Source organism: Primulina tabacum, chromosome 3 (assembly GCF_025594145.1).
Source record: "Primulina tabacum isolate GXHZ01 chromosome 3, ASM2559414v2, whole genome shotgun sequence".
Classification (NCBI taxonomy): Eukaryota; Viridiplantae; Streptophyta; class Magnoliopsida; order Lamiales; family Gesneriaceae; genus Primulina; species Primulina tabacum.
Genome location: NC_134552.1, coordinates 8250993 through 8303555, shown reverse-complemented (window position 1 = coordinate 8303555; position 52563 = coordinate 8250993). Strand labels below are relative to the sequence as shown.

General features: G+C 36.0%; 5 protein-coding genes across 10 annotated transcripts; 3 read left to right on the top strand and 2 right to left on the bottom strand.

Moving 5' to 3' along the window:
* Window positions 1-348: 348 nt before the first annotated feature.
* LOC142539904 (uncharacterized) lies at window positions 349-2390 on the top strand. Its single transcript, XM_075645659.1, has 2 exons — window positions 349-1014; window positions 1635-2390. Exons 1-2 carry the CDS (start codon window positions 415-417, stop codon window positions 1995-1997), a joined length of 963 nt encoding a protein of 320 aa, XP_075501774.1. The 5' UTR covers window positions 349-414; the 3' UTR covers window positions 1998-2390.
* A 708-nt stretch (window positions 2391-3098) lies between these two features.
* Window positions 3099-10365, bottom strand: LOC142539903 (aspartate--tRNA ligase, chloroplastic/mitochondrial-like). Of its 5 annotated transcripts, none has more exons than XM_075645654.1 (16): window positions 9925-10365; window positions 9615-9758; window positions 8837-8946; window positions 8354-8465; window positions 8139-8210; window positions 7523-7614; window positions 7269-7389; window positions 6484-6606; window positions 5854-6049; window positions 5577-5752; window positions 5390-5461; window positions 4672-4770; window positions 4499-4579; window positions 3904-3961; window positions 3435-3463; window positions 3099-3391 (listed from the first exon to the last, which is right to left on the bottom strand). In XM_075645654.1, the coding sequence occupies exons 1-16, from the start codon at window positions 10309-10311 to the stop codon at window positions 3116-3118; spliced, it is 2148 nt and encodes a 715-aa protein (XP_075501769.1). In that variant the 5' UTR covers window positions 10312-10365; the 3' UTR covers window positions 3099-3115. The 5 variants fall into 5 exon arrangements, with proteins under 5 accessions (XP_075501769.1, XP_075501768.1, XP_075501770.1 ...); XM_075645653.1 differs by having other exon boundaries at window positions 5577-5764; window positions 9925-10363; XM_075645655.1 differs by lacking the exon at window positions 6484-6606 and having other exon boundaries at window positions 5577-5764; window positions 9925-10364.
* Window positions 10366-15490: 5125 nt separating this feature from the next.
* On the top strand, window positions 15491-42688 carry LOC142539902 (serine/threonine-protein kinase TOR). The gene is made up of 57 exons (XM_075645652.1): window positions 15491-15812; window positions 16324-16662; window positions 16731-16805; window positions 17612-17784; window positions 18953-19051; window positions 19585-19744; window positions 19832-19975; window positions 20090-20259; window positions 20350-20554; window positions 20625-20819; window positions 22168-22320; window positions 23363-23484; window positions 23629-23728; window positions 23804-23899; window positions 26006-26136; window positions 27376-27478; window positions 27561-27743; window positions 27844-27936; window positions 28109-28144; window positions 28834-28932; window positions 29015-29113; window positions 29224-29386; window positions 29468-29592; window positions 29690-29742; window positions 30666-30789; window positions 30923-31096; window positions 31919-32071; window positions 32180-32332; window positions 32890-32964; window positions 33044-33178; window positions 33250-33311; window positions 33483-33580; window positions 33894-34003; window positions 34333-34506; window positions 34584-34649; window positions 35324-35392; window positions 35496-35606; window positions 36034-36174; window positions 36266-36394; window positions 36491-36650; window positions 36769-36983; window positions 37347-37553; window positions 37889-38002; window positions 38078-38281; window positions 38507-38587; window positions 38891-38965; window positions 39057-39123; window positions 39265-39425; window positions 39570-39743; window positions 39891-40019; window positions 40130-40213; window positions 40811-40872; window positions 40954-41026; window positions 41120-41254; window positions 41613-41789; window positions 41859-42124; window positions 42440-42688. Exons 1-57 carry the CDS (start codon window positions 15690-15692, stop codon window positions 42456-42458), a joined length of 7416 nt encoding a protein of 2471 aa, XP_075501767.1. The 5' UTR covers window positions 15491-15689; the 3' UTR covers window positions 42459-42688.
* Window positions 42689-44381: 1693 nt separating this feature from the next.
* Window positions 44382-46904, bottom strand: LOC142539901 (tubulin alpha-2 chain). 2 transcript variants are annotated; one of them, XM_075645651.1, is made up of 5 exons: window positions 46692-46904; window positions 45870-46104; window positions 45407-45777; window positions 44719-45177; window positions 44382-44633 (listed from the first exon to the last, which is right to left on the bottom strand). In XM_075645651.1, the coding sequence occupies exons 1-5, from the start codon at window positions 46782-46784 to the stop codon at window positions 44493-44495; spliced, it is 1299 nt and encodes a 432-aa protein (XP_075501766.1). In that variant the 5' UTR covers window positions 46785-46904; the 3' UTR covers window positions 44382-44492. The 2 variants fall into 2 exon arrangements, with proteins under 2 accessions (XP_075501766.1, XP_075501765.1); XM_075645650.1 differs by having other exon boundaries at window positions 44382-45177.
* A 1877-nt stretch (window positions 46905-48781) lies between these two features.
* Window positions 48782-52062, top strand: LOC142539900 (putative zinc metallopeptidase EGY3, chloroplastic). Its single transcript, XM_075645649.1, has 6 exons — window positions 48782-49555; window positions 49707-49904; window positions 50358-50582; window positions 50831-51069; window positions 51167-51321; window positions 51609-52062. The coding sequence occupies exons 1-6, from the start codon at window positions 49007-49009 to the stop codon at window positions 51956-51958; spliced, it is 1716 nt and encodes a 571-aa protein (XP_075501764.1). The 5' UTR covers window positions 48782-49006; the 3' UTR covers window positions 51959-52062.
* Window positions 52063-52563: the final 501 nt, after the last annotated feature.

Genomic DNA, 52563 nt, shown 5'->3' with positions numbered 1-52563 from the left:
ATAATCATGCAAATTAAAAAATGTTATATAAATAAGTTTATATATTTGATTTATCGTCATGGTGTATTTTTATTTATTGTGTTTTGATATATTTAGATTAATAAATACTCATAAACAAGATGTTATTCAAACAATTTTAAAAATTATCTAAATCTCGTTGTTATATTTCATTCATAGTTATTATTAAATACATGTGTTTTTTTTTTAAAAAAAATATATTAAAAATTAAAATCCACCCATGTATTTGCTAAACATTTGCAAATTTAGAATATCTTTTTAAATTTTAAATTTTTTTTGTAATAGTGAATGCATAAAAATATTAATATAATAATAATTGTAAAAGAACACACTCGGGCGCTTGGTGTTGCAAGATCTACACGCTCTATTCGCATTTTCTTCGTCTCCTCCATTTCCATGGCAAATTCCTGGAAAAGAAACCAATCCACTAAAATCCTAACCCCAAAAAACCTACTTCTCTTCATCTCCACATCCCTTCTCCTGCTCGCGTTCCTCTACCTGTCCACCCAAAACCCCCACGATAATCCCTACAAGATCAGTAAAGATTCAATATCTGTCAGGCCCATCAAAAGATTCGATTGCATTAGCTCTGCTCAGGCTTACCCTGTGTTTGCCAACGTTGTTGAAGGACTCAAACACCCTTTCCTCTATTCCCTTTCGGACTTTGGGAGTTTACCGGAAAAGCCGCACAAAAACATTGTTCGGACGCTTAAAGGGAAGCCCTTTAGAAGACCTGATATTTCTGCGACGTTACAGGAGTTGATGGAGAAGATGAAGGGGGAGGGCAGAAATGGGATATTTGTGGACGTGGGAGCTAATGTGGGAATGGCTACTTTTGCTGCAGCTGTTATGGGTTTCAGGGTCTTGGCATTTGAGCCTGTTTTTGAGAATTTGCAGAGGATTTGTGAAGGAATTTATTTTAATAGAGTTGGAGACTTGGTGGAGGTGTTTGAAGCCGCTGCTTCTGATCGATCCGGGAACATCACATTTCATAAGGTGTTCAGTTTTCTGCCAAATTCTCTCTCTTTGTGTTTAAGGATTGGTCAGAGTATACTAATGTGTGGAACTGTTTCTTTTTTCCCTTCTGAAACTGGCTTTTTGATCAATGTTATTTGTTATTGAGCATTGGGGGTAAACTTTTAGGAGTTAGGATTGTCTGTTCAGAAATAATCGATGATTTGTCGTATTTGTGCTACAGCATATGATAAAATGAACAGCCCCATCATGTCTTGCTAGAGGGGAGATTTCTAAGAAAAGCATTTGGTTCTTCTGGTATTTCCGTGCCTGAAAGGATTGTAAAATGCTAAAAAAACGAACTTTTTTATCTATTGTGTTGCGCCTAAATTCCTTTCTCCTTTTTGCCCAGTTGCCCTTTTCCTCTGTTTGTATTTTCGTTTCCTTACTTGAGCTACGACATGTTCTCCACCATCGCCACATACTCTGCTTCTGATTAAAAACTTAGATTTATGTACCGTATGGTCTATGTACTGTGCGAGAAACTAGTATTCTCCTTTGTGGTTTATTTCGGTGTAAAAGTTTTATATATGTCCGGTTTATCTTCATAGAACAATTGCTGAATGTGTCTTGCACTGTGTGGCATGTGTGTGTATCCCTAGTTGGTTGGGCGGCTTGACAATAGTGCAGTCTCAGCCGAAGGTGCCAAGATGGCTTTTAAGTCCAATGAGGAGATTGAACTACAAGTCAAGTCTATCCCTCTGGATAAAGTTATACAAGAATCTGAGCATGTGCATCTCCTCAAAATAGATGTTCAGGGTTGGGAGTATCATGTTCTAAAGGGCGCATCAAAACTATTATCAAGAAAGAAGAATGAAGCACCTTACCTTATATATGAAGAAGATGAACGTCTCTTGCAGGCAAGCAACAGCAGTTCCAAAGAGATGAGGGAATTTCTCCGAAGTATGGGATACCATCAGTGCACTAAGCATGGTACAGATGCACACTGCACTAAAACAGATTGAACATATAATCCTTAATAAATTTTTTTTTGAGGAACTGAAGAAACATGATGCAGTTCTTGGAATTCCGTGGCTTGGTATGATATAAATCAAACCGCCAGTTGCTTAATTTGAATCAGTGGAAGACATTGCAGTGAGATACCCCTGTTGTAATAGTTCTTGGATTGCTGATGTATATATAGTTTGCACTCAGTTTTGAGCTTCTTGGCAATATGGAGAGATTTTTTTTATACCAACTTGGAGATTTGATTGAGTCTCAGAAGTCTGCCATGGTTCTCGAATACGTGATATTTTGATCTTAGGAACATTTGGTTTTTCTTTTCTATTTGGAACTTCTGTTCGATTTTTTAGCCCTTGTTCACAAGTATAATGAAAGATAAAATTTTTATTCTTTTATTTCAGTTTTGAGTTCATATTCAATCTATTTATGTTTTCTGGTTTCTATACTTGTGCAGCTGTAGAGATTCTTTTCGTACGTTAAACAGCATTAACAAAATTAACACACAATAGACAAAACGCTAGAGAATTTTGGAGTGACTCCGTAACTTTTATATCTATACTATACATCCCCTTAAAAACTGGTATTTTGGCGTCATGGTCTAATTTTTCAAATACCCCATTTCCAACTGAAGACAAGCGACCACAAACTGGGCCAAAAACTATTTGTTTAGGTTCACTAGTATATGACAACTTATTGGCAATACACGTATTAAAGGGACCAAACCTCACTTAGCTTTAAATAAAACAAAAGAATTAATCAAATTATTAAAAAAGATTCTTGGATATTCTACTTTACATAATATGCTATTTTCTTTCATATACATATAATCAATGTCATTTTATTTATCTTTTTTGTATGTAGACAGAAATGCAAGGTCGGATGAACATAACTGGATGGGCTCAGATAGCACTCCTACGCTTTTATTTGAAAACAAAAGAGATGATTCTAACATTTGATGGTGAACTAGAAAATAACTATCGATAATCAATACGTGTATTGACATTTTTACATGAACAAATACATACTAAATAATATAAAATCCAAAAAAAAATTAAAATATCATTATCATACCGTATGTACTCTGCAGGTTCTACACTCTAATATTCTAATGTAATGATTATTATTCAGGAAAGATAATGCTGCTACGGTATATATCCAGTAAAAAATGTAAACCGAACTTAACATACAAACAACAGACCAATGTTATCACCACCCTTCCACTGCTAACAACCCTTTCTAGAGGAGGATATGCAAACTGAATCAAGAAAAAATTACAGAGATTCAAATGTATTGATAACTTATATGGTCTGAAGTGAGAGATCCTTAAGCTGCTGGGCATCCACCTCCGAAGGGGAGCGAGTAAGGGCACACTGGGCAGTGGTAGTCTTGGGGAAAGCTATAACATCCCTAATGGAAGAAGCTCCCGATAATAGCATCACAAGTCTATCCAACCCAAAAGCAATTCCTCCTGACCAAATGAATATGCTTATCAATATTTAGGAATTGAATAACGTAACTAACAGATGAACACAGTCATCTACAGGAAAAGGATTATGGTTGGTGGGTCATTTTTTCTTGAACAAGTTGATGCTTGAATCTTAAAGAATGGAATGCAACCGGTTGAAGAAAAGCAGAAAGTTGAGTGAATGGAAATGAACTAAAATAAGAGGATTCTTTAAGCAGGATTACATGCACCGTTAGAAATATCCAGTGGTTCTCAGTTCTCACAAATTAATAGGCTGGATTTATCTCTTCATATAGTTTAAAGAATCAAATAGAGGTCCTGTGGATATCTTCCAACATCTTTAATTGTTGGCTTTATTCAAATTCAAATAAAACAAAATGTCAGGGGCAGACGATTCATATTTTACAAACAAATACGGTCCAAAATAATGAAGACATTAATACCATGGGGAGGAGCGCCCATGTCCAAAGCCTCCAACAGATAACCAAACTTTGCTTCAGCCTGCAATAATATATAGAGTTCAAGCTTGTCAGATAGATAAAGATGATGCTGATCCAAATAATTTTTCGTATTTACAGGTTAAAAATGTTCAATAATCACTTCTCCAATCTTACTTCTTCTGTTTTTTAAAGAGAGAGCAAACAAAACTGTACCAACAGCTGTTGCGAATCAAACTACCTTCAGAATCCGCATACAGAATATTCATGGATTTAGCATAAGTGCAGCTTATCAATGTCAGATGCCATCATAAAAACTCACAGTATGTATGCCAAGCAGAAACTTGATCCATGAAGGGAAAAAAATGTATTTGTGTAGCTATTTGTCTTAGTCATGACTACTGAACACAGACGTGATTTTGTAACAACTTACACCAGGAGATGTTTGTTTTCATAAATATGAGATACATTTAAACATATTCTCTTAAGTTTTACCCATTCATACAAGTGACAACAACTGGAGATTAAATTTCGACCGGGATAGACGATGATTCTATGCGCGTGAATTACATAGGCAATGAGATTGCATGGCTTTGCTGACCTGTTCGGAGGAGATTCCAACAATTTCCAACACCTTTTCTTGTATTTCACGCTTGTAGATTCTTAAGCTTCCTCCTCCGATCTGATATTGGGTATGGGGATAGCACAGTTTTAAAAACTATTTTTTTCCTTCGCACATATACATCTACTATAACAAATTTAGTCTCCCTCTACCTCAACACCGTTATAAACCAAGTCATAGGCCAAGGCACGAGCAGATGAAAGATCCTTCATATCCTCAGGGTTAGGGGCAGTGAATGGATGATGCAAGGCCTACAACGAAACATAGCGAGCGCATCTCATCAATTATAAATTATAAATCCCGCAAACTAGCACATGCTTCCATATGGATTATCAATACAACAAAGACTAGATTATGAATATACTATGACAAGGATTTCCTGCTCAAATTGATTGAATCACTAAAATTCTATTTTGTGCACATCCAGAAGGACTGGAACGCCTCCGCATTGCAATATTTCCTTGAAAATGTTACCCCAAAACAAAAAAAAAAACTAAAACAGGTTTTGTGATGATTTTCTTGGACAAGTTTCCAGAGGCTGAAAGCACGGGCCATCTAATATTGGCAAATCAAGTGGCATTTAAACTTCAGCCATCATGATGAAGCTCACATATTCCCTAGGAATCCAATTTGAAGTTTGATGAGGTAAAGTTTCACCAGGTTCTGAATGCCCTTCTATTTGAGTCTGTTTCATCCCAGACACAATTAGAAACTTGACATTTGGCAGCACATATAAACTGCATCAAAAAAATATTGTCTGGCAATATACATGATAATATTTTTGTGCGACGAAAAAAGCTGGAAAAGCATTAAAATATTTCGTCCTGGATCAAATATTTTAGAAGATGCAAAACTAAGGATTTCACAAACCTCAAACCTCTCCTCGGAGTCATTCCATTCGAACATTGGAAAATCAGTCACCCACAGGATTGAATGTCTTGACTAGAAACCATAGAGATAAACACAATAAAGTCAGAAAAAAGAAGCTTAACTTCACAAAACTACATTTTCCATCAATTAGATGCATTATATTTAATCCAAGGTACCAATAACTCACGTGGTCAATCAAGCACAGCTCGTTCGCTACATGAATCCTCAGACGGTCTAAAATTTTATTAACTGATGTAGGTTTACCAACAGCAAACAGGATCAGATCATCTGAACTGGCCAATAGTAACTTCAGTAAACAATCTTGCTTAGCCAGATCCAAACTAGACACAAGTGCAGGAATGCCTTCAAGTGACCCTAAAATAGAATATTAAGTTATGTAAAAAAATGATACACTCGTTAACATAAGCATTACATATAGTATGCCAAAGCATTGATGTTACTACCATCACTTGAGACCTTTAAGAAAGGCAGACCCTTTGCTCCAGATTTTATGGCTTCAAAGTAAATATCGCCCCTTTTGAGAGCTGTATTTGAATAATATTTTGCTCCTGAAGGGACACATAATGCCTTAATGATTCCCCCACTAGACAAGGTATCTGCAAATAATTTGAAGGTTGAACCCCTGAAAACATCAGATACCTGCAGACATAACTTCAGAATATTCAACTCCAAAAGAACAAACACAGATAAATATTGCAATAACACATAGGAAGATAGTGTGATAGTAAAATCAAACTATCTTAGTGGAGGAAACCAGTCTTGGCATGTGGGTCACAATGAACAAAAAACATGATGAATGATGAAAATCACTGAAATGATTAAACACACCAAGTAATAAAGAATTAAACCATGAAACATGCAAGAGAAATAAATGAAAAAGCACTTTCTCGTATATGAGAAGATTCTTCCAACATTTAACTCAAGCAACTAGGATAAAATAAAACATCAAAAAGAGCAGACAAGGAAAACCAAAAAAACAATCAAATACGATAACATGATAAAGTATGGTCCCATCAACCCAAGGAAATGACAAAAAAATAATTAAACGAGAAAAAAGTCAACGAAGATGTTACATCTTTCAATTCAAGATTGAAACGGGTGTCAGGTCTATCTGAACCATATCTGATCATAGCTTCAGTATATGTAAGCCTTGGAAAGGGGTTTGGTAGTTCAACTCCAATGATCTCAAAAAAAACCTGCAAGAGAGTATATGTTCATGCTTGATACCACATCGTTTGAGCAAATTGTCATATTTCCTACGGAAACTGCAAGATAAAAATAAAAATACAAACATAAAGTTAAATGAGGTCAAGATTCAATCAAATCACCAGATACAGTTACCTCAGTATCATTGAAGCACAATATGACACAGTCACAGCAAACATAATTGCTAAGCACGAAGTAATACACTCTTTGTCAACTTATATGCATCCTTATTGCAATCATATAAGGTAAAACTATAATACATTATGACAAACTTTGCCGAAACATGAGACAACTTTTTATGCAATGCGATCTTTTGTATTCAAATGCTATTCAAAACATCATATAACCATTTTCTTTATTCAATTCAGAAAAATTCCATGTTGACCGTTTACAAACACCAAGAGTGTTTTCAGTTGTGGACAAACCTAGTACATCAAGGTATATGTGTGTAGAACTAACAACCTTTAGTACTATCAATTACTTCACAAGTTAAACAAATTTGGTACCTCAGAACAAGAATTAAATGGAGAAAATTAGGTTAACCAAGAAACCACAGAGGTAAAAGCAAGATTAGTTCACAAAATATCAAAGAGAACTTAGCATCCTGCATCATGAATGAAACAAAGTGGAAATCCACACCAAACTGACAAACCTTTCTAATTAACTCTTCATTGAGCTTCAGCATGTCTTCCAGAGGAGTGAATGCCATTTCCATGTCCAACTGCGTGAATTCAGGTTGCCTATCTGCCCTCAGATCTTCATCCCTGAAGCATCTGCAAATAAAGGGAGTCCAAATTATGTTGGTCAGAAAACAAGAAGAATGCCAAAAGTACCCCGGTCATCGAATTATGATCCTGGCTCATTGAAAAGGGAAAGGAAAATAAACAAAGTATTAGAGATAGAAACCTTGCAATTTGATAGTATTTATCAAAACCAGAAACCATGAGCATTTGCTTGAAAAGCTGTGGACTCTGAGGCAAAGCATAAAATGTTCCTGGCTTCAAGGAGAAGGATCAAGGATCAGACTTCTGTAACATATAATATATGATAAATATGCAAACTCAACCAATAGATCACCGTGAAGATAAAAAGTGCTCATAATATTTGTTATTTTTGCACGCGTCAACTTGACTAAATTAGATCATCCATCTGATAAAAAGTGCCAATAGAAATTAGTTATGCATTATTTAGTGTTTACAACTCTAGCAAAGCACTCATTCACCACAAGTAAATGTGTTTCATTTTTTACTGTTCCAGAAACTGAAGGAGCCAAGTTGCATATTGTGACATTGGTACATCGTCATCCACATGCCGCCACTAGAAATAGCATGAGAACAAAATCGTTAATGCACATTACAGTCACAGCCAATACATATATAATATTCTGAAGCACGTGTTAGATAAAAAGGAACACAATGAGAAAAATACAATGTCTAACCGTTTTAAAAAAGCCGTTTTTGTAAGAATCTAAAGTCAAAGCTCACCTACCAGTTGGCGGTGCAACTAGAAAAGACAGAGGTACCTGAATTCTAGAAGGCACTAAATAATCCCTTGCACCTTCTGGAGTAGATCTGGATAAAATTGGAGTCTCAATCTACCTTAAAACATCAGAAGATTGGGATCAACAGAAGGAAATAGGATAAACCAGGAGAAGCAATCCCGTAACCTTTTCCATGATTAAGAAGTTACAAATAGCAATTATCATAATTTAAAGGAACAGAAGGTCATGTTTATTACCTCCACAAAACCATGAAAATCCTCAAGATATCGTCGAATAAGTTTCACCACTCTATGCCGCAACACTATGTTTGAATTCATATGAGGTCTTCGTAAATCAAGGCATCGATATCTGACAATATTTACATATAATTTTAGTTCATGCAGCCAGAGGAGTGATCAGCAATATATGTGTCATTGGTGATCTAAGTTTTCTCCCAACCCTACCTATTTTATTTTATTTACTGCAGAGCTTGAATTATGAACATCATAAGCTTGAGTGACAACAACAGGGACAGCATAGCACTGCTATTTAAAAGTATATCAAAAAGAGACAAAAATAAGGCAGAGGGGCTTGGACAAGAAATTTCAAACAATATTCCCCATTACATACCTATATCTTTTAAAAGAGCATGAACAAGGTAACGAATTGAAAATGGTTCTAGTAACAAATTTAGAATTCCAATTCAATCATAGATAAAAATACATAAAAACGCAGGTTACCTCAGTCTAATTTCCTCTTTAATGGAATCTTTAGTTTCCTCTGCAGTGGTCACCAAGAAAGGTAACTTAAAACTTACTGCATTCAACACATGGACGTGTTCTGCAGCTACCTACGCACGGAAGATATTTTAAGGACAATTTGAGAACATTTACATCATAAAATAGTCAACACATTTTACGTTTTCCACGTGAGCTTCATAGCAGCTGCTCAGCAATGATTTTAAATGTCCTTACAAGTACAAATATTTTGAGCTAAAACATAACAATTGTGAGCATAGGTACAAAGCTACGGTAAAATCTCGGTATGGCCACGCCACTGGGACAAAACAATCAAATGAAGTTTATTAATAGGATAATAACTTGATGAAATGAAAGTAGTGATTAGGAAAAACTTATCTGGACTAAATTATCCTAAGGTATATCATAGAGCTAGCATTTGCATTATTCAATACAATAAATTAGGCAAGAATGTCTTCAAGAATCATGTTGAGAAAAACCAATCGATATCACTCCAAAAAAAAACAGAAAATATAATCATGCTGAGTTATAATCACAAACTACTCGTAAAAGTATAAATTCTCTTTGGTGCCAAGACCCTTAACATGCTTGAGATTTGAGAAAATGGAAATATTTGGGACAAGGTGTGTATACAAGTCTAAAAAAGGTGACAACTGACAAAAAACATTAAATAAATGTGTTTTCTTTTACTGAAGTTAACACGTAATTTTTACATGTATTAGGGTATAGATTTACTGTGATTACAGAATAAATTACCAACCTCTATGGATCCAGTCTTCATGTTCCTGTTGATCGACTCAACTGGTCTAGGCCGAACAAAACCCTCCACGGCTATTACATACTCAAGTCTCAACCCATTCATAACTGAATGGGCCTCGGGGAACTCATCTGGGAGCGTTGTTACCTGATCGTCAGAAACCCAAAAGAAATAGAAAGGAAAATATATTTGTCAAATGTAATCCACTAAAACAAGTAAAGGGGTTTCCGACCTCGTTTACCACAAAAATGAAATTAAATTAAAATAAAATACATATTGAACAGACGCGAGTCTAAAATAGAGTAAAACAAACCTGAACAGTTCCGGTATGGTCACGAAGAGTGACAAATGTGAGAGCGCCGTGAACACGATGGAGGGCCACCCACCCACAAAGTCGAACCCGTTTACCGACGTCGGGTTCGGACAATTCGCCACAAAAAGCGGTTCGATTGACCCATTCAAGTGCGGCTGTATTTGCGTCCGACGAGGGCGGTGGCGGATGTTTGTGAGCAGAGATACTTCTGGTTTCGGAAGCCAGAGTGGCGGAAGCGGAAATTGAGAAGATCGCGCGTCTCTGAAGTGAAGCAATTGGATTCGATTTAATTCTGCGGAAGGCGAGAATGAAAGGCAGATGTGACGCCGACGAGTGCCTAGCGCGAAAAGCGCCGGCGGGAAGGGAGCGGAGGAGGAGGAGGGACATGGAGGGATGATAATAACTTATCAATACATGTGGAGGAAACAAATCCGAGGGTTTTTAGCAGTGTCGCAGGTCTATTTATAGACCCATAAATACAACGGTTAAATGAATAATACTTGCACACAATATTACCGTTTACATACTTTCCTTACATATCATAAGATACCTTAAATAAGAAATCTGACTATTAATCAAAATTGTTGTATTTAAAATTAAATATTGTTTGTCGAAATTATCGGTTAATATATACGAAGATACCCAATTTTCCTTTTGCTAGGGCCATAATGAAAAAACCCTAGGAAGAAAGGACTGCAGTGTCGCCCATTAATTTTGAAACCTTTATTTTAATTTGAATTCTTTATAATAAAAGAATCCTAGATTGTTACAAAGCTTGTTAATAATAAAATTCAAATTAAAAATTAAAAAAATACAAGCAAAATCATATTAGATTAAAAATTTTATTACATATATTTTATATTATAATAATATTACAAAAACTCATATGTGATCATTTCACAAGTTTATTTTGTGAAAAAATCTTCTACCTAACTCGACTAATGAAAAAATTTATTTCTAACTTTAGGTATGGAGCAGGACAAACCATATCAAATAAATAGATTTATAAGATCGTCTTACACGAAACATACGCTCATAACATAATCATTTCGATTTGGTTTGGTTTGTTTTTATAAAAATCTTGAACAAAATCAATTTTTGTGGTTTGGTTGATTAGAAAACCAATTCAAATAATAACTGATAGAAAACCAATCTAATTCATGTGGTCTTGTTTGATTTGATTTAACAGTTCGTTCGAGTAGATTCAGTTTCTTAAACCCCACTAATTTTTATTTGTCAAGTATAATATATAATACAATATTAGCAACTCATGCGCGCTATAATTTGTATGCACATATTTTAAATGTAACTATTTAATTATTTTTGGAATTCATCAAAATAAAATCGTTATAATAGCTATTATTGTATGAAAGTATGGTTATTTTTATACATCCACTGAAGTTATCAAGATAGTTACTTTAAATATATGTTTGACACAAATGATGAGATAAATAAATGATTGATTATGTTATAGACGGTAAAAAAGTTGATATATTATTAATCAGACGTTATGTGATACTGTTAAGATTTTTTGGTTCAACGTTTTGAATATGTGATTAGCTTCAAAATATTACTAAATTTGTTATTATACCCTTGATAAGTTTACTTATTTGTTAAATTAAATATTATAACTAATTTTTAACGTCACACACACATGTGTGTGTATGTGTGTGTGTATGTGTGTGTATAAATGTATTCCAAACTTTAAAAATTATTTTGACAATATTTCATCTTTATATTCATGAAAAAAAAGTTGGACAAACTCTGAAAAAAATAATATAACAAATAAAAACTTGCAATATAAAATATCTAAAATATAAACATATTATTATCCAACCAAATATATCACCAAAATAAAATATGAAGAACAATATTGTACCTCATCATGCACGTTAAGGACATGTCTAATGGTTTCTTCAAAATATGAAATAAAATGAAATTAAATACCTGAAATATGCGACAATAATTTTTTCAAAATATGAAATCAACCCAAAAGTTTCTTCAAAATTACAACATGTGCCTCGTCGTGCAAGCTAAAGAACAACTCCAATCCATGTGTATTGTTCACCAACAGCTCTGCTACGTCAAATCTTTCCTCCAAAGTGAATCATGAGATATTCTCAAAAGTTTCAAAAACCATTTTTCTTGCATTTGACGCATCATATGCATAACCAATCCTTTGTGCAATTTGCTCCAATCTAGCATCAGCCTTATCTGTGAACTTATTCATCATCTCAGCAATAATCTCAGGATCGACATCAAAAGATTTACGCTTTTTAGAAACTATCTTTTTCTCATTCTCATTGCGACCCACACTACTTCTAGACATCAATGTTGTTTCATCATATAAATCATGTAATAATTTGTCAATACAATATCAACATCATTTTCATTTTGATTTTCCTTATTATTTAAATCATCCACCATGTCATAAAATCCTTATGCATGCTCACCAATAGCTTTATCCTTTCCAAAAATTTCACACCAATCATGATAAAATGGCCAATACTTGTGTGTCATCAGCCTTGCATTTGGATCAGCCTATTAAACCAAAAACAAACAAGAAAGGAAGAGATATGTAAACTTATTACATGTAAAGAAATTAAAACAACACAAAAATAATATACACAATGTAAAAACTTACTTTTATGTATTCATTCCAATCAACATCTTTTACATCAATCATTTTGTCGGTATCATTCCACCATATCACACTTCGAGTAAGCATGGTAACCAATGATCCATAGTTTTTTTTTCCATACATGGACTTTTGAGTTGATACGAGCAATTCTACGTATATCTGTTTTATGGAAATGAATTCCGCAATTCATTTTCAAGAACAGTTAAGTAACCACTGCGAAACCCATTTTCTAATTTCCATCCCGTTCTAACAACAACTTTCAATGTGTCGATCAATGCTTCTTATTCTTTAATCGACCATATTCGTCGTGTCTTGTATGTTTTGTTACTTTTCATACTGTCATATTGGATGCTTGACGGTTTCATAAATGTTCACCATACTAATAATAATGAAAGAAAAATATCACATTTAACTCTCATGAAGAAATGTATAAAATATCAAAACTCAACACTGCAAGTTACAAAATATATTTGCATGTCTATAGGATGAGTTTCGTTCAATGTTAAAAATATCAAATGACATGTGCTAATGAATGAATACTATGGCACAAATGCACCGCAAATACATGGATACTCAGCAAGTTTCAGCAACAAGAGGTTCATAGAGTCTATATAATGAAATTTTATTGACTTCATACATTCAAAACAATTGAATTCACCAACATATATATAATGAATCACCATTACTCACAGTTACGGACAATAATGTGCTTAATTGAGCAATATGGATGTTCCATTTCAATAAAGTAAGAAGCAAAATAGAAGAAACTAGTAACTTATAAACATCTTAAACATGGAGTTGTCTAACGACTCATAATATTCAAATTCAAATATCATGAAAGCAAGAAAATTCAATAAAATCCTAAAAATTGGTTGTAATTGTCACGGCTAAATTTTCCCTCAAATTATCCTTCTATGTCGAAGTTTCAACATTATTGATCATTTCCTCAGGTCTTGCTTCATCATTTTCCATTGTTTCTACAAATTCATCCTCTAGCAGACCCACAATCATCTCACCTCGTATAAAGTTGTAAAGTAAATGCATGCCATGATCATTTGATTATGAATCTTGATACCATAAAATGAAGGGCTTTTAAGGACTGACCGTCGCTTTTTCAATAACCCAAAAGCTCTTTCTATAACATTACGAGCTGAAGCATGCTTAAAATTAAATATTCCCAATAATTTTGTGGTGTCATTGATCTTCGTCCCTGTTTACTCAAATGATCACAGATTTTTCTATATCGTGCCAAAAAATCCTCAGCATTTGCATATCCACAGCCACACAGATAATAACAACCTGTAAAAAGAAGAAAATATACAAAAAATATAAATTTATCATTTTATCGTCTGATATCTATTAAAAAGTATCTATATGAACCTTCAAACCATTAGGACGACTAATAGCATCACATAAAACTCTAATATCAGCTGCAGAACCTTCACAACCAGTTAAAACATAAGTAAATTTCATGTCGCGGTCACATACTCGTAAAAAATTAACTGATATTTCACCTTCTCTATTTATATATTTTGGCTTATCCACATTTGGTACTTAGACACCGATGTACGTACCATCAAGTGGCACCCAAGTAACCATATTCGTATAAAAGAATTATAAAAAAAATATATTTAATTGACAAAATTAAATAGATAATAAAATATTACCTTGAAAAATTTCCACTCTCACTTGATCAGTCTCCGATTTTTGGCAACAAACTTGTGATGATTAATGGAGCTAAGAAAACAAAGATGAATAATTGATAGAGACGAGTGATAATTCTGATTCCGTATATAAAATAATAAAAAAACACTTCCAATTGTTTGTAAATCTTCAAGATGAGAGCGAGAGAAACCTACAGATAGTGATTGTAGATCGAGAGCTGCCGTTCCTTGATGTTGTAAAAGTAATATATCGAGATTCAGTCGCACTTCTTTGATGTTGAAAAAGTGATAAGGGTGTTGAAATAAGAAAACAAAGGAGAAAAACGTAATTTGATGAGTTTGATAACATATCTCACTTGATTTTTCGTATTAACAATCAAATAGTTATCCACAAAATTGGATCTTAAATCGGATCAAAATGATTATAAAAATATTTTAAAATTTTAACCAAACATTGGATCATTGTTTAACTATTCATCTGTCATTGTATAATCCAATAAACCAAACACACCCTGAGAATGCATTATTTAAATATGTAATAAATATGTTTAGAAAATCTAGGGTTGGTCATTGTTCAGAACTTTTATAGACTCTATATTATTTATTTTTAGATATATTGAGAGTTTTTTAAAATAAGGGTTTATGATATCTTTTTTGATTCGACTATTTCCTGATGCTGAGAACTTTCGTGAATTATTGACATGATAATCATTATTGTGTTGTATGTCTAAGCGTGAATATTCTATGAAATTTTGTATTAACTATTGTCCTAAAATAAGATTTCAATTACATACATATCGATACAAGAGATAAATGTTGATATGAGTTGGAGATTTGAAATTACATTTATATTCAAAATAAAATCTAAAATATACTTGTTAGTTTTCCGAACGGATTATCCAAAATTATTTCCCAAAACCATCGACCTCAAATCAAACGATCAATTATAAATTATATACTAAAATCAAAACCATCTAATAATTTAATACAATAATTTGCAAATTATTAAAATAATAAAAAGATCACTTTCAAGTCACAATTTCGTGTTATAAATTTATAACAAAAACGTATTAATTAATACTTAGTAAAAATATAAACTCCTAGTAGACTAGTTTTTGTTGTTTTTTTTAAACACAAATACTACATATTATTATTTTTTCATCTGTCATTGTTTTCAGATTTTTATGAATGTGTATCTTTAATAGAAATACATTAATGTTTTAAAAAAAACCAGAAATACATTATGTGAAATATATTAAATCGCCCATTGCCGTTCATTTGTAGATTCAAGCGAGGGTTAACTGTCAGCGTACGAATATCGGCCAGTTGGTGTTTACCGATAACAATTTCCTGGAATTTACCACAAATTTCCTATGCCTTCAGAAATTAGCTTAGGGTTTTATCAAATCTGTTGTGTGTGTGTGTGAATACGGACAGATACATAGGAACTACATCTCAGCATGGCGCTCGTGGCGACGACGCCGTCGATTCGATACACTGCTCCAGCGACTGCCACCGGTGCCGGGAACTTCGACGCTCTCGTGCGTTTACTGGCCGACTTATGCACGCGCGGCCCTCCCCGAGTTAGTTATTTTACTTTATTTTTGTTCTTGTTGCTCAAAATGTGCTCTGTTAGCTAAAGTAGTGGAAGACGTGCTTTATTCGCTGTTGATATTTTTTGCTGGCTTGTGCAAGGAACATTTTTAAAATGTAATAGTTTAGTGATGTGTTCCAGACGTGTTTTCAGCAGTTAACAGTTTCACAGAATTGGTATCTTATTTAGATGGGGAGATGCATTCGATGAATAGAAGCTGCGTCTACCTGCTTTCAACCTTTGCATTATAAAGTGAAAACTGTGAGATTGTAGGATTTTTCGCAACCACGAGAGAAGTCTTAGGCTCAATTATGAAAAAATTGGGAGCCTAGTTCAGTGGGTAGCTATTATCTTTTTGGAAAATTTAGTGAATTTCAAGATTGAAGGAGTTCTGGATTGTTTCGTGCTGGGATTGTTTCCTTTGTGTTTGACAATTTGCCTGCATGTTTCGCTAGCCAGTCTTTGGTATTTTATTGAACGAGCATAAACATAATCTACAGGATGGGACTGGCTCAGCTTTGAGAAGACATGTAGAGGAACAAGCCCGTGATCTCAATGGCGAAGCATTTTCTCGTTTCATGGATCAGCTTTATGATAGTATTGCTACTCTTTTAGATAGTAACGAAGTGGCTGAGAATTTGGGTGCGCTGAGGGCAATTGATGAGCTTATAGATGTTGGCATCGGAGAGACTGCAGTAAAGGTTGCAAAGATAACAAATTTCATGCGAACTGCATTCGAGGCAAAACGAGAAACAGATACATTGGTCATGGCCAGTAAAGTTCTTGGCCACTTAGCCAGAGCTGGTGGGGCAATGACTGCGGATGAAGTGGAACGCTTGGTATGTTGAAATTTTTATTCTCCATTTTGCTCAATATTTCTGATACTTTTAATCTCTACTATTATTAGGTTAAAATTGCACTGGATTGGCTTCGTCTTGATAGAGTGGAACATCGACGTCTTGCTGCTGTTTTGATCTTAAAAGTAAGTTCCATGTTTAGAATCTCTATCATTATTTACAAATCCAATAACGGAGCTACAAAGCTTCAAAGCTACACGGAAGTCTACTAGGATAAAGTCAAACAATTTTGGCGCTATATTTATTTTCTATATGCTTGTATATGGATGATCGAAGGAGGAAACAGCGTGGATAATTAAGAGATGTTTATGGACAAATCATCAATCACAGCCAAAACAATTGCCGTATTAAAGATTTATCCATTGCTCTTAGAAACCGGTCAGACTTGACCCCTGTTCTGCTTGCTGCCTCGTGTGCTTTTAACAAATATGGGCTCAACTCTCAACACACATAATTAAGAAAAACACAACCACAACAAAATATAACAATCTATTTTTGGCAGGACAATTGATTAACAATTCACACAATTAATTTCTCAGTCAAGAACTATAATTAGAATGCACCAAAACCAAATATATATTATTGTTTTTCTGGAAACCTTTTCCTCTTGATTTTAGAATTTTGCTTTGTTTTTCCTTTCTGTTTACTGTTTGCTGCAACAACTGATCGACGTTTTTGTTTATTCACCTCCTTTTTAATGCAGTAATGAATCTCACGTCAATCACATCGGTCAAAGGCATAAATTAGGAACATTAAAATATAGCTTTTCAGTGTTGTTTTACAATATGATTAATCCTTGAGAATCTCAATTAACTTGCTAAACATGACAATAATTCGCTCATATTACTAATGCTCCCTTTTTAAATATAAAGCACTAAATAATATGCTTATCCAAGCTAAGAGTTACGCAGTGAAGTTATCTTCTTGTTAGGAAATGGCTGAGAATGCTTCAACAGTATTCAATGTTCACGTTTCTGAATTTGTGGATGCTATCTGGGTTGCATTAAGGGATACAAAGCTAGAAGTTCGGGAGCGAGCTGTGGAGGCACTTCGTGCTTGCCTCCGGGTTATTGAAAAGCGTGAAACCAGATGGCGTGTTCAGTGGTAAGTGTAGCTTTTTTTCCTTTCTATATGGTCGCATCTATGTTGTGGAAATAAGTTGTACATCTGTGTTACATATCTATTTCAGTGGCTATGTTTGTTTTCGTACATGAAAAAACCTATCGATATGATGAAATCCAATTCAGTTTCTACATGGCTAAGCATCAGTGCTTTTGAAATTAGAATGGAAAATATCATTCTTTTATATTAATCTGAATTCTGAACAAATGTATTCTTGGTGGTATTTTGGAAATGTAATGTGAAACTGGCAAAACTGTTGTCTCTTTATGAAAGCATGTCTGAAATGGCTTATATTTTGACAGAAATAGTTTATTTTTGAAATTAAGAACAGGAGTGGAACTGAAACAAATGCAATATATTTGATTGTTGGACCCATTTAATTACCTACCATTTGCCTTATCAGATTAAATTGTCTGCTCCTTGGTGAACCATGCTTTTTAGATTTTAATTAATTTACCCCAAGTGAGTCTTTACTGATAGATACTTAAGCACACTCTCATGACTTTTGGAGCAATCATTCTTGGCTTCCCTTAGAAAAATCAAGTAAGAGGTTTGGGAGCACTTGGTATTAGTTTAATGTGTGCATAATTCAATAGTATTCAAGATTTAGAAAAGCCTTGTACTTAAGTAGTTGGTCCAAGAGTTATTAGTCATGGAATATATCCAGTCTTACATCATTGACAATATCGCCTTCTGCTAGATAAAAATGGAGAGGAAAAAAATGTTACAAAAGAAGTACCAGTAAGGATCAGATATAATAAAGGAGTGCTATATATTGTGTTATAATCCTCATAAAAACTATAATAAGAAACAAATTATATATTATGAATATTATGTGCAATAATAGAAGAGACATAACCCAATTGTCACATTTTTGGAAGGGAGTTTTTGCTACTTTTACCATTGAACATTAAAAATTTCCCCTGATTGTCCTTGTGGAACTTTTTCACGCCTTAGGTTGAAGCCTCTTCATGGTCAATACAAATTCTTAAAATAATGTTTTGTCTTTGGTTCCAACCAAAAAAGAAATTGAAGGCAATTTGAAATATCCTGTTTCTTAATTTTTTTTTTTGTTTTTTTCCTGTTGTGAGGAAGTTGTTTCTGCCACTTTTTACATATGTCCATTGTTTTGTGAAATTTTTTGTTGCAGGTATTATCGTATGTTCGAGGCTACACAAGATGGATTGGCTAGAAATTCCCCTGTACACAGTATACATGGTTCTCTGCTTGCAGTTGGGGAACTGCTGAGGTAGGTGGAACAATGAGTTGATCTTCTTCAGAATTTAGCTGTATAGGTCTTATGTCTGTTTAGGCGTGTTGTTTCAGGTGAATTTTGGAATGTCCTTTATTTTAAGTGCGTGTTTGTGTTGAAGCATAAATGATTTCAGTTAACCCTTTTGTCTAGTCTTTACTGGTTTTAGATTCCCTGGCTTTGGGCATTCCCTCGAGACTTGTTTTGTAGGCATTAGTTGGCACTCACCGTATACTAGTTCATGCAACTATTTATTTATTTCTTTTTATTCGGAACAAAGCTTTTATATGATCCAAGGGAACTTTCTTTACATCTTTCACGATTTTTATATTTTATGGTGAGGTCAGCCAATCTTCATTTTCTACAAAGCTTTACCTAGTTTTTGCGGCAACATATTGCAGCGCATTTTCTATTTGGTTTTTAAGACGATGTTTCGCCAATGTGGCTACCATATAGTTTAAGAATGCTGAGATGAAAAATCCTCTCATCATTATTTAGGGTTTTTTGTGAATTTGGTATCAATTGGGCAGGAATACAGGTGAATTCATGATGTCAAGGTATAGAGAAGTAGCTGAGATTGTTCTCCGCTATTTGGAGCACCGGGATAGGCTAGTTCGTCTCAGCATTACATCTTTGCTACCACGAATTGCCCATTTCCTGCGTGACCGTTTTGTGACTAACTATCTGACAGTCAGTATCCTTTTACCTTAACAAATTAGTAAATTTGTGCTTGCTAATGCTTAGAACTTTATTTGGCTCAAAATCCCTTCTGTGCAGATCTGCATGAGGCATATACTTCATGTTCTTAAAATGCCTGCAGAAGCTGCCAGTGGATTCATTGCTCTTGGGGAAATGGCAGGTGCTTTGGATGGTGAACTCATCAATTATTTGCCGACAATAACATCGCACTTGCGAGATGCGGTAAGGTCTAAGCCAACTAGCTATGTTGTTACTCTGTCTCTGAGTCAATGGCTTTCTGGTAGTTCTGTGCATTTACCATAAGGATAATTTTTGTTATGGTTCTTCTGTTTGTAGATTGCTCCTCGTAGAGGGCGCCCTTCTCTCGAGGCTCTAGCTTGTGTTGGAAATATAGCAAAAGCTATGGGCCCTTCCATGGAGCCTTATGTTCGTTATCTCTTGGATGCAATGTTTTCTGCTGGTTTATCCGTCACTCTAGTGGAATCCCTCGAGCACATAACTACTAGGTCTTCAGAAAGAATGCTTACTTTTTTCTATGTTTCCTCTGTCTAATTGCATTCACGGGGTTTGATATTTAGTTTTGTTTGGCATTGCAGCATTCCATCTTTGCTTCCAACCATTCAATTACGGTTGCTTGAGTGCATTTCTGTTGTTCTTTCACGACACCATCAAGTGCAGTCAAGACCATCTATGTCTGTTACAAGGACTAGTGGCACAACTGCTACCGTGCAAGTATTGGAACTTAGTGGTCCTGCCCTTGTTCAACTCGCTTTACAATCTCTAGGCCGGTTTAATTTCAAGGTTGTGTTACTTTGAACTATTTATTATACTTGACTTCTATGTTATACTAATGAATATGCTTCCAATATAGGGTCATGATCTTCTTGAGTTTGCACGGGAATCTGTTGTGGTGTATTTAGATGACGAGGATGGAGTTACACGGAAAGATGCTGCTTTGTGTTGCTGCAAATTGGTCGCCAATTCCTTATCTGGTGTCTCTTCTGCAGAATTTAGTTCTAACAGAACTAGTCGAGCTGGTGGAAGGCGGCGGCGTCTTGTTGAGGAGGTTTGATTCCGTGAAAACTTTACTAATTCCCCTATTATCACCCTGGCAGATACTATACTGATTCTGCTATATTTTTCTTGATCGGAACTTCTCGATCCAGCTATGAGCCCGAAACTTAATCTTGTCCCAACTTTCTTCATGCGGTTCTTCCAGTTTGTCAAAAATCCTCCTATTCCTCTCCAATCAAACTGACCAACAAATAAAATGAATAACCACCATAAAAAATTCTGCCCCTCCTACCTAGTTGGCGTCCAAGATCTGCTTTAAATAAATTCCCGTTGATCTCGGAGTTACCCAAACCAGACCCAACTCCTCTAATGATTTGAACCAAAGGTAGCTCGTAAAAAGGCAATGAATAAAAATGTGGTCCCAAGTCTCCACCTCTTGCCAACATGACACGTACCAATTCGGGCGAAGAGAGCATGTGAGCCAACTCTTTTGTATCATCTCGCAAGTTGGTAATTTTTCCATCTCTGGTATCCACGAGAACACTTGAACCTTGGATAAGATCGGCGCTTTCGAAATGACATGATATAGAGCAAACATGGGAAAACCACTATCCGGAAAGAAAGATTCATAGAAAGATTTAACAGAAAATATCCATAAGGTATCCAAACCTATTTTCTAACATCGTCAGCTCCTTCAACCAAATCGACCGTCTTTAAGGACCCTAGCAGTTCATTCAAAACGTTCACTTGCTCATCCCTCAAATTCCGACGAAAGTGCAAATCCCAAGAAAGAAGGAGGAAATGGAAGAAGTGCCAAAATGAATAAAATGGAAATAGGCTTATTATGAGCTGTAGAAATCTAAAATAGAGATGAATTGATCATGCAAAGTGGCTGTATTCAATAGTTGTTAACAGTAAAGTAGATGAAAAGGCAGGCCTTCCTCACTTCTGGATTTCAGTATGTCAATGAAGCATTAGCCCCTCTTTATCTTTCACCATCCACGTAAAGATTCTTCTTTCTGATAATCTGTTCCTTTTGTATCGGACTAAACTAATGTGACGGGAATTATAAAATGTCAAGAGTTTGAAATCATGGAGTTTGGAAGGTTGTGAACTCGATATGAACCTACTCTTCACAGTTGCAAACAGTCATATAGCTAGGGATTTTTAATTAGTTCTATTACTTAACATGATAAATTACGTCTCTTTCTGCTGCGGTTTGAGTAGCAAAGTTAATTTTCTACTAATCAAGCTTCCGTATTCTTTATCTTTGAAGTAGTGGTGTATAGATATTGTGCATTGTTCTTAGTATCTGCTTTACTTGTACGTGGTTTGGCAGCAACATCATCACTAATATTGCACTGATTTGCTAACATTGTTACGATGCCAACATTTTGTAGATCGTGGAAAAGTTTCTTATCGCTGCCGTTACTGATGCTGACGTTACAGTTCGGAGATCTGTATTTTCTTCTTTGCATGAGAATGGAGGTTTTGATGATTTTCTGGCGCAGGCGGATTCCTTGACTGCTGTGTTTGCAGCTTTAAATGATGAGGTTAAAAGCATTTATCTGTTTTTTTTCGTTTAATTATAAGATAATTTAGATTAGAAAAATTCTGCACTCTCCTTTTCTTTTCACCATAAAAATTAGATCTTGGAGAAATAATTGTAATTGATAATTGTGCAATAATTATGTGTGATGCTAAATTTTGTCCCTGATTACAAGTGCTTGATTTTTTATTCTAACCGGCATGAAGTGCTTAGTTTTGGAAGGAGGCCTTTGGTAAGGAAAACACGTTTAATGTGTTTGAATTGTAGTGAAGAACAAGTCCCATGGGTTTTCATGTTTTATTTTCTCTTTTTCAAAGTGGGTATTCCTCAAATGTCCCTTTTCCTAAAATGGAAATTCATTCTCCACAACTGCCATTCTTGAAACTTCATGACATGACATCCTCTAACTTAACCACTTTTGTGGAGCATTCATATTAGCAACTCTATTGTAAAACCCCTCTATTGTAAAACCCCATGGCATCCAAATTGACGTATTTTGTCTTTGACTCAGGGAGAATGCAACCGGAAAATAACTACTATTATCTGTAAATAATTAAATGAATAGATTTTGTGGAAATATACGAGGAAAAGATAGTTTGGAACAAAGCCTGACAAATTTGTGTGTGTGAATAAGAACTTCTTATCGTTGGAGCTTTCTATTTGCATTATTTTGCTTTTGTTTAGCATTTAGCGACTGTTGATTTACATGTTAATTATGTTTGTTTCATCTACACATCATCATGAATTCTTGAGTTAGATATCACTTGTTTCTTGAATAAGGTACCAAGGATCTTTAATCTTTTTATTAATATAGTTGCCTCAGTTCTGAATGAGTATGTTTATTGGGACTTTTTGACTTTGTGCACTGAAGATTTCAAACTTTCCTGAGGCTGGGAAATGAATGAGCTTCAGTAGTAATGTATCATATCAATTTTGAGCGGGCTGAACTGATGATTGCTTTAATCTGTACAAATGTGCTCCCTCTGTCTGTGGTAATATAATGAAGTCACATTGCTGTCTGATGACTTGATACTTTCTCCTGTTAGGATTTTGAAGTTCGGGAAATTGCAATTTCAGTTGCTGGTAGACTATCTGAGAAAAATCCAGCTTATGTTCTTCCAGCACTCCGCCGACATCTTATTCAATTATTGACTTACCTAAAGCAAAGGTATCGTTACGATGCTAAAATTCGATAAAACTTTTTGGTGAACACTTTTGAGTTGGTGACAGTTGGTGACCCTCTATTTTACTTTTTTTTCTCTCGTATTTTCTTTCTAAGACTTTGTATTGACCTTGCTCTTATTGCTAGCAGTGCGGATAGCAAATGCAGAGAAGAGAGTGCTAAATTGTTAGGATGCTTAATTCGCAATTGTGAGAGATTAATTCTCCCATATATTGCTCCAATACACAAGGTGTGGTTGCTGACGTGCTTACCCATGGTTTTGTTGAGTTGTATTCTTTTGGTGTCAAAAATTTGTGTGTTTCAGGCCCTTATTGCAAAACTCTCCGAAGGAACTGGGGCAAATGTCAATAATGGCATCATAAGCGGCGTTCTGGTAACTGTTGGGGAACTTGCCAGAGTGGTGGGTATCTGCTTTGTGATTCCGATTTTTTCGCTCAATCAATTTTACTCCATTTTACAATTTGACATGTTCTTCGAACATATTTTATTATTTGAAGCGTCCAATTTTGCAATTCATTCTCAAGCAACCACATTGTTCTCTTTTCTTTATAAGAGGGTGTTGGCATAGCTCATAAGCAAACATCTTATAAGTTTGAGAGCTCATAAACTCTTAAAATTTGTTTGGTAAAGTTTTAAATTTTTTTATAACAAGTCAAAATAAGTTGTTTTTTAAAAAGTTGGGGTACACCAATATTTGAAAATAATAATAATATTTTTAATTGTTATTAATACAAATATAATTATAATTATTATTTAAATGTTTTACTAAGATTCTGAATATAATAATAATAATAATTTATGGAAAATAGCTATTGTTTATTTTTATAGTGTTATGTCCTTTCTTGTATCAGAGAAAAAATATTATATAACACTAGATACCAAGCGATAATTGAGTATATATGGAGTTCTAATAATAGACAGTCCAAATTTATCCAACTTAGGCGAGCTCGGGTAGTAACATGAAGAACTTCTTCTGATAAAGATCTCTATATCGCAGCCACAAAAATCCTAGTTGGGTAAAAGGCTTCAGTAAAAGGCAAGAGGGATATAATTTGTTCTGCAGATCTTTGACGTGAACTTGGCAAGAGGGATATATTTTTTTAGACATTGATAGTTCATTGCATTTGCTGGTCAGTTTGGCTGGAGCAAAATAGAATGATTTTTGACAATCTAGAAGAGTCGTTAAAGAAGGTTGGGACAAGATTGAGATTCAAAGATGTTGAGAGCAGAGTCAATTCTTCAGTTATCTGGAATGTGAGATTTAGAAGAGACTTTGATGATATTGAGCTAGGTGAGTTCACTAGTCTCTTAGGGGTCTTAGAGCGAGTCAAGTTGGAGTTAGGAGTCGAGGATTTTAGAGTTTGGTTGAGGGATTCTTACGGGTTGATCACTGTTCGATCTTTTTATAATTATTTCTTCCGGATCTCAAATTTCCTTTACTCCCTTATTTTCGCAATATCTGGAAAGTACCCGTCCCGCAAAAGGTTCAAGTTTTCTCTTGGATTGTGGCTTTGGGGAAACCATCCACATGTGACTCGGTTCAAAGAAGGTGGCCGACCTGCGCTCTAAGCCCTTAATGGTGTTGTTTATGCCGTAAGGAAGAGGAGAATCAGGATCATTTGCTCTTGCATTGTTCTTTCTCGACTGGCATTTGGAAGAAGGTTCTGACAGAGTTGGGTTTCCAATGGGCGGTCCTCCCAAAGAAGGCACAAGATCTTTTTATTATGGAGCCAGGGCGTCTCATTGCGAAAAGGTTCTCTGAGCTTCTGGTAGATCATAATTCATTGCATATTTTGGTCCATATGGTTGGAAAAGAATAACAGAATATTCGAAAATGTGTCGGAGCCCGTGGAAGAAGTATGGGAGAAAATTAAATTCCGAGTTGCTAATTGGACGACTAAGTTGACAGAGTATAACCACTTATTTATTTCAGACATTGTTAGGGATTGAAAATTTGCTTGTCGTGATGACATTGTGATAGGGTACTAAGGAGTATTTTTGTAATATTTCTTGTGGACTACTCATCCGCTACTATTGTAATACTTCCTAATATATTAATAAAGTTTAGTTTTCTATAAAAAAAAGTAATATATGTTGTTGATATGATAAAGGATTCTGTTTTTTTTTTAGCTTTTAATTATTTAATATATAGTTTCCTATAAAAAATGAGTTGGCCCCAAGAGAGTTTTGATTTTTTGAGATGTCACCAAGTTCGTCAATCCTTCTTAATTTTTTTTCCCGGCCTCTTAAATCCCGTATTATCCAGCTTTCAAAAATATTATTCGAACTCCATTTCAAACTTTAAATTTTTCTTAAAGTTCTTGATCATTTTAAGGTGAAAAAGATAATAAAGGAAACCCTCAGTCATTAGAATGAGGGAGTAACAAATAAATGTTTCTAAGACTGTTTAGGTTCACCCTTGGCTGTTTAGTTGAGTGTGTTTTTGTAATTTTTCATGGTTGCTGGAAGGAAAGTCAACTTTTCATGAATTTTCCCATGTGCTCAGGGTGGCTTTGCGATGAGACAGTATATTCCAGAACTTATGCCTTTAATTGTGGAAGCTTTATTAGACGGATCTTCTGTAATGAAACGGGAAGTTGCTGTCACAACTCTTGGTCAAGTGGTACAAAGCACAGGGTATATATTACTTTGAGGTTTTTATTTCGATTTAGTTTTTCTTTATCGCATAATAAGTCTCTGGTTGTTTAATAGTATATAGTGACTTTTTAGCAGGTTGTATATCCTCTGCTTGAACCTGTTCTAAATATATAGTTGCCTTAGATTGCTACATGAATCTTTGCTTGACTCAACTACTATTTCGATTCAAAACATCTTGTTGCAAAGTCTAAATGGCTAGTACTGGAAGTTTATCAACTGTAAAGTTCTTAGAACATTTTGCGTCAAAAGGATGCACAATTATGTTCATCTTAACCCCGACTATGTCTCTCAATGGAGTTAGTTTTTTCGAAACAAATCCACTTTTTTGATGACTTATACTGTGTGTTATGAACATATGCATTTAATAGATCATTACAAATGCATACCATTAACTTTGTTGGGTTCATACCTAACGAAAAGATGTTCGAGTGCTGATGAATTTGCTTGTAGATGCAACTGTTTTTTATCATTTGCATCTACATTGCAATATTAACTTAGGCATCCTAAAACCTCCGTTTGAACTCGTCGACATTGATCTCTAAATTTGTTTTTCCATCGAGGTTTGGTTGTTCAGTCTAAAATATACTAGGAAATCACAATTCACGTGTTGTTTCCTCTTAATAGAACAATTAGATGCCTTGATGAACTTATGTTGCCAACTCCTTGAAGTTAGAAACTGTCAGGATGGTTATCATTTTGGTTTTTGAGTCGTGCTATGACAGTTTTTTTTGTAGGTGTATCACGCTAGATAGAACTGGTCAACCTTATTTACATGGTAAATTTACCCAGTTGTTTGTAATAAGGTCTTGATCTAGTTTCCTCCTCCCTTTTTTTATTGGATGAACAAGTTGGGGTCCGCCAAAACCCTCGCCATGACCTTGACGGTGTTCTTTTCTTCTCAAAGTAGAAAAACATTATTCACTTTAAATGTGTACATTATTAATTTAATGACTTTAAATGTGTAGATACTTTTTAAAGTATAGTTGTTTTATTTGTACTCAGTTATGTGTTTGTGAATGAAATTATTCTTACTTTTCATAAAGCGTTAATAACATGATATGGAGTACTAATTATATTGGGCATTTTGTTACAAGGAAAAATAACTCGTCAAAATTTTTAATGAGTGATGTCTTTTTTAGGGGGTTTCTGTAAGGTGTGATTGTTTTGTTTTTGTCTACCCGGACAAAGGGTCTGACATTATGTTGTATTATGTTGCAGTTATGTTATAACACCTTATAATGAGTATCCACAATTGCTTGGGTTACTTTTGAAATTGCTCAATGGTGAGCTAGCCTGGTCTACCAGACGTGAAGTTTTGAAGGTTGTGCAGCTTCTGGAGTCATGATTGCTCAAAGTATTGTACACTTATTTTTTATGCTTAACCTACTTATTTTTTTTTATAGGTTATTGGCATAATGGGTGCTTTAGATCCCCACGCGCATCGACGGAATCAACTAAGTTTGCCAGGATCCCACGGTGAAGTTGCCCGCCCAGCTGGTGATGCCGGTCAACTCATTCGATCTATGGATGAATTACCTATGGATCTTTGGCCATCATTTGCGACATCAGAAGATTATTATCCCACCGTCAGACTTAAACCTAATACCTGTGTTATCTGTTGGCTGACTTATATTTATAAACTGGAAAGTCCTTTATTTGCTTCTTTGTAACTCTGTCCTGATTCAGGTTGCCATCAGTTCTCTCATGCGGATTCTTAGAGATCCTTCCTTGTCGAGTTACCATCAAAAGGTGGTAGGATCTCTTATGTTCATATTCAAGGTTAGTTTGATATGATGGTTACTTCTTGTTGAACGTTTTTGTTGCTTCTGTTTCTATTGGATATTTTATGTCCTTCCTCTTTCTTTAGATTTTGCTTCTTATATTTTATTGTACCGAGTTGCTTACTTGGGGTTTTTGTGCATTAACTTACTTTTTTATTCTGCGAGGCAAGTCAATGGGTCTTGGTTGCGTTCCATATCTACCTAAGGTTAGTCAATTCATTTCTAGCAACAGCGTCATGATTATTTTTTTTACCTGAGAATGACACGATATGTGAATGTGGATTTATGCCGATAACTCAGGCCAGGACAAACACATTCATCACCTTCCCCTTCACAGTGAGATGTTTTTCTGTTGAAATGTGCATTTTCTTTTTGGCTTAATGCCACGAACAAAAGAAGATGAAGTTATTGTACTTTCCTTGCGGTAGATGTTTTGAAACTTTTGTCTGCTTCATATGCCAGCATAACAGACATCTGGACAACTCACTTGATTCGAGTATCCATTGATATCCGATGTCTGGGTTTTCTGATCATGAGGCAATGAGACTCATGCATGGTATAATTGGTTATTAAAAGTTTTACAAACTCGCGAGACGACTCATTCTTTTACTTCCCTTGTGTTTTTGCATTCCCAAGATATTACATTAGCTATATTTGACTTATCCAAACTTCCAATCTCAAGTTTTTTAATGCGTAAGCACACTTGCATTTTCGGTATTCAAAATTTTGATATTCATATTATTAACCATATAATCTTCTTTTATTTTAGAAGTTTATTATGTATAGGTACAAGATGATCTAGGATATGCAATTGTAAATTGTTTAATGATCTAGTCTATAGTTGTATTTGTATTGTTTTTTTGTTCTGAATGGTGTGGTTTCTTTGACTGTGTAGGTTCTGCCCGACCTATTTCATACTGTTCGTACGTGTGATGATGGTCTTAAGGAGTACATAACGTGGAAACTTGGAACTTTGGTTTCTATTGTGCGCCAGGTACTTGCATGCATCATCTGTATATTCATGTTGATTGATATTAATGCCTTGTATTAATTACATCTTTATTTCGCTCATGCAGCACATTCGAAAATATCTGCCGGAGCTGTTCTCTCTGATATCAGAATTATGGTCGTCCTTCAGTTTGCCTGCTGCTAGTAGACCAGTGCATGGATCTCCGGTAATTCAGCTTTTCCTTTTTAGCAATGTTGCTAATGAAAGTGAATTATCATTTAGATTGTGCGGAAGACATACATTTTTGGGAATTATGATGTGGGTTTGCAATTATAGATTCTCCATCTGCTAGAGCAACTTTGTTTGGCACTCAATGATGAATTTAGGACACATCTTCCTTTTATCCTTCCATCATGTATTCAAGTCCTAACTGATGCGGAGAGGTTTAAAGACTATACATATGTCATGGACATCCTTCATACTCTTGAAGTTTTTGGTGGTTGGTGTCCCTTTTTTGTCTTTTTCCAGTTTAATTGATATTTTAAAGATGTAATTTTGAATTCCTAACCTGAATGTGCAGGGACCTTGGATGAGCATATGCATCTACTTCTTCCAGCACTCATTCGAATTTTCAAAGTGGATGCATCTGTAGAGGTGCGGCGTTCTGCTATCAGAACTCTCACTAGGTTGATTCCTCGTGTACAGGTTTGTTTCAGATTATAAGTCATTGTTTCGTTTGTTTCCGTTATATACGTGTATATATATCACCAATTACATTTCTCTGTACCTTTTGCATCACCAGGTTATGGGTCACATATCAGCTCTTGTGCATCACTTGAAGCTTGTCTTGGACGGGTTTGATATTTGTCTCTGTGTCTTATATATGTGTGATGTGGAACTAATCAAGGGGAAATGTTATTCTGTTTGAGCGCACTTATAGTTGCCGGAGTTTTAAGGCCGACAGAAATATTAGATCCCCCGTTATTTACTTCTTGGTGACATATAAGTGCATCTCGTGTGACATTGAATACTCTTTATTGTGGCATTTTACGAAATTATTTTTAATCTTCTTCATTTTTTAATTTTATATAGACCCCTTAAAAATGTTAAGATTATGATAATGAAACATTGAATATAAAAAATTTCATGATTTCTATACTTAATCTCCCAGTTGGATAGAGCGATGGTGCCGATTTAGATGACCATGACTGTGTTTTTTCTATCATAGATGCATGATTCTTATTTCTTTTGACAAAAAAATTCATATTCTTCATAGAAATAAGCTCCTGGAAATCATTATAGAGAAAGGTATGACTGTGTAGAATCATTTGGCTGGGACCTTGGACAGAAAAATCTCACTCAGTTTACCTGTTTTCTTGTTTCTGTCTTGCTTTGACCTGCCTTGCATTATACCAAACTATATACTCAGTGATAACTATGCAATTCGATTTTTTTAAAAAATACCGTCCAATCCTATCTCTGGATTTTAATTGCATTGGCAGCTTCACAGGACTTGGGAGCAATTGTTATTTTCCTCCAAATAATTATTCCTACTTGTGAGAATCAAACACCCCTCTCTCACTTGGTGTTGTACCTAAATTACTTTTTGGTTGTATGATACAACTTAAATTTTTGAACTTTGACTTTGGTCAAACACTATATTGATTGATGTTATTACTTATGCAGCCATATAAAACAATTGGGCAATTGTTGCTTCACAACTTGTCTTGATGCTATTCTTCGCCTTCCCTTCTAACACACTAGACATCTCTTTGCAGTAAGAGTGATGAGCTGAGAAATGACGCTGTTGATGCACTTTGTTGCCTTGCACATGCTCTTGGGGAGGACTTCACAATTTTCATTCCATCCATCCATAAGCTTTTACTGAAGTATCGCCTGCGTGTATAGTTTTGATCTTCTTATATATTTTATCCAGCTCCTTATTCTAGTCAATCAAAACCTATGGCTTCCTTAAAATTTGAATTGTGTTTTATAATACATATACTTACGCATATTATGGTTCAACTTTGAGCAGCACAAGGATTTTGAAGAAATTGAAGACCGCCTGCAAAGAAGGGAGTTATTGACAATAGGAAGTACTGCCACTCAGAGACAAAATTGTCAGCTTCCTGCGGAGGTCATTAGCGACCCTTTAAGTGATACAGAGAATGATCCCGAGGGTAAAATTGACCCTCACAAGCCCCATCAGGTGCATTTATTTAGTTTTGCTGTAAGCAGTTGTTTATTCAAAATTAAAGATGATTAACACGGTCTGTATGTTTGGAATTAAATTTACAAAAATTCTTTACTGTGTATAAGTAAATTGCATTCCCTGTTTACTCATAATTCATCAGTGAAGTAAAACCTTTTAGTTTTACAACTACATTGTTTTTTCTGTGAGTCAGAGCAATTTACATTGTAATGTTCATTTTGTCATTTTTGGGATAGCTCAGATAAACAGTTTCAAATTTTAACTAGCTTTATATTTTTCTGCGAGTGCCATTAGCTATTTGGCGCATTGTTAAGCACGGCATGGCATTCTGGTTTCCACTAAAGTTTAGTGCTGAAGCACTCATCTGCAAGTTGTACTCACAATCAGTTTCTATAACTGCGTAACTTGTGAGTATTTTGTAGACATGTCACATGTTTGTCCTGAGATTCCTGTATATCATTTACATGAATGAGAACGTTTATTGGAGATACTTCGTAAGCTTGTGCTCAAGGAAGAAATCTAATATTTTTTGAGAATATGTAGTGTTTCTACCAATTTTAATTTCATGATAAACATATATTGACTGTCGCAGTAGATGGATGATGAAATCTTATTTACATAGTCTTGACTGTAATCGGATAAAACCTCGAACAAATAATTTTTTAGGTGAAGTGAATATTGAATGATGTCCCTTCTTGTATGTTATTGACGTTGGTATTGTTAGAAGAGTCTTTAATCTATAGAAGAGGAGCTTGACATGTAAACTTTTGAGCGAAATGTGAAGAACCAGTAAATTGAGTTGCTTATAAAATTTCATAGATAAACGAAGTTCGATTACGTGCTGCTGGGGAAGCTTCTCAGCGAAGTACAAAAGAGGACTGGGCAGAGTGGATGAGGCATTTTAGCATTGAGCTACTGAAGGAATCACCTTCTCCAGCTCTGAGAACATGTGCCAAACTTGCCCAGCTGCAGGTATCTCTCTAATTTATGCATCTTTATCTCCCCCAAACCATCCTTAGTGGTTAGGGGATGAAAAAAATTGTCCTCCATTAAGATTTAAGTACTATATGTTGTTTGCAGCCTTTTGTTGGGCGGGAGTTGTTTGCAGCTGGTTTTGTCAGCTGCTGGTCACAAATGAATGAGACTATCCAAAGACAACTAGTACGTAGTTTGGAAATGGCATTTTCATCTCCAAATATCCCTCCAGAAATTCTCGCTACACTTTTGAACTTGGTAAGTTGTTTGGATTTGGGAACGTAGAGCTGAATTTGGCTTCTCTCTTACTTATAGAATCTACTTTCTGTACCTTTACCTTTTTTGCTTCAATGAATTTGACTCATTCATTAGGCATAGTTTAAAGAAGATTTCTTCTTCTTCTTCAACATTTTATGATGAATGAAGTCGCTGTATCCAAGTGTAAAGAGTTACATTTTTCACGTCTTGAAAAGAGCGACTTCCTAAGACTTGGAACCAATGAGGCATGAGCAGAACATAGTAGGCGCAAATATGATTTTTAGCTTCTAATTTTTTGGGGAAAGTGCAGGGCTATTTTAAAAAATGGGATGGCCCATTTGTTTTTAAAAGAAAATGATCTCTATTTGATAACAACACATAATGTAACCTATTGCACAACATTATTTTAACAAAGCAAAGGTCATCTTTTCAAATGTCATTTTTTTCGTACAAATAACCCAAAAGTGCATGGTATTGGCAAGCTGTTAAGATTAAAATTTATCATGCCACCTTGAAATTAGTATCCTGCTGATCTGTTTGTGAAATGATTTGTTCAGGCTGAGTTTATGGAGCATGATGAAAGACATCCCCTTCCTATTGATATCCGCCTCCTTGGTGCTCTGGCAGAAAAGGTGAGTTTTTCAGTCAGAGACTGTGGAGGATCTTCCTGTATCATGCCTTAATTGTGTATCAACTCACTTTCTGTTTCAGTGCCGCGCATTTGCTAAAGCTCTGCACTATAAAGAGATGGAATTCGATGGTGCACGCACAAATAGGATGGATGCTAATCCTATTGCTGTAGTTGAAGCACTTATTCATATAAATAATCAATTACACCAGCATGAGGTTATTATTTACTTGTTGATGTGTGTCTGCAAATTTTATTCATGTTACTGAGTTAGATTTTTGATATTTAGGCGGCAGTTGGAATACTGACATATGCTCAGTTACATCTGGGTGTTCAATTGAAGGAGTCTTGGTATGCCTTATCATGAGCTCGAGTATTGTACCTATTTACTCCTAGAGTCCACTGAACTCTTTTGACACTGAGATGTCGTGTTATGAATGTTTCTACATTTGAGAGTATTTGCAGTTATAAATCTAATTAGCTGTGTTTTTTATTGGCTTACATGAACTTGCTTTTATCTAGGTATGAGAAGCTTCAGAGATGGGATGATGCTCTCAAGGCTTACACTGTCAAAGCCTCACAAGCATCAACTCCACACGTTGTTTTGGATGTAACACTAGGTGTGTATTGAGGGTAACATATGAGCATTAGGGGGCAATATTTATTTGAATTTGTATAGCCATCATGTAAATGCACATCTCTGTCTTGCTGCAGCCCTGGATGAAAACAAAAAAGTTCTTTGTTGTTGATTGAACTTGGATAGGTTGTCGAACAGCTGTTGATTGTTATTTCGCCTACAGTTTTTATGATTTTTGTTCACCATGTTGTGTTTATTAGCATAACTACTTTTGATTCACGTTGCATGACATAGATCAATTATTAACATGCATCTGATTGAGGATGAGATTTCTTTCTACCATTTATCTCTGTCAGGGCGCATGAGATGCCTTGCTGCACTTGCTCGGTGGGAAGAGCTCAACAATCTCTGCAAAGAGTATTGGACACCTGCTGAACCAGCTGCTCGATTGGAAATGGCACCAATGGTTTATTTTTTGTCTTCATTATATCCTATTTATGAACTCCACTGTTTTTTTTTAAATAAATAATTATAAACCACGATTCTACTTTGATATTTTCTTTTGAATAAGAGTCATCAGGCCAACTTTCAAACCAACCCCATTAAAATAGAAGCAGGCTGAATCCTTAACTCACATAACTGGAAGAACTATTCCGCGTCTATTGTAAAACATTCTACTATTATAATAAAGTTTAGTTTCTATAAAAAAAGAAGAAGAAGAAGAACCCCTTTTCATTACATAACCGCCATCAAACCTTGTTCCTTTTGTAACAAATACCTGATTTATTTATCTAGGCTGCTAGTGCTGCCTGGAATATGGGAGAGTGGGATCAGATGGCAGAATATGTTTCTCGATTAGATGATGGGGATGAAACGAAGCTTCGAGTTTTGGGAAATACTGCTGCCACAGGTGATGGGAGTAGCAATGGGGCGTTCTTCAGGGCTGTACTACTAGTTCGTCGAGGAAAGGTATCTTAATTTTTTGTACTATTCTATTCTGTTTTTCCTTATCTGATATGGCTTTTCTCCTCTTTTCAAATCTTTAGTATGATGAAGCACGTGAGTATGTTGAAAGAGCAAGGAAATGTTTGGCAACAGAAGTGTCTGCATTGGTAAGTTTCCAATTTATTTAATGAATCAGAAGAAGAAATGTGTTGTTGTCAGGAGGAATTCTTACATTGGAATATTGGATACTGACTTCTTTTTTCTTGTGACAATATACCAAAAGAGCTTGGGCTTGTTGACATCCATTATGTTTATTTAGTATTCTTTGTGTTTTCGATTACCTTTATTTAACTTATACCCACCAAAACTGGAGGGTAATTGCTGCATGACAAATGAAAAATATAAATGAGCTTTTAATTACACATCTTTTGATGAATTTCTGAGCAATCTGTTGCCTAGGCATTACTTTTCTATGCGTCATTGTGAACTGCTTTTCTTTTGTGGCAATCACAGCTTTCCTGAATTTGATTCTCATTGTTCTTTCTTTGCCAAACTACTCTAATTGCGTCAAACATTCCACTTAAAAAAATTTAGAGCTTCTAACTTATTTTGCCTACTTATCTGTCCATCCATAAAAATTACCATAATTGGAGTTACACCTTTTCTCTAGCTTTTAAGTTTCAATAAGCTTGGCGATAAACTTCTTGACTTGTTGCTGTCGGTGATGTGACATCATTAACATGTTAAGAAGTTGGTAACCTTGACACTAAATTTTATTGATTTTCAACATCTCATACGCTCCAATCAGCACATGAAATAGTTAATGATTTCTTGTTGTTAGGTTCTTGAAAGCTATGAACGAGCATATAGCAATATGGTTCGCATTCAGCAACTATCAGAACTAGAGGAGGTATATATCATTATTTCATCTCAAAATTTTTTGATATCTCGGCTAAGTTTATACAGTCGAAACATTTTAATACTGATAGTGTTTCTGATGCCTTGCAAAACAGGTAATCGATTACTGCACTTTTCCTCTGGGCAACACTGTTGCTGAGGGACGAAAGATGCTCATTCGCGACATGTGGAATGAACGCATAAAAGGCACGAAACGAAATGTTGAGGTATATGGCGGCGTTGTTCAACTGGCTTCATTAGCAATCTATCAATTTGAAAAAAAATATAATTATATCAATTTGAATAAATATTCATTGAAATGGATTACGAGAACAGAATACCAAATTTTGATTTAGGAACTTCCCTTTTTATGGCATGCACGAGCATTATCTTTGTTGTGGTTCCTGCTACCAAAAAATAAACATGTTAGAATAAAATTTTACTGCAGTGAAACAAAAGGTGTTTTTTAATATTGTCGGGTTCCTTGATGTACACTCAATGGTGAGGCGAATTACCCCCACCTTAATTGTTTATAATGCGTGAATATCACATGTGATTAGGATTTTGCACTTCAGCTTATATCTGTCTGCCCTCTCACCCACTATCTATTTTCTGTATTCTATTTTTGCGATGTTCAAACATCGTAATTCACAGGTATGGCAAGCACTTTTGGTTGTTAGGTCTCTTGTTCTGCCTCCTACAGAAGACGCAGAGACATGGATTAAATTTGCCTCTCTCTGCCGCAAAAGTGGCAGAATTAGTCAAGCTAGATCAACTTTGACTAAGCTCTTACAGGTTTTTGACCCATGTCAAATGTGTAGTCACAGATCTATTTTTTTGCTTAGAATGTCTATATGGTTGGTTAACTCATACTTGTTACACGTAGTTTGATCCTGAAACAACTCCTGATACTGTGCGATATCATGGGGATCCCCAAGTAATTCTAGCTTATTTGAAGTATCAATGGTCACTTGGGGAGGATCACAAGCGTAAGGAGGCCTTTGCTCGACTGAAGGTCTGTTGTAAAATCTGTTGTTTGTCAAAATGGATTGCACTTGTAATGTTTAGTATTTTCTATGTTTATGACGTGCATAAAACTTATATATTGTAGGATTTGGCAATGGACCTTTCAAGGATGCCAGTTTTGCAACAAGCCTCGCAGTCTGGATTGTCAGCTAGTTCAAATATGCCTCTTGTTGCTCGTGTTTATCTCAAGTTAGGAACCTGGCAGTGGGCACTTTCCCCTGTACTGGATGACGACTCTATACAAGGTACTGTGTGAGAGGTGCACTCTCAGTGCACAATTCTACCACGCCTTCCTCAACTGCGAGGATTGCGGCAGCCATTGATGTCACTATTTCTGATTAATGATTTGTTACATGATTTCAGAGATCCTTAGTGCATTCCGAAATACCACTCACTGTGCAACAAAGTCGGCAAGAGCTTGGCATAAGTGGGCTCTTTTTAACACAGCAGTAATGTCCCATTACATTTTGAGAAGTTTTCCTAGTGTTGCTGCACAGTTTGTTGTCGCTGCAGTCACTGGATACTTCCACTCAATAGCTTGTGCTGCACATGCAAAAGGAGTTGATGACAGTTTACAGGTAACAATATGGTACATAGATACTTGTGCCTTTGTAAATGCTATGGTCTGCTTTTTCTGTTGCTGCCCCCTCTTTTTAATTATCCACGCACGACTTAATTTTTGCCTGGAGATCATGACGTGAATTTCTTTGCCCTAAGAAGTCTTGTCCTCAAAGCTTCCAACTCTTATATTTTTCAGATGCCTCCTGCATTGTTTTTCCAATGTTCTTCTCAATTGAGTTTCATCATTTTTTGGCCATCGCTCAGCCTCATCATTCTGCTTCAATCATCTCTGTGACTCTGACTTCAATGTATTTTTGCTTTCACTTAAATTCATTTAATTTTAAACGGTCCTTTGTTTTTGTGGTGCTTCTGGATCTCAGGATATCCTACGGCTACTTACTTTATGGTTCAACCATGGAGCTACATCAGAAGTTCAGATTGCATTACAGAAAGGATTTTCACTTGTTAATATCAACACATGGTTGGTTGTTTTACCACAGATTATCGCCAGGATACATTCTAACAATCATGCAGTTAGAGAACTGATACAGTCACTATTAGTACGAATTGGTCATAGTCATCCACAGGTTTGCTTTTAAACACCATGATTTCATGAGCTTTTTTGATTGATCAGCCCTTTTTGTGATTTAGTTTTTTTTTACTAATAAATCATGTTTACAGTTTTCTTATCCTGTTGGTTTTTCTTCTTGCTTGGTGTGCCTCTTATAATTTCATTTTGTTACTGCATCATAACTCGATATATATGCAGACTCTAATGTAATTAGATGACATCATTGGTTTGTATGAAATCACTTTTTAAATTAAATTACTGGCTATAACATTTCTTTGTCATCAGGTTCGTTATTTCATGTTGTTTCATCCCTCAAGTGTCTGAAATATAATATGTATGTATATTGCGCAGGCTCTTATGTATCCTCTGCTCGTGGCATGTAAATCAGTTAGCAGTTTACGTAAAGCTGCTGCTCAAGAAGTGGTGGACAAAGTTAGACAGCATAGTGGTGTACTAGTGGATCAGGTGAAACTAGTATTGCCATAGTGATTTTCTTGATACTGGTTTTCTCATGTCTGACTTCTTTCCTTTAATGCAAAGGCCCAACTTGTCTCCAAAGAGTTGATTCGAGTTGCAATACTTTGGCATGAAATGTGGCATGAAGCATTGGAAGAGGCTAGCCGCTTATATTTTGGTGAACATAATATTGAGGGAATGTTGAACGTGTTGGAGCCGATGCATGAAATGCTTGAGAAAGGGGTGATGAGGAATAATACCACCGTAAAAGAGAAAGCCTTCATTCAGGTAAATTCGTCGCTCCACATCTGGTTAAATCTGTTTACTTGGTTGCAGTCCAAATGTTCACAATATACAGCGACATTGCTCTAATGACGGTCACTTGTGATTTTTCATCACATTTGTACACGTGTGACTGAAAAGGAGTCCGTGTACAGAACATAAAACTAATCATATTTTGGCTATATGTTCAATTGTTCTTGTTGATTAATTGGATTTTATTTTATGTTTCAGGCATATCATCATGAACTTTTGGAGGCCTATGATTGCTGCATGAAATATAGAAGAACTGGAAAAGATGCGGAACTGACTCAGGTATTAATTGGGGTAAAACATGGTCACTCCAACTTAATTCACACTATTTACAAAGTGAATGTCACTTTTTCCCAATTGTTTTTATGGAACTTCTATTATCACGTGACTTGAAGAGGTTTTCAGTATCTTTACCTGTTCTAACAAGGACATGGCATTGGAATTTTCGAGTACTTGCTGCCTATTTATTAAATGTTTGTGTACTGTTCAACTTAAATTTATGAAGTGGAGCTCATGAAATTTGTCAACATGCTTTATTTATTACTCATGTACAACTGCTTATAAATTTTTAAATATCTCTTTCAGGCTTGGGATCTCTATTACCATGTGTTTAGGCGGATAGATAAGCAGCTTCAAACTCTTACTACCCTTGACTTGCAGGCAAGAAACAAGTTTTCTTATTATTGTTGGTGTAGGCTGCTTCTAGAAAACTAAAATTTTAGAGACTAATTTGTTTTCTTTTACAAATCAGTCTGTGTCTCCAGAATTGCTGCAGTGCCGTAATTTGGAACTGGCCGTTCCAGGAACTTATATCGCTGGTATACAGTATACTCTTGACTATTTCACTGAAGAAAAAAATTGTGATATAAAATGAGCTTTACTGGAACGAAATCATCGTTTTAGAAAAATAGGAGACTTGAATGTCAGTTTTACTTTGACAAAGTTGTTTTCTTTCTCAGACTCACCAGTGGTGACAATTGCATCCTTTGCACCCCAGCTTATTGTTATCACTTCAAAACAAAGACCCCGTAAGTTGACAATTCATGGAAGTGATGGAGATGATTATACTTTCTTGCTGAAGGGACACGAAGATTTGCGTCAAGATGAACGTGTCATGCAGGTCTTATTATAACCTTAGTCCCAGAGTTACATGTTGACGGCTAATCGTATTATGAATATTTTCTGTTTCTTCAAAATAGAATATCAAGATACATTGCTCTCCATTAATTTCTCACGATTTATCTGACTAGCACTTCTCAACCAGCTTTTTGGTTTAGTGAATACTTTACTGGGGAATTCTAGAAAAACAGCAGAGAAAGATCTATCTATTCAAAGATATGCTGTCATTCCACTATCTCCAAACAGTGGGCTCATTGGGTGGGTTCCAAACTGTGATACCCTGCACCAACTCATTCGAGAATATAGAGATGCGAGAAAGGTGTGATTCAATCATTGCCACGTCGCTTACTGCTCACTCATTTGTGTTGCTTGTATCTGTTGGTAGATGCTCACTCATTTGTGTTGCTTGTATCTGTTGGTAGATGCATTTCCTGATCGTTGTGGTTTCTTATTCCTAATTTTGTAGATCACCTTGAACCAAGAGCACAAGTTGATGCTTAGTTTTGCACCGGATTATGATCATTTGCCGCTTATAGCAAAAGTGGAGGTTTTTGAGTATGCTCTACATAATACCGAAGGAGATGACCTGGCAAGGGTGGGCATAATTAAGAAATTAATGTCGCCTCCCTTTTCAGATACATTCATACGTGGGATTTACTCACGTTCACAATTAGTTTTCTGAATGCTTCTATAAATTCCTAATAGGTGCTGTGGTTAAAGAGTCGCACTTCGGAGGTTTGGTTGGTTAGGAGGACAAATTATACAAGGAGTTTGGCTGTCATGAGCATGGTAATGGCTTCTTGTTAGAAGTTAGCTTCTCAATCTTGTGTTATTAATCCCTCTCCCTCTCCCTCTCCCTCTCCCTCCCTCTCTCTCTCCCTCTCTCTCCTGGTGTATAGATATATGGAATTTCAATCGATTATTAACCTTGGATTGATAATTCTACTGGGGTACTAAACGGTTCATAATCCCTAACTACGCTAGTAGTTGAACTAGATTATTATCTGTAGTTCTCTCTAAATGCTCATGATTATCCATCTGGGATACTTCCCATATGAAATATTATTGTGGACACTTAACACCTTATATGCATGAAGTTTTTATGCTAGATTCATTAAAATTGGACTATGATTTGCGGCACTTGTCTGGGGTTTATCTATGATTTTAATTTAAAATAATAAATGGATGCAATTATGTTTTTTCTGTAACGATTTGTAGACTTACGAGGTCCAAAATCGAGAAAGAATATTAACTTTCACTGTTTAATCATATTTTATTTCAGTTCTCTTTTATATTTCACAATTTTAACGTTACAAGAGCACGAATTACTAAGTGCCATGATCTTGCACCTATTGAAATGATATCACTTGCTCATCCGTTTTTCAGGTCGGTTACTTGCTTGGTTTGGGTGATCGACATCCAAGCAACCTCATGCTGAATCGTTATAGGTATTCAGATGAAAAGAGATTTACATGCATAGAGTTTATAAATGTGTGAGTTCTCTATATATTTGTAAATGATGTTTTCAGTGGGAAGATATTGCACATTGACTTTGGAGATTGCTTTGAAGCTTCAATGACCCGGGAGAAATTTCCTGAAAAGGTTTGCGATCTCAGCTGCAGTTTTAATAAATTTTGGGAAAATAAAACAAACATCTAGCTCTCTCTTATATACATAGAATTTCTTGGTTTATAGGTTCCATTTCGCCTAACAAGAATGCTTGTTAAGGCCATGGAGGTTAGTGGGATCGAAGGAAACTTCCGCTCAACTTGTGAAAATGTTATGCAAGTTCTACGTACAAATAAGGATAGTGTTATGGCTATGATGGAGGTATAGTCTTAAATATGCTGTGTTTTTTCCTCATAGTAAGCAGTTTCATTGTAAATTAGTCCATTTAGGCTTTGTTAATGTAATTCTCATTGCCCGTTATGCCTATTAGTAATATAAGAAGGATTGGCTAAACCTTATGCTCTGGTGGTAGTGTGGCGAATTTACTCGACTGGTGATTGGTTTTGACTGGGAAAGACTGATTTGGCCCTAGTGAATAATTGTACAAAAGTTTAAGACTCGCGTCTTAAGTTAAACCGCCACTTTTTATGGGATGATTTAAATTATTTTTAATTTTTGAATTTATTTAACAGTAGTACAAATTTGACACTCTACTCGGATTTATGTTTACCTTTTTCAGGCATTTGTGCATGATCCGCTAATAAATTGGCGTCTTTTCAACTTTAATGAAGTCCCTCAAATGTCGACCCTTACAAGTACTCACATCCCAGCTGTCGTGAACGGTGAGGATTCTTCCACTTCCAACAGTGAGCTGCTTCAACCACAACGAGGTGTTCGTGAGAGAGAGCTTCTTCAGGTATTGGTCCATTTTGGTCTTCATGCCTGTTGTATCTGTAATGCTTAGGAATTTATTTGTTCCTTTTAGGCTGTCAATCAATTGGGCGATGCTAATGAGGTTCTGAATGAAAGAGCGGTGGTTGTCATGGCACGAATGAGCAACAAGCTTACAGGGCGGGATTTCTCTGCTTGTTCTTCTTTACCTTCAAGCTCCATTCAATATTCCCTGGACCATGGCACTATGATTTCTGGTGATACTCGTGAGGCTGACCATGGATTATCTGTCAAATTACAAGTTCAAAAACTCATTCTTCAAGCAAGATCTCATGAAAATTTGTGCCAAAACTATGTTGGGTATGCTTACGAGAGCACTTCATAAGTTAAATTACATATTGATTTTGATAATTTTTACATTCTAAAAGCTAATGTTGACTTTTGTGTCATGTTTTTTCCGTTAGCTGATATTTATTTATGCTGATAATCTAAAACTGGAGATTCAATATTTCCTAATACCGTTCCAGTATTATTTTACCACCGATTGACTAGTTTTCGTATTTTTTTTGCAATATTCTTCGGAACAGCTGGTCCTGGATATCATCCAGAGGAAAATATATTGCACCGGTCTTGTTTATTTTCTTTTTGACCAGGAGGTACCTTTTTCTTTTACAGATGGTGTCCTTTCTGGTAAATCTGCGGATCAAACCAAACGATCAGGGGAACACATCCTTTGTAAACAGTGTACACTTCCGAGTGACAAGGTGATTTTCCTGATTTACCCAACTTCCTGTTATATTATAGAAAGTGTAAATAATAAACTAACTGGTAGTTGATCATGTACAAATGTAAATATAGTTGAGAAGTTAGAAATCAAACATACCTATTTTCCTGATATATACAAAATTCGAGTCAATTCCTGCATATTGTTCTCTTGGTTTTATTGCTTTTTAGACACGTCTATTGGTATTGTTGACTACTAATTGTGATCCCAAGCCCGCGGTTCGTAGCTAAGACACAGATCAAATCGGTTAATTTTTTTTTTTTAAAATATTATTACTACATTCGTGATAGCATCGAAAGGATGTTTGGGTCTTAAGAAGTTCGGGATTTCCCCCAACTTTTCACTGCCTGCCACTGCCAAGGGCTTTTATCCGGTACATATTTCACTGCTCCACTGGAAATTCTCTCTCCCTCTGCTGTTCTCCAGCTTGGTAGTATCCACCGCCTGTCCACGGTGATTTGCCTTCGGACTTGCAAATTTGAAGTTGAGTTATATTGTTCTGGAATTGATGAAGAAATTGATTGGCGTAATGTGCGAAGGCATAAAAAGGTTGATTGGATTTAATCGTCTCATTTTCTATGTTAATAGTACAGCGAGTCGGTATATATATGTGGGGAAATTCTCTGTCATACCGAGTGATCTTCGTCCGGTGGAGATGTAGATGTGTGGGCTACACACCAATGAATGGCACCTGGTGGATCATAGAATTTTCAATATATGTGTCCTAATAGTATGAGATATATGATTTTAAATATTAATAGTAAAGAATAAAATTATTAAAAAAGTTCAGGTTTGTTCCACTATTTATGCGTGGCAGCTTGGGTGGGCATCTTTGGAAGAAATTCATATCTTCTCCTTGTTCTTCCACCCTACCCATATGGCAGTACTCCAAATCTTTAATCCGAGGGCTACAATTTAGAAGGGGGCTACATTTTTTTTTTTACCATGGAGCCACAGATTGTATCAAATGGAAATAAATTGTCCTCGTTGTAATCCTTAGATTAACGTTTACTTGCTTGATTCGGAGGATTCGGAGGTAATTGACAGGGAAATGTGATATATGTAGAAACAAATATTGTGTGTGTTATTAAGTTTGTGGCATCTTTTGACCAAATTACTCTTTTTAACATATTATAATTACAACCCTAGCCATAATTTATTTGGGTTTTTTGTTCAAGGACAAAGGTATAAGGACAATTTTGGATAAAACGGAATGTTTAAAAGAAAATGTTGATAGGAGGAGAGTTTATTTTCACACTTAATTCCAACTAATCATAAAAATGAATGATTGTTCGAATTTACTAAAATTATATCTAACAATGATAAACCAAAAAAGCAACTCACATTCACATGGTATCGAGCACACCAAAAACAACCTATGGCAGTGTGAACAAATTTCATGTTTTTAGTCGGGTTTTTTCTTCGTGCAATGAACCCAAATGGGAGATGGAAATTAAATAGATTTTTCCCTCCAAAGTTGTGTATTTCATTATGTGGATTTTTTTAAAATTGAATAGGTGGAAAATATTTATGATACAAGTGGAAAAATTAGAAAAGATCCCTAATTTTTATGCTATATAGGCAAAACTCAGGTGTAATCAAATCGACTGAAATTGCAAAATTTGAGAGCAAAGAAAAAAAAAATCGGCTCCTGTATCACGCACCAAATATTCCCAAAAAGACGGCGGACCAATAATGCTTTAAAATATTTATTTTTATAATTTATGAAGTTTTTTTCAGAGTAAGGTAGGTGAATTTCTAGAAAAGGTCATCTGAAACATGGAGCCAAGTTGAAGACAAATAGAGCGACAATTGCGAATGACGAGTGCCAAGTGCAATAAAAAATGTCGTCATATTTGAATGGTATAGATAGCATTTTAATACGGGGCTCAAAGAAAGAGTACATAATATCCGAAATCCAAAACCAACTTCAGTAAGAAAACATCAAGCAAACACTATGGAATTCAAAACACCTTTATCAACCATCCTCTTCACATCCATCTTCCTCTGTCCCCTCCGCGCCAACTTCTTCATAATCCTTCTCCAGAGCAGCAAGATCCTCTCGAGCCTCCGAGAATTCGCCTTCTTCCATTCCCTCACCGACATACCAGTGCACAAAAGCTCGCTTTGCATACATGAGATCAAACTTATGGTCGATACGAGAGAACACCTCAGCCACACTGGTTGAGTTTGAGATCATGCAAACAGCTCTCTGAACCTTGGCAAGATCCCCACCAGGGACGACTGTAGGTGGTTGGTAGTTGATGCCGCACTTGAAACCTGTTGGGCACCAATCGACGAATTGGATTGAACGCTTTGTCTTGATGGTGGCTACGGCTGCATTGACGTCCTTGGGGACGACATCACCACGGTACATCAGACAGCAGGCCATGTATTTGCCATGGCGAGGATCGCACTTGGCCATCATGGACGAGGGCTCAAAAGCACTGTTGGTGATTTCAGCAACAGAGAGCTGCTCGTGGTATGCTTTCTCTGCTGAGATTACAGGCGCATAAGAGGAAAGCATGAAATGGATTCTTGGGTAAGGCACCAAGTTGGTCTGGAATTCAGTGACATCTACGTTAAGGGCGCCATCGAACCTTAGAGATGCTGTCAAGGAAGAGATCACCTGCATTCGACAAGAATAGTTGATACGATACAGTAATGAACAGTTGCAAATCAAACGGGTGAGGATCTACCCCCCAACTCGAATGAAGGAATTTTGAGATCTTTATATGCAATTTTTCTAAAACTAAAAGTTTCACCCAACAAATATTCAGTTACACGTCTCCCCCTCCCCCAAACCACGAGCAACGGTTGGTACAACATATGATCAAAGAGTGAGGGTGAAACCATACCTGAGAGATAAGGCGGTTGAGGTTGGTGTAGGTAGGCCTTTCAATGTCGAGAGACCTCCTGCAGATGTCGTAAATGGCCTCATTGTCGAGAAGCACGGCAACATCAGTGTGTTCAAGCAGGGAGTGCGTAGACAAAACACTGTTGTAAGGCTCTACGACAGACGTGGAGACCTGTGGAGATGGATACACAGTGAAGCCGAGCTTAGACTTCTTGCCATAGTCAACTGACAGGCGCTCCAGGAGAAGGGAGCCCAATCCAGAACCTGTTCCTCCACCAACTGCATTAAAGACGAGGAAACCTTGGAGACCGGTGCAATTGTCAGCGAGCTTTCTAATGAGGTCCAAGCAAAGGTCAACAATCTCTTTGCCAACTACGGGTGACACAAATTGTAAACAGAACCTTAAACACCAAAACGACAGCAGAAAATAAATGAACTCATTGGGGATGACCAAACCTACTTACTTGTGTAATGGCCACGGGCAAAGTTGTTGGCAGCATCTTCCTTGCCACTAATCAGCTGTTCAGGATGAAAAAGCTGGCGGTAAGCCCCGGTGCGAACTTCATCGATCACAGTGGGTTCGAGGTCAACAAAGATTGCACGTGGAACATGCTTTCCAGCACCTGTTTCACTGAAGAAAGTGTTGAATGCATCATCACCTCCTCCGACAGTTTTGTCATTGGGCATTTGTCCATTAGGCTGGAAAAAATAAAGGAACCGAAGTCAGATCTGTTATATATAGGAATGAAATATACAATAAGTCTATAATATTGTATCTGATGCAAAAATCAGGCCAAGAAAAATGGGTTGATTGATTACATAGGTACAAATGTTGTGAGAAGCAGATATCGGATTGATAATTCCTCAAAGGTGGCAACGAAATAATATAGTTAACATGTACACAGATTAAATAAAACCCTCGACATTTTCTTTTATCAAAACATGTACAAATTCATTCGTGATCCCACATTTCAACATCAACCAAAGCACTTCCCTGTCTATTTACACACATAAACAAATGCGTTGAATCAAATAATTCACCGTTCAAAACTCCCGGATTGTCGCACATAGTTTCCTGCGATCTACACACATAAATGCGTATATAACAAACGTACATCAGATCAGCAAAAGCCATCATACTTTTACATAATCAAAATTCACAGATAGAACACTTACGTATATTCTCAGTCAACAATTTCCTCGATCTCACATTAATCAACAAAAAAAAAATCGAACACGCATAAATAAACAATAAAATCGAATAAAAACGAGTGCATTCGATGCACCTGAATACCGTGCTCGAGGCAATAAAGTTCCCAGCAAGCATTTCCGAGCTGGATACCGGCCTGGCCAATGTGAACTGAAATACATTCTCTCATTCTCGATTCTAAGCACGAAAATCCAGAAAAATAATTAAGCGGAAATATCGAGAAAATCAGAGAAGAAAAAATGTTTATCGGCGTTTATCAAGACGCCCTTTGATTTCACGGAAATGAAGTCTGGCGATCGAGTGTGTGGTATTTATAGCGCGAGGATGTGGAAAGTTAACCAGGGTTAAAAATTTGGTCTGTGGGACCCAGCAAGAAGAATCAGCCGGCCAGGCGGTGCTAACCATGGTTAAACAACCATTTTTAAAATGAACATTTTGCCGCCCGATTTGCCGAATGAAAGATGATTGTAATCTTTTATTAATATTAGTTACTCTGCACACGATGTGTGTATATAATTTTTTTATCATTATCGATGGACTAAAGTGAATTTGACAAATTATTGAGAGATTAAATTGATATTTGAATTGTTGAAAAAAAGTGTTTGTTGAAATTAAAAAAACAAAAAAACAAAAGTGTAATATTAGTATCATATAAGGATAAAATTGGAAAAAAAAAAATTGGTATCCTCTCTAGGTAGTTATTATCATGTCTCAATATAGCATAGATGAAGACAAATATTAACCAATTTATTAGATTAACCACTTTTTAATTACTACTAAAAACGTTATTTCTTAGAAAAACACATACATCACGACGGTCGAGTCAGTGAAATAAGTGAATAATTAGCCAATTACTTAAAGAAGTTACGCCTCTTCGGGATAAGACGATTGAACAAGAAGAAATGATTATATATGTGTTTTAAAAATATATATATATACTAGCACTTTTCATTAGCCTTAACACTATTTTTAAAAAATAAATAAAATGGGACTGCATCATTCACTGATTTGATCAATGATCATTGAAATAAATAATGCTTTTTAAGGGGATTTTTCACTTCAACAAAAAAAGTTGGTATATGATGCTATCCGTGTGAATAAATTGAGCTGGATTGGGCTATCCATCGAATTTGACGAGGGGAAAAATGAGCAGGGAAGTGCCTCCCAAGGTAGAGATGGTATCCTAAAATCAAGAAGAAAAACACGTAAATGGACGTCGGAGGAGTGTCCGGCGTGACTACTCCGACGCTTAAGTCAGCATGTGAAGATGATTAAGATAATCGGTGTAGCTTGGGAGAGAAATAAATGCTATTGGTGTAAATATATGTGTGAATATATGTGGGTGAATGTGTTTAATGCAAAACGAACCTGCTATTTATAGGAATGAAGGTAATGAGTGCGTTGTTTTCAGTGTCCACTTACCACTTATAGTTTTTGATGTTAACTTCCTATCACGCCACCCTACTTTCGACCATGTCAAATCAATATGATTCTGTTAGGCACATTTATCTAGGTAAAATATTACCTGCTCTCGCACTCGAGAGTGGTACTATTATCGAAGCACACTGAGTAGAGAGTCATCACCCGGGAGTTTACTCGAGAGGCCGGGCCTCTGGTTGCCCGGGTAAATGACGACATCCCCAGCACTTCCTTTGCCCGGCTAAATACAAAATCATTCTGCCACCTTTTCACGATCCAGGATATCCATGGACTATCTCGGATCATCCATGATCCGGACTCTTTCCATTGTTCCTAGGTCATCCATGATCCGGATCTTACGGAGGTATCAAAGTAGATAATGAAAATGATATTTTATTATTATTTTTAATTTTGGTAATATCATTATTCTTATTTTATTCTTTATTTACAACCAATAACGTAATTGATTTATTTGTTATATGTATAAATCAACATTAGTATTTTAAAAATTACAGTTTTATTTTTTTAAAATAAATGAAAATATAATATTTTAAATAATGAAAAAGGTCTATAATTATAAGAAATTTTTTAAAATAAAATAATCGGACCCGTGCCCCTCAGAAATGTATAAAATTTTTGTTTTGTTTTTGTTTTTTTTTTTGAAATTATATATTCTTATATTATATATATATATATTATTATTATTATTATTAATTAAAAAACCCAGTCATTCTGTGGTGAGTAGTCTTGACTCTCCAACTGTCCCAATCAGATGTAAGATCCGCACTGATATTCCCGGTTCCTGATGAGTGGGGAGGATTCATTTTCCGAGGCCCGGACACCTCTTCACTCTGGAAATTCCTCCAACCTTCTAGACTAGCTCCACTCTTCTATGAAAAACATGTGTCGCTATAATTTCACCATGTGTTCACCTGTTCGTATCACGAGTCAAGCAGATTTCTTTGCCTTTCAATGGGTACCACCCTCTTTTCTTTTGTTTCGTGCTCTCCATCTTCACGGACCCTCGACATAAGTTATACGCTTCATACGACTTCCCTTTGTCGACTTTCAAGATACCCTTTTGGCCAGAGGTTAAAATTTTCGGGGAAAAGATTGGATTTTTGTGTGAAAGCTGAGGAGAAGAAGGACTTCTCTTCCTCATCTGTGGCGGTGGAGGAGCCGAAAGAAGAGGGGTCTGACAATGGCACAAAAGGTGTCAATATCGAGGATGGGTTTGAGATTGCTAAGAATGAAGGTGAGAAAAACGAGAAAGGAAAGCTACAAGAAGTGGATTGGAAACAAGACGAGGCCTTCAAAAATTTCATGGGGAATCCTTCTATCGAGGCTGCGATAAAGCTCGAGAAAAGAAGGGCTGAAATCAAGCTTCAGGAGCTTAACAGAGAAACAACTGGCAATCCCTTTGTAAGCTTCTTCAACAATTTGGTTCGTGCCAATCTGTCGAAAGAGAAGGAAAGGTTGGAGAAAGCAGAGGAGAGTTTCAAAGCTCTTGATCTCAACAAGGTTAGATTTATTATTGTTTTATTATCTAGCTGGCTTAAAATTTTTTAATGTATATTTTTTGCATTAATTTTCTTGTCGTGGCTTAGAAACTCTGGTTTACGTGGGCAGTGTAATTAATGTATGCATTTCTTTTGTAAATGGTGTAATGCAGTTGAAGAGCTGTTTCGGGTTTGATACCTTTTTCGCGACAGATGTTAGGAGGTTCGGAGATGGTGGGATTTTTATTGGAAATTTGAGGAAACCGATCGAAGAAGCAATACCTAAATTAGAGAAAAAGTTGTCAGAAGCTGCGGAGAGGGAGGTGGTTGTATGGCTTATGGAGGAAAAAACAAATGATATTACCAAGCAGGTATTTGTTTACAAGCTTGTGTCCGTCTTATGTTGTTGCTTTAGTTTTAAAAATTATGATTGGGAATTAACTTTTTTCCCCTTTGAAGTTGTTTTCTCATTCAGACGACCCGTTTCTTAAGCGTTAAATCTTGTGGTAAATTTGATAAATCTTTTACAATTTTGATGATTTTATGTCTGATTATACCTTTGCTTTGTAGCATTATCCTTCCTCCCCTGTTGGTTGAGGTGTTATATTGATTTATTCGTCAACTGGTTAGACGTTCTTTAATTGGAAGAACATGAAATGCCCCTAGTTTAACTAAAGACGATGATCTGTTGTTGGCTGTTCTCATGTGATAAAATATCTCGAGTATCATTCGTTTAAGTTTTAAGATATTTCTAGAACGTAAGGCAGACATTGAACGTCATGGATTCTGTTTAAACTTGTTTCCAAATTCATGTGCTCTTGCAGGCATGCGTCGTGCAACCCAAAGCTGAGATTGATCTCCAATTCGATTATACAAAACTAAGTACTCCTTGGGGTTATGTTAGTTCTATAGCTTTGGCTGTCACAACTTTTGGGACGGTCGCTTTGACCAGTGGCCTTTTCCTCAAGCCAGATGCCACCATTGATGACTACCTAGCTAACTTCGTGCCCCTCTTTGGTGGTTTTTTGACTATTTTGGCAGTTTCTGAGGTATGCAGTGTATTTGTTCACTCTGTCTATCATGTTTAAAGATTAATTGAAACTTCGCTATGGTCCTGTCATGAGTACAGTATCTATCTCTGTAATAGAATCTCATTTACGTCTAGTTGTTGCTTACATATATCAATAGTGCTAGTTTTGCAGAGTTTTTTGAAGGAATGTATTTAATTTGCATAACTTCCTTTATTCTACATTTCTACCCCCTCCCATTTGTTAATTTTACTTTGGTTTCTGTATAGATAGCAACACGAGTAACAGCATCCCGGTACGGTGTAAAATTGAGTCCCTCGTTTCTTGTCCCATCTAACTGGACCGGATGCCTTGGCGTCATGAATAACTATGAATCGTTACTGCCTAACAAGAAGGCTCTGTTCGACATTCCAGTAGCAAGAACAGCCAGCGCATATCTGACTTCCTTAGTTCTTGCAATTTCTGCTTTTGTAACTGATGGCAGTTTCAATGGGGGTGACAATGCATTGTAAGTAATCTTTTGTTCCTTCATTTGGGTTATATGACTTATATGGTCTGCTATGTTGTTTCCTCTATAAGACTCTTTATGTTTCCTCTGCTTTCAGGTACATTCGACCTCAATTCTTTTACAACAATCCTCTTCTTTCCTTCATCCAATATGTGATCGGACCCTACACCGATGATCTTGGGAATGTGTTGCCGTATGCAGTTGAAGGTGTAGGAGTCCCCGTCGACCCACTTGCTTTTGCTGGTCTTTTAGGTGAGTCTTTTCTTGAAATCATGGTCTTGTTCTAGTATAATATATGGTTAATTTTCATTTTTATGTGTAGCGTTTAGAAATGTTACTTTGTTCAAACCTAATATACACTGGAGTCATATACGGGAAACGCCTCAGTTAAAAACCTTCAGAAATTGTCGTGTCATTTTTCAGAGTATGCAAGTTTCATTCCCAAAACCCATTATATGAACTCTCTCGCCTAAGTCCCTCATTCGCCATAATTCCTGGTCCGCAAACAGGAGAATAAAACGTATAGGTTTCTTGTTTAGGTATGGTGGTGACTACTCTGAACCTACTCCCATGTGGAAGACTCGAAGGAGGCCGCATTGCCCAAGCCATGTTCGGAAGAAGCACGGCTAACGTGTTAACTTTCGCCACATCCTTACTACTAGCCATAGGTGGGTTAAGTGGAAGTGTTTTGTGTCTAACATGGGGACTGTTTGCAACGTTCTTCCGGAGCGGAGAGGAGGTTCCTGCGAAGGACGAGATTACACTGTTAGGGGACGATCGTTTCGGTTGGGGTTGCGTGCTTTTCTTGATATGTTTGCTGACTCTTTTCCCTAACGGAGGAGGGACCTTCTCGAGTTCCTATTTTGGTTCACCGTTTTTCAGGGGGTAGTTGTAAATCGTGAGTAATCACATTTCAGCGTTCAGTACTGCATTTTGGCTGTGAAATCAATGCTTGTGGATTTTGTGATATGGTAAATCGTGAGTAATCACATTTGATCACACTTGTGTTCGATTATATTTTCTGAATATAACTCACATAAGCCAAGCAAGCAAGAAGAATAACGATGACAAACAAGATTACCAGACAATCTGTCCAACTTTGCACTAACATAATAGTTCACAACACAAGGAAATAATCTATCAATGGCTTGCAAATAAAAAAGCTCAACACTCTTGTATCACAAAGCCTTGTGCAACTCATGGCTAATATAAATGAAATACAAGGCAACAATATCAGATAAACTGGAGTAACTATTCCTAGAACCGCCATCTGTCAGACCCAACTATTTTGTTTGGGTAAGAGCAAGCTTAACTGTTATCAGATTGAATGTTTGTTCGTCTGCCACTTGTCTTAGACCTTACATATCCAAGGCATTCATCAACTCGAGTTGACTTACTTATACATTCAATCCAAGTCTTCAAACACTTAGCTGCCTTTAACACACACATCCTCCCAAATGTGTCGGTAGTTTATACTCTTGGTCAATCCAATAG

Bases quoted from the DNA above. Each gene is read 5' to 3' on its own strand.
- LOC142539903 (XM_075645653.1), bottom strand. From the start codon at position 10,311: ATGTCCCTCCTCCTCCTCCGCTCCCTTCCCGCCGGCGCTTTTCGCGCT. The intron at 8,466-8,836 runs GTAACCTGCGTT...AAATATTGTCAG, and splicing joins AAAGAGGAAATTAGACTGAG to ATATCGATGCCTTGATTTAC. The intron at 7,390-7,522 runs GTTTCTATCTCT...CTTTATTTGCAG, and splicing joins AAATACTATCAAATTGCAAG to ATGCTTCAGGGATGAAGATC.
- LOC142539904 (XM_075645659.1), top strand. From the start codon at position 415: ATGGCAAATTCCTGGAAAAGAAACCAATCCACTAAAATCCTAACCCCA. The intron at 1,015-1,634 runs GTGTTCAGTTTT...GTGTATCCCTAG, and splicing joins GGAACATCACATTTCATAAG to TTGGTTGGGCGGCTTGACAA.
- LOC142539901 (XM_075645650.1), bottom strand. From the start codon at position 46,784: ATGAGAGAATGTATTTCAGTTCACATTGGCCAGGCCGGTATCCAGCTC. The intron at 46,105-46,691 runs GTGCATCGAATG...TATTTTTTCCAG, and splicing joins GCCTCGAGCACGGTATTCAG to CCTAATGGACAAATGCCCAA. The intron at 45,778-45,869 runs GTAAGTAGGTTT...TGTCACCCGTAG, and splicing joins TGCCCGTGGCCATTACACAA to TTGGCAAAGAGATTGTTGAC.
- LOC142539900 (XM_075645649.1), top strand. From the start codon at position 49,007: ATGGGTACCACCCTCTTTTCTTTTGTTTCGTGCTCTCCATCTTCACGG. The intron at 49,905-50,357 runs GTATTTGTTTAC...GTGCTCTTGCAG, and splicing joins CAAATGATATTACCAAGCAG to GCATGCGTCGTGCAACCCAA. The intron at 51,070-51,166 runs GTAAGTAATCTT...CTCTGCTTTCAG, and splicing joins AATGGGGGTGACAATGCATT to GTACATTCGACCTCAATTCT.
- LOC142539902 (XM_075645652.1), top strand. From the start codon at position 15,690: ATGGCGCTCGTGGCGACGACGCCGTCGATTCGATACACTGCTCCAGCG. The intron at 23,900-26,005 runs GTGGGTATCTGC...CCATGTGCTCAG, and splicing joins TTGGGGAACTTGCCAGAGTG to GGTGGCTTTGCGATGAGACA. The intron at 28,933-29,014 runs GTACTTGCATGC...TCGCTCATGCAG, and splicing joins TGGTTTCTATTGTGCGCCAG to CACATTCGAAAATATCTGCC.